At 39.7% G+C, this 72,089-nt stretch overlaps 1 pseudogene across 1 annotated transcript; it reads left to right on the forward strand.

The window, feature by feature from the left end:
- Window positions 1–5,582: 5,582 nt before the first annotated feature.
- On the forward strand, window positions 5,583–59,095 carry LOC309970940 (phosphatidylinositide phosphatase SAC2-like; annotated as a pseudogene). Its single transcript has 4 exons — window positions 5,583–5,639; window positions 7,674–7,777; window positions 57,004–57,170; window positions 57,570–59,095. The product of its transcript is annotated as a phosphatidylinositide phosphatase SAC2-like (transcript).
- The last annotated feature ends 12,994 nt before the right edge of the window (window positions 59,096–72,089 follow it).

Consider the following 72,089-nt stretch of genomic DNA (forward strand, 5'->3'; position numbering starts at 1 on the left):
GAAATGTCCATAATAAGATTGGGGGCATAAAAAGTTGCAATGCAGTATCATTTCAATTTTGTTTGAACTAGTTGTGTGTGTGTTTTATAAATGACTTGAGGGAATATACCAAAAACTGGACAATCTGGGAGGTAGAATTAGGGTAATTTTTATTTTATCATTTTTTTCCTTGGATTTCCTCTAATAGCATGTTACTTTTTCTGCTTAAAATATTTTAATTTAATTTTTATCTCAAAGTAATAATTAAACATAATAACGAATAAATGAAAATGACTGTCTCCTGAATTAACCCATGCTCACTCAGTCCTGCTCCCCAGAGGCAAACACTATGCCTTGTTCAGGTTTTTTCCTTCCCACAGTTACCTCTGTAATGCCAAATAATACTCATGTCATACTATTTATTGCTTACTAAATTGCAAATATTCTCTTTGTCTTATTAAAATAGATGTCTAATTTACATCTCTTATGCAATATACCTCATCTTGCCCCATCCTCGTAATGGAGATAAGTCATTTTCAGTTGACATCATAAAAGGGTTTTTATTAGCATAACTATGTCATTTTTATTCACTGCAGAGTGAAATAAGATGACCATGAATATATTACATTTCCTTTCTTATTTGATGTTTTCTTTTGTAACAGCAAGTTCCTTGTTGTCTTTTTATCTTTCTCCAATGTCTTTGAAATAATAATGTTTTGAGTTCCCTGACAGATATTGTATCACGGTATTCTATCAGTGTCCCCATTTGTCAGTCTAATTAGACTGATTCATTATCATCCCCAGAAACCTCCACTTGCATTCTGGTCTCTGTCTCTTTAGCTCCTATTGCTGTCCACCATTTAGAATATCCACCTCCTTCTAATCCAGTTATCATATATAAATCTCATGTAGCTTTTAAGATGCCACTAAGCACATATCCTCTGAGCTGCAGGAGGTAGGGTACACTTGGTCAGGGCATGAGGCCGAGTAGCCAGGGAGCAAAAGGCCCCAACTGGTGTGGAGGTTTTTAGCATTCTCATGGTGCTTGGGAGATAAAAAGTAGAGTTCAGAACCCATCATAAATGGAAACTCTAGGAAACCATCAGGATTCCCATATGAGTATGTGCTTGAAATAGGGACAATCCAGAAGTAGGCTGAGCTTTGCAGGGTGCAGATTGGCCTTGAGTTAAGTCAATACAGATTCAACTGAGGCCGTTGTCCTTCTACTCCAATCTGGGTGGTTCATCTCTAGGCCTGTTCACTGCTGTTATCATTGGATGCTTTTTTCTAAATCTGAGGCCATCTGTTTGCTTGGATAAGTTCCTCGTTTGTTTAGTACATACTATCTTTCAAGGCAAGGGTCTATAAGAGATAAATGTTCTGAATTCTTATGGTTTAAAATGTTTTTATTATACCTTGACAATTGACAGTGTGGTTCAATTTCATTTTTTTGCTTTATGTCTTTGAGTTATTAGGAGCACACAGATTCAGGATTGTTAAGTTTTCCTGTTGGATTAAGCATTTTATTATGAAATGTCACTCTTTATATCTAATAATGCTCAAAATTTACTTTTCCCCATATAAACATAGCTATACTCAGCTTTCACTCAGATGATGTTTACATGGTATATCTTTTTTATCATCTTTTAGCTATTATTTTTGGGTTCTTTTATTCAACATGTGTCTCTTTTAAGCAGCTTGGGGGGGGTTGCTTTTATTTTTAATCTAGTCTGTTTTTTCTTAAATAGTCTATTTACATTTAATGAAATTACTGAAATATTTGGGTTTAAATCTATATATCTATTTTTAAAAATTTGTCTCATCTGTTCTTTGTTAGGTTTTCCTTTTTTGTTTCCTTTAACAAGTATTTTCATTATTATAATTTTTCCTCTATTTTCTTCTTAGTCAAACATTTCTTAACTATTCTTTTGGTGGCTACACTGAAGATGACAACATATCTCCTTGACTTATTAGAGCCTACTATCTTGTAGGAAATTCTACTAAGAAGTTATAATAATGGTACATAGGCCACATTGTCTGAGTTGTCACTAAACAGACAATGCAAAATCCTTTAAAAACAATTTAACCCCATTAACCCCATTCTAGCCTTGTGTTTTTATTGTCCTGTATTTTAATTCTACATACACTGTAATCCTTAAGAATAATAATTATTATTGGTCATTTTCCTTCAACACTTTAAAAATTCTTTTAGGGACTTCTCTGGCAGTCCAGTGGTTAGGACTCGGTGCTTTCACTGCCATGACCTGGGTTCAATGTCTGGTTGGGGAACTAAGGTCCTGCAAGCCGTGCAGTGCCCCCCCAAAACAAAAATTACTTTAAATGTGTCATTATATAGTCTTCATTTCTATTGAGAATTTAGCTGTCAAACTTGTTACTTTTCATTTAAAATTTAGGTTCTTTTTCCCCTTCTGGCTGTTTTTAGGATTTTATATTTTACTTTGGTTATTAGCAACTAGATAGCAATGTATCTATGTGTCCTTTTAAAATTTATCTTGCTTGGTGTTCACTGAGATTCTGGAATGTGTGGCTTGGTATTTTTCCTTAGGTGTGGATTTTCTCAAATAGTATTCCCTCAAATATTACTCTTTCCCATTGTTTTTCCCTCTGAAAACCTAATTCTCTGTATATTTTCAACAGATCCCTATGTCTTTTACTTCTTTGTCTATATTCCGCATTCTTTTTTTTCTCTCTGGGCATATTTTACTGACCTATCTTCCTATTTACTAATCTCTTAACTGTACCCAACCTGCTGTTAAACCAAGCTATTGGAATCCTAATGTCCATTATTAAGCTTTTCTCTTCTAGCATTTCAGTTTTGATTCTTTTTTTATAAAGTTGGGTAAAATGAAGATCTTTCCATCTATTTTATTGAATACATTACTTATAGTAATTTTAAAGACTGTGTCTGATAACTCCAACAGCTAGGTCACTTGTCGGTCTGATTGTCTATGTCTTCTCTTGCAGTCATTTTTTTTATGCCTCGTAATTATTGATTGAATCCTGTTTATGTACGAAAATTTATAGAAGCTCTGAATAAGTTTGTTTTCCTTCAAATAGGACTCATTCTCTCTTCTGGCAGTATTACCTCAGTTGAATCTATATTGACTTAACTCAAGGCCAATCTGCACCCTGCAAAGCTCAGCCTACTTCTGGATTGTCCCTACTTCAAGCACATACTCATATGAGAATCTTGATGGTTTCCTAGAGTTTCCATTTATGATGGGTTCTGAACTCTACTTTTTATCTCCCAAGCACCATGAGAATGCTAAAAACCTCCACACCAGTTGGGGCCTTTTGCTCCCTGGCTACTCGGCCTCATGCCCTGACCAAGTGTACCCTACCTCCTGCAGCTCAGAGGATATGTGCTTAGTGGCATCTTAAAAGCTACACGAGATTTATTTATGATAACTAGATTAGAAGGAGGTGGATATTCTAAATGGTGGACAGCAATAGGAGCTAAAGAGACAGAGACCAGAATGCAAGTGGAGATTTCTGGGGATGATAATGAAGCAGTCTAATTAGAATGATGTGTGTGTCCTCAGAGATACTGGCAACAAAATTCTAGGAAGAGGAATTGGCATCAGTCTGGAAAAGATTTTGGAATCCAGAAAGGCATATCTGGATTCTATTTGGCAGGTAACAGAAAATCCTGAGAATCTTTATAATGGGTAGATGACATTGTAGAAGCAATATTTTAGAAAGATTATTTCAATAAAACTGCAAAAGTTAATATACATTGAGCAGATTTTTTTTAAAGCAGGGAGAAAATTTATAATTTTTAGATGGGCAAAAAAAAGTGCCAAATGAAGGGGATGAATTGGGAGATTGGGATTGACATATATACACTAATATGTATAAAATAGATAACTAATAAGAACCTGCTGTATGAAAAAACAAATAAAATTCAAAAAAGTGTCAAATGGATAGTTTAGAAAATGTAACATCAACCAGAGTTAGGTAACATTTATATAGAATAAGGAAGTCATAGAACACAAATAAAGAAATTTATGCCTAAAGTTGAGGATAGTAATTATTTCCTAGAGGTTCTCTAGAAAAGTCTATCAAAGAAGAGTCTTTGCCTAAGATAAGGATCTTCAGAAGTCCAGCTCTCTTTCCCCCATATGCTCTGGCACAGTATGAGTATAAAGGAATTTATTCCTGTGCTATCAAGAGGGTGCTAATGATGGTTTTTTATTCCTCCCCTGCTTAGGGAAAACTAGCCGACTATTTATAATACTCAGGTATTTTATATGAATAAATCTATAGCGAAAGAAGATATTACCATGTTATTCAATCATTTGAAAATTATCTTTTTGAAACTTATCAAAGTCCAGAGTGCTATGAGTTATATATTTCAACGCTAACACTTAGGAGCGTCTGTCCAGAATGGGGATGTGTACTAATTGCCTTTGTTAACAGCTCTGTGTTTATGTGCTGCAGCAGGATGGAAGGAGGCATGAGACAGGGCCTACTAAAGAATATGGGGACCGGAAGAGCTATTCCAATCACAGCATGGGAGTGCTGACAGTCATAGGGTGACTTGCAACCAAGATGTCTGATTAGGCTTCCTTGTGAGGAGAAAGACGTTTTAGTATGAAAATGAAGACCCTCTCTCTCTGATCCTCACTGTCTCCTCCTTCCTATCCAGCCCCCCAAATCCATAAATATTCCATTTTAAATATAGAGGCACAGAAATTGAGTCTGGTATTAGCTTCAACTCCATTATCTTGCTATAATTAAAGTTATATCTAATCTATCTAGTGATGTCAATTGCTTTCTGTGATCAACAAATGGAACAGGGGGTTTCCTTTCTTGGTAGCCATCAAGCAGCCACGTATGGAGCCAGTTATGGCTTCCAGCTCATTCTCCATTGGTGGTGAGTTCTTCCCTTGCATCTGGTGATGCCATTCTCTTTCTGCCACCTGGAAATAGTGAAGAGAATGGCTCCATCTCTCACTAGTGGATCATTAGTGCTCTTATTTTGTTGGTATAGTACTTTGGGATGCAAGATGCCTCGTTACGTACATTCAAGTTATTACTACTAATTGTCCAATTGATTTGCTATATGGTACATGGATAAAAATAATAGGTTCGGCTTGTTTGTCAAAATACCCCCGTAAGCACAGTTACACTGCAATGTCTGCACAAAGGTGGTCCACATGCATCCTCAGGTAATTGTCACCAGAGAATGCTCCATATGCTAATGAGTTCTTTCTATCACCGAGAGACAAACATCCCTGCAAGACTTCTCTAAGGCACATTTATATATCAAGCTAACAATAGGCCCGGCCTCATCACAAGATGAGCTGGAATGCTCCAAGTGCTACATCATCATTTGCAGCTCATTTGCGGCATTAACATTTTGCTGTTATCATTTGTTTCCCTGTTTCGCATGCGCCAGGGTAATAGATGTGCTGTGCCCTCAGGGTGCCTCCCACCCGCACACTCAGAGTATGTATGCCTCCAACACTGAGCCACAGATTACATGAAGGAAGGTACAGATTACAGCTGTAACTTCATTACAAGTATCTGGTGAGGTAGATGCAGTAAAGAGGTGTGAGCAGAGAGGACAGAGTGACCCCATGATGATGTGCTCTCACCTCTTTGGCTCTGGGTCCACAGCAGCGGTTAAGGTGCAGGTAAGAGGCATCTGATTCATTACATTTCAGTGGGGAACTTCTCGCTGTCTGGTCACACAGGATATAGAATTTTATGTTAAACTGATAACAGTGTATTAGTCTCTCTGTATACCAGCTTATAGCACAATGACGCCAATTGAGTATGCCATTTGTGGTGGCCAGAGAGAACTAATTAGCTAAAAAGTAAAATATAAATGATGATAATATCAGTGACAACCCCGTCTGTGTTTTGATAAAGCATCTGAACTGTGCACATCGCTTGTATGAGCTGACGTCATCGGGTCTTCTGGCAATGCTGGATGACTGACCAGGCTGGCTTTGCAAATGATTGTTTACATCTGTACTGAGCTCCCTCTCTGTGTCAGACACTCCCCTAGGCACTCTGAGTATTAAAAATTCCTACCAAGAAGACTAAGCCTGGTAACTCTTCCGCTATGCCATGCTGCAGCAAAAGTTAAAGACCCCCAATCAACTCTGACTGTGATATCTAGGAAATCAATTGGTCACCTCCAGCTTAATGGTCTGTTCCTCTCTCCCTGCCCTGAAACAGACTCAGTAGCACCCAATATAGCCCCAGTAACGTATTGCTTAAGACTGTTGCTGATCACCAGTATGTCTGGATCATGTTCATTTCACCAGATTGTGGGCTTCTAGACAAAAACTAGCCTACAAGTCTTTTCAGCACTTTCAGTGCATGGCATAGTGTTGCATATGCATCTTGTGTGCGTATTTTGACCAATATTTTCCAAACATGGCTGTGAAACCAAATCACTAGGTGAACTGGTTAAAAGATACAGTTTTCCAGGACACATTCCATATACTCTGAATCAGACTCAGGGATGAGAAACTGGAATCTCTATTGTTTGTAAACATCACAAGTGATTATTGAGACACTGGGCTACGGCTAGAGAACCCCTGATACCTGGATAAACATTTCCCATCTCTCGCATTCCATCATAAAATTCCTGACCCGTGTTCTATTTGTAGCTAATAATTTATTCATCAAAGCTTTGATAAAGTGAAAATGGATCATTATATTAGTCATAATCATAACCACCATCTTTTTACATATGGGTACAGATTTGTATTCATTGGGTTTATCCTGTTCCCTGGTCCTGGGCCCAGATGACAAGGGCTTGGCAAACTGATCTAATTAATTTCTTACAGTCCTTTTGGACTCTGCTCCAGTTGTACAAACACAGCTTTCGCAGGCAGGAACAAACACCAGTTAGTTACACCAAAATCTTGTGCGGTGCTAGTCTGCTCAGAAACTGGGGCAGCAGTTGGCATCCTAATTAACTTGCTTCATTGCTTTGGGAACATTCCTCACAAGAAATGTTGAGGCAGAAGAAATTGCATTGGCAGAGTCTTCTCAATACTTGGTTTTACTTGGCATCACTGGTGAGTAGTACTGGGTGAAAGCCGATGTCAGGTCCTCCGTGAAGCCTGGCCGCTTGAGTCCCCAGTATCTGCCTCCCTCTGTATAATTCTGTAAAGCAGACTCTCAGTACCACACATTATGGACCCAATAATGCATTGCTTCTTACTGTTGCTGTTTGTTCTATGTGTTTGGAACATGTTCCTTTCATTAGTTTGTGGATTTCTAGACACAAGGACTAGCCTACAAGTCTTTTAAATTCTCTCAGTGCACAGGCAAATTATCATGATTTAAGCATGATTTCATTGCTTATATTTACTACAGCTCATTTATTTTATTAAAAGTGAACTCTTCTTTACCAATAACTGGAAATGTCCAGAAGGCCTCATTTGAAATGTACTCTATCTTTATGTTCAATCAACAGGAATTTCTGGTTATTAAGCAAGAGTTTGGGGGTATAATTGTTAATTTTGCTACCTGATATTCAAGATTTGGGGTTTGAATATTACATATTCCATACCCCTTAGTCTATATGTAAATGTAATCCCAGTTCAAATTTCCTGCCTGAAAAATGTTGATATAATTTATATCTGTTTGATAATGTTAAGCTCAACTAAAATATAGCTTTTTCTTTTTTTCTTTTTCTTGTTTTAAAGAGCAGTGCTGCTCACAGCGTGATCTCTGAACGAGCAGCACCTGGGAACCTGTTAGAAATGCAAATTCTCCAGCCCTACCCATACCTACTGAGTCAGACGTCCAGGTGAGTCTGCTGCACTCAAAGTTTAAGGACCATTGGCTCTAGAGAATAACTATTGTATCTTTGTCCATGCTGAACACTATACTAAACATTTTGAGGTCAATTCCGTTTTTAAATTGTCATATTAGTTGATGCTAAATGGTAATTTCTTTTTGGCCTGAAAATTGAATTCATCATCTAATTCCTGAGAATGGATCGGACCACCAACCTGCCAAGGGCCAATATGTCTGAACATAGAGCCTTCATTCATAAGTCATTTAAATCATGAAACAGGAAACTCAACCGGAAGTAAAATTGTTCTCTCTCACATAATGCATAGGATGGATTTTAAAAGATAATTCAAGCTGGATAATGTACCCACTGAAAAAAAGTTCAATTTACCAATATTCACACATACTTTCTCAAGAGTTCCAGAGATTTTCAGAGCTTTGCAGTGATTCACTCATTCACTCTAAATTCACACATTTTTTCATTTGTTCTTCTCAGAGATGTATCAACTCAATGAAAAGGTAAAATGAGGTAAGCTCAAAATAGTCAGAAAGATGAGTTTATCTGGGAATAGCAATGGAATTGCAATTCAGGACATGCCAACTGTAGCAAGCTACAGGCAGGTCCGTTGAGGGTTTGGAGTAGGCTGTATTTATGGGCAGGGCAGGTAGAGAGTAGAGAGTTTAGTCTGTTAACATCAAAACAAATAGAGACCAGCTTTGAAAATTCCCTGAGCAGACAAAAACAGTCTGCTACATACGAAGTTCAATTCAGCTTATTTTGTGGGACCAACCCAACCTGGGTCATTCCTTGTGCGAAATTTCCCAAGGTTGAAATGAGGCAGCCCCTGACCAGTTTCCTATTGTCTAAGAAAATTCCAATATTATCAGTTTTCTGTAAGTCAGTCTCTCAGTCCTTGAGTTTTGTTCTCCTGAGGGCACGTGCATGAAATTTTCTATTTCATATCCTCTGGTTCTATTTTAGACTAAAATTCTTTCACAGATGCAATGTTAGGCATAACGATAGCATGAATGACCTCCTAACAAACATTCTAGAAATTGCACATCCAAAGGAGTGTCTGCACCTTCACCCTTTCAAATGGCTGCTTTGGAAGTCTGTTCCCACGTCCCCAGTGTTAAAATTCCAGCTGTCTGAGACCTAGTTTAGAAGAGGCCCTTCACCACCCCAAACACATTAGCTTAAATGTGTTTAAACTAATGGACCAGTGGACCAGTTCTTATATTTGACGGGCAATTTACTTTTTAAAAAAATGACCATTTGATTATAAAAGTCCAAGCGTGTTGAATAAGGTTAATGATGAAAGCCAGGTGACAGCGCTCCAGCATTAGAGATTTTCTTGTTCTAAATGTGACTAGTTCTGTCTTATATTTTGAAATCTGGATCTGAAGGTCATTCTGACATCAGTTGGGCCAGGCCTAACTGGTAATGGTGACCCTTGGGTTTCTAAGTTTGGGTACGCTGGTGAAAATACACATGTATTTATTCTTTTAACAAATCTTTGCTGAGCTTCTACACTGAACTTGATGCTGAGCTACAAGAGCAATCAGGATAGACACAGTACCTCTCCTGATAGAGCTTCTGTTATTTTAAGTAACACCTTTATCATTCTAATCTTCAGGTAGCCTGAGACTGCTGACATATTTTAGTGATTAATGGTGAAACTGTAATTGTGCAATTGTTGTCATCCCTCCTTAGGTTTCAAAAAAATGGTTATACCTCAGCCCCTTTTGCATCCAGTCATTACATACAGGTAGATTCAAGCAAATTGTCATTCTCAGCCTAGATGTCAAAGTAGTGAACAAGGATAGCAAGGTCCTTGCACACCCAGGTATCGTGCTAAACAATATTATGCTTAGCTTCCTAAATTGAAGCATAATCAAAAGGGATAAATATAAACAACACCAATATTATCTAAATTCATTGGATATTTTAATTAATTTAATCCTCATGATAACCCAAGGAGATGTGTGCTATTATGATCGTACTTTACAGATGGGGAAAGTGAGACATAGAGAGATGGGGAAGCTTGAGCTGAGGTCACATAACTAGATGGGGCAGAGCCAGGCTTCAAAACCAAGAAGTCTGACTCCAAAGTCAGTGCTCCTATTGATTACTCTCTACTTCCTTAATGAAATGACAATTAATGTAGTATGAACATAAATAAAACATTCGTAACTAAAAGAGCTTGTATTACTGTATGTGCAATTAAACTAGGAGAAATCCCTCCTCACTCAGGGGACTGGCATCAGCGCTTGATCTTCTATGGGCCAAGGAGACCTAGGTCTGTCTACACCTTTGTTTTTTTTTTTTTTTTTTCTTTGTGGTACGCAGGCCTCTCACTGTTGTGGCCTCTCCCGTTGCGGAGCACAGGCTCCGGACGCGCAGGCTCAGAGGCCATGGCTCACGGGCCCAGCCGCTCCGCGGCATGCGGGATCTTCCCGGACCGGGACACGAACCCGTGTCCCCTGCATCGGCAGGCGGACTCTCAACCACTGCGCCACCAGGGAAGCGCTACACCTTTGATTGTATTACCCCCTTCCCACTGATGGGTTCTCTTCAACGGCTTTACAATGTAACTCCCATGTTCCTGAATCCTTGTTTTCCTGGTAAATTAGCTGTCACACCTTGGAGCCCACTGTCTCTGTTTGAATTTGTTTTCTTGTTTGGGATCTTTAAAGCAAGTCTTCTGCTTACTCTGCTTTCCACTTGATACTACCCACCTCATACACTATCCGGGACTGTGCCCTTTTCTTTCATTCTACTACTTTTTCCATTTGAATTCAGTGTATCAGGAGCTATATTTTCACCTCTCAGATAATCTCAACCTTCTGAAAGGAAAGGCTTGCTCACTGGGAGTCATATTAGTAAGATCAGCCTCCTAAGAAACAAATTCTCAATGTCTATTGTCTCTGAATCCTGGAAACAGGAAAAGCAGGTTTCTTCACAAATTATCTCAAATTCCTAATCAAGAGCAAACAGAGATAGCACAATAACCTCAACCTTTTCTAGCCTATTAATATTCATGAATTCAATCCAATGCAATATTTTATCATATTATATGTGCAATTGTACAATATTACCATGGGAACTATCTTGCAGAGATCTTCATGGCTCGCTCCTTTATTTTCATCAGCTCTCTGTTCAAATGTTACTTATTCAGAGAAGACTTCCTTGTATAAAAATAAGGCACACCCCTCTCCAGTGACTGTCTAGACTCCCTCATCCTGTTTCCTTTTTCCATAGACTCTCTCACCATTTGAATGTTTCTGTTTATTTATCACATGTCTTCAGCTCCTTGCAGACAGGGAATTTGTCCGTTTCATTTAGTTCTCCAGTGTCTAGAAAAATGCTTGGAACAATCGTTGGTCAACAGACATTTATTTTAAAATAAAGAAGATACTGCTCTAATTGTCAAGAAGGTTAAAAATCTCAACAAAATTAAGCTTTAAAACATATTTGCTGAGTGTTTATGTTCCTAACATTCATTTGCTGAGCATTTAAGAGGTAGAAATATGAAAAATTTATTTATACCTTAAGTCAATTTATACTAATTTATCAATTAAACCACTTGAGTAATATATAAGTATTACAGGTGTTCCGAAATGGGATTAACATTGGTCAAGAATCCTTTCTTGTACTTTCTATGTAGCTAGTGAGATGCCCTCTCTTATTCAGAACCATTGGATTAAAAACAAAAGGCGACTATACTTCTAAGGTCTGTATTCTATGAAATGTGATTCCAAACTTTGTGCTGAATTTCCTGCCCTCCAGTAAAGATAGCTTTAGAGAACATGTACTCTAACATTTAAAAAGTTCTTGAGCCAAAGGGGACTCACTCTTTAAAGCAACTCTGTGATGGGAGTAGCAACTCCTACATAGGGAACATGACCCAGTAACAGACACTGATGTTAAAGGTGAGAGACCTCAGATCTTATTTCAACTCTTTAGATGCTCAGACATACCAAATCCACAGCTCTTTAATAGCCCGTACCTATGTGTGTGTGTGTCTCTGTCTGTCTGCTTCTCCCTCTCTCTTCCTCTCCCCTTTCTCATACACATACACACGATGATTATTGAAATAATTTGAGTTATATACTCAATAGCATGTGACTTATCCAGCCTATTAAAGAGTGGATAAATTAGGCCCTCTGCAAGAGACAGAGACAATGCAATTTTGGATTAGAATTCTACATGCTGAAAATATACCATCTATTCCTTGTTTTAGTCTACCATCACTCTCTTTCAAGAACAAATTCAAGCTCCACAATTCAGTAGTTTGCTGTACTCAGAATTCAGCACCAAAGTATATAACACTGGCTTCTTCTTGAATTGTTTCTTTGTTAAATCAGAATACCTGTACAACAATTATGTGGATAAAGGGAGATTAAAATAGCATCATTGACCTTAGAGTAGATTGTGGACCACAGAAATCACTAGCTCAGCATCCTCATTTTACAGAGAAGTTGAGGAACAAAGAGGTCCAGTTACTTGCTCACAGATCACTAAGCTAGAAAATGACAGACAGGATCATGACCTAAGTCATTAGATATCTAAGGAAGAGGTTTTGGTTTTAACCACATAAGAATACTCAATCAAATGTGCTTAGAAATAATTTGACAAAGTAATTTCATACAAATTCACAGCATAATCATAACTCAGTTTGTTATAAACTAGACACTGTAGTCAAGCCTTAGAAGATGATTCTATGAGAATGATTCTAGGAGATTCTCATTCTCAACCAATATTGTCCAAAGTGTGCAAAGCAGAACACAACCATCGTAGAAAGTAGACGTCATTCCAAAACAGATTTCTGACTAGGATATAGAAAGTCAGGAAGAACATTATTCCCACCATAACAAATAGAAAAAGCCATTTAATCTGTAAAGTTACAAAAATTTTTTGAGTACGTCAGGGAGCTTGGGTTGTAGCGCAGGCAATTAGCCAAAATATTATAAAGTCAAGCACTGGTTTATCTGTGGCAGAGCATAAGAGGAAGATGGGGCACCATACAAGTGGACACAAAGAATTTGGTGAAAACTTTTAATGAATTGCTAGATGCTGAATGTGAAATAGCATGAGGGTATAGAAACCCCAGTTGCAGGGAGCCACAAACACAACATGAACTGTCCGTCTCAGGCTTTTCTTCCCAGGCCTCCATGAAGGCTCATGCAAAAGACTGAAGGCAATTTGGAAAATCTTAGCCTCACTGTGAGCCTCAGGGAGGGGAAAGTCAGAAAAGCCCTGCTTGTATACTTTTCCCTTCAGAAAAAAAGCTTTAAGCTGCTGGGGAAAGGCACCAAAGACTATGGCCCCAGGACACAGTTGAAGATCCCTTGCAGCTGCCTGTGAAGAATAGGAGAATGTATTGGAGGCAAGTGAGACACCATCCTGGGTTCAGATCATGGGTGGCCTACTTCTTGGGGAGAGGCAGGATCACTGAGACGAACATACTCCTAAGACTCGCACACTGGGCCTGATTGAGTCTGAGGCTGGACCAAGATTACCAGGAGGATTCCTTGCCCTAACTACCAGGCTATCAAGTACAAAGTAACAACCAACAGCACTCTACTGGCAGAGGAAGGTCAGGAGCATAGACAGAGAGATTTTTTTGAGGAAAAAAGAGTATAGGGGAGGCCAAATTTGATGATCATGAGGAATGCTGAGGAAAAACCTCCAGCAAACCAAACTCTATCCTAAGTAAAAAGTATTAAGAAACTTGAAGTCAATGTGCATGGAGGGTAAGAATAACAACAACAAAAGCCAAATCCAGCTCAACTACTGACTAAATTGAGTCAACATCCTACAATAGTAGCGTAGCAGAAAAAGAGATATGCCCAATAGAGGGCATATAAAGAGATATGCCCAATAGAGGGCATGTATATTCTTACCTCCATCTCTATTCTTATACACAATACCTAACATTTGCTCAAAAAGAACAAGACATACAAAAAGCAAGTGCAAACAGCCCACTATCAAAAGGAAATAAAAAGAATCAGAATCACGGATGATCATATGTTGAACTATTAAACATGGAAGTAAAAAACAATTATTACCATAGTTAAATATAATTAATACGTTAGGGGAAAAAGTGGATATCATGCATGAGGAAATGGGAAACTTTAACGGAAACATAAACTATAATAAAGAGTAAAATGAGGAAGATGGCGGAAGAGTAACACGCGGAGATCACCTTCCTCCCCACAGATACACCAGAAATACATCTACACGTGGAACAACTCCTACAGAACACCTACATAACTCCTACAGAACGCTGGCAGAAGACCTCAGACCTCCCAAAAAGCAAGAAAGTCCCCACGTACCGGGGTAGGACAAAAGAAAAAAGGAAAAACCGAGACAAAAGAATAGGGATGGGACCTGCACCAGTGGGAGGGAGCCGTGAAGGAGGAAATGTTTCCACACACTAGGAAGCCCCTTCGCGGGCAGAGACTGCAGGTGGTGGAGGGGGAAGCTTCGGAGCCACAGAGGAGAGCGCAGCAACAGGGGTGCGGAGGGCAAAGCGGGGAGATTCCCGCACAGAGGATTGGCGCCGACGGGCACTCACCATCCCGAGAGGCTCATCTGCTCACCCGCCAGGGCGGGCGGGGCTGGGAGCTGAGGCTGGGCTTCAGTCAGGGCGCAGGGAGAGGACTGAGGTTGGCGGCATGAACATGGCCTGAAGGGGTTAGTGCACCGCAGCTAGCCGGGAGGGAGTCTGGGGAAAAGTCTGGAGCTGCCGAAGAGGCAGGAGACTTTTTCTTCCCTCTTTGTTTCCTGGTGTGCGAGGAGAGGGGATTAAGCGCGCTGCTTAAAGGAGCTCCAGAGACGGCGCGAGCCGCGGCTAAAAGCGCGGACCCCAGAGACGAGCATGAGACGCTAAGTCCGCTGCTGCCACCACCAAGAAGCCTGTGTGCGACCACAGGTCACTCTCCACACCTCCCTTCCGCGGATCCTGTGCAGCCCGCCACTGCCAGGGTCCCGGGATCCAGGGACAACTTCCCCGGAAGAACGCACGGCGCGCTTCAGGCTGGTGCAACGTCACGTCGGCCTCTGCCGCCGCAGGCTCGCCCCGCACTACGTGCCCCTCCCTCCCCCCGGCCTGAGTGAGCCAGAGCCCCCGAAGAAGCTGCGCCTTTAACCCCGTCCTGTCTGAGCGAAGAACAGACGCCTCCAGCAAGTTACACGCAGAGGCGGGGCCAAATCCAAAGCTGAGGCCCTGGGAGCTGTGAGAACACAGAAGAGAAAGGGAAACCTCTCCCAACAGCCTCAGGAGCAGCGGCTTAAAGCTCCACAATCAACTTGATGTACCTGCATCTGTGGAATACCTGAATAGACAACGAGTCATCCCAAATTGAGGAGCCGTGTGGATGAAAGGCTCTTGGTGCTGCAGCCAGGAGTCAGTGCTGTGCCTCTGAGGTGGGGGAGCCAACTTCAGGACACTGGTCCACAAGAGACCTCCCAGCTCCACATAATATCAAACGGCAAAAATATCCCAGATATCTCCATCTCAACACCAGCAGCCAGCTTCACTCAACGACCAGCAAGCTACAGTGCTGGACACCCTATGCCAAACAACTAGCAAGACAGGAACACAACCCCACCTATTAGCAGAGAGGCTGCCTAAAATCATAATAAGTCCACAGACACCCCAAAACACACCAACAGACGTGGACTTGCCCACCAGAAAGACAAGATCCAGCCTCATCCACCAGAACACAGGCACTAGTCCCCTCCACCAGGAAGCCTACACAACCCACTGAACCAACCTTAGCCACTGGGGACAGACACTAAAAACAACAGGAACTACGAACCTTCAGCCTGCAAAAAGGAGACCCCAAGCACAGTAAGATAAGCAAAATGAGAAGACAGAAAAACACACAGCAGTTGAAAGAGCAAGATAAAAACCCACCAGACCTAACAAATGAAGAGGAAATAGGCGGTGTACCCGAAAAAGAATTCAGAGTAATGATAGTAAAGATGATCCAAAATCTTGGAAACAGAATAGAGAAAATGCAAGAAACATTTAACAAGGACCTAGAAGAACTAAAGATCAAACAAGCAAAGATGAACAACACAATAAATGAAATTAAAAATACTCGAGATGGGATCAATGGCAGAATAACTGAGGCAGAAGAACAGATAAGTGACCTGGAAGATAAAATAGTGGAAATAACTACTGCAGAGCAGAATAAAGAAAAAAGAATGAAAAGAACTGAGGACAGTCTCAGAGACCGCTGGGACAACATTAAACACACCAACATTCGAATTATAGGGGTTCCAGAAGAAGAAGAGAAGAAGAAAGGGACTGAGAAAATATTTGAAGAGATTATAGTTGAAAACTTCCCTAATATGGGAAAGGATACAGTTAATCAAGTCCAGGAAGCACAGAGAGTCCCATACAGGATAAATCCAAGGAGAAATACGCCAAGACACATATTAATCAAACTGTCAAAAATTAAATACAAAGAAAGCATATTAAAAGCAGCAAGGGAAAAACAACAAATAACACATAAGGGAATCCCCATAAGGTTAACAGCTGATCTCTCAGCAGAAACCCTACAAGCCAGAAGGGAGTGGCAGGACATACTGAAAGTGATGAAGGAGAAAAACCTGCAGCCAAGACTACTCTACCCAGCAAGGATCTCATTCAGATTTGATGGAGAAATTAAAACCTTTACAGACAAGCAAAAGCTGAGAGAGTTCAGCACCACCAAACCAGCTTTACAACAAATACTAAAGGAACTTCTCTAGGCAAGAAACACAAGAGAAGGAAAAGACCTACAATAACGAACCCAAAACAATTAAGAAAATGGGAATAGGAATATACATATCGATAATTACCTTAAATGTAAATGGACTAAATGCTCCCACCAAAAGACACAGATTGGCTGAATGGATACAAAAACAAGACCCATATATTTGCTGTCTACTAGAGACCCACTTCAGACCTAGAGACACATAGAGACTGAAAGTAAGGGGATGGAAAAAGATATTCCATGCAAATGGAAACCAAAAGAAAGCTGGAGTAGCAATTCTCATATCAGACAAAATAGACTTTAAAATAGACTATTAGAAGAGACAAAGAAGGACACTACATAATGATCAAGGGATCGACCCAAGAAGAAGATATAACAATTGTAAATATTTATGCACCCAACATAGGAGCACCTCAATACATAAGGCAAATACTAACAGCCATAAAAGGGGAAATCAACAGTAACACGTCCATAGTAGGGGACTTTAACATCCCACTTTCACCAATGGACAGATCATCCAAAATGAAAATAAATAAGGAAACACAAGCTTTAAATGATACATTAAACAAGATGGGCTTAATTGATATTTTTTGACATTCCATTCATAAACAACAGAATGGAATTGACATTCCATTCATAAACAACAGAATACACATTTTTCTCAAGTGCTCATGGAACATTCCTCAGGATAGATCATATCTTGGGTCACAAATCAAGCCTTGGTAAATTTAAGAAAATTGAAATTGTATCAAGTATCTTTTCTGACCACAACGCTATGAGACTAGATATCAATTACAGGAAAAGATCTGTAAAAAATACAAACACATGGAGGCTAAACAATTCACTACTTAATAATGAAGTGATCACTGAAGAAATCAAAGACGAAATAAAAAAATGCCTGGAAGCAAATGACAATGGAGACACGATGACCCAAAACCTATGGGATGCAGCAAAAGCACTTCTCAGAGGGAAGTTTATAGCAATACAATCCTACCTTAAGAAACAGGAAACATCTCGAATAAACAACCTAACCTTGCACCTAAAGCAATTAGAGAAAGAAGAACAAAAAACCCCCAAAGCTAGCAGAAGGAAAGAAATCATAAAAATCAGATCAGAAATAAATGAAAAAGAAATGAAGGAAACAATAGCAACGATCAATAAAACTAAAAGCTGGTTCTTTGAGAAGATAAACAAAATTGATAAGCCATTAGCCAGACTCATCAAGAAAAAAAGGCAGAAGACTCAAATCAATAGAATTAGAAATGACAAAGGAGAAGTAACAAGTGACACTGCAGAAATACAAAAGATCATGAGAGATTACCACAAGCAACTCTATGCCAATAAAATGGACAACCTGGAACAAATGGACAAATTCTTAGAAATGCACAACCTGCCAAGACTGAATCAGGAAGATGGAAAATATGAACAGACCAATCACAAGCACTGAAATTGAAACTGTGATTTAAAATCTTCCAACAAACAAAAGTCCAGGACCAGATGGCTTCACAGGCGAATTCTATCAAACATTTAGAGAAGAGCTAACACCTATCCTTCTCAAACTCTTCCAAAATATAGCAGAGGGAGGAGCACTCCCAAACTCATTCTACGAGGCCACCATCACCTTGATACCAAAACCAGACAAGGATGTCACAAAGAAAGAAAACTACAGGCCAATATCACTGATGAACATAGATGCAAAAATCCTCAACAAAATACTAGCAAACAGAATCCAACAGCACATTAAACGGGTCATACACCATGATCAAGTGGGGTTTATCCCAGGAATGCAAGGATTCTTCAATATACGCAAATCAATCAACGTGATACACCATATTAACAAACTGAAGGAGAAAAACCATATGCTCATCTCAATAGATGCAGAGAAAGCTCTCGACAAAATTCAACACCCATTTATGATAAAAAGCCCTGCAGAAAGTAGGCATAGAGGGAACTTTCCTCAACATAATAAAGGCCATTTATGACAAACCCACAGCCAACATTGTCCTGAATGGTGAAAAACTGAAAGCATTTCCACTAAGATCAGGAATAAGACAAGGTTGCCCACTCTCACCACTCTTATTCAACATAGTTTTGGAAGTTTTAGCCACAGCAATCAGAGAAGAAAAGGAAATAAAAGGAATCCAAATTGGAAAAGAAGAAGTAAAGCTGTCACTGTTTGCAGATGACATGATACTATACATAGAGAATCCTAAAGATGCTATCCTAAAGAAACTACTAGAGCTAATCAATGAATTTGGTAAAGTAGCAGGATACAAAAATAATGCATAGAAATCTCTGGCATTCCTATACACTAATGATGAAAAATCTGAAAGTGAAATCAAGAAAACACTCCCATTTACCATTGCAACAAAAAGAATAAAATATCTAGGAATAAACCTACCTAAGGAGACAAAAGACCTGTATGCAGAAAATTATAAGACACTGATGAAAGAAATTAAAGATGATACAAATAGATGGAGAGATATACCATGTTCTTGGATTGGAAGAATCAACATTGTGAAAATGACTCTACTACCCAAAGCAATCTACAGATTCAATGCAATCCCTATCAAACTACCACTGGCATTTTTCACAGAACTAGAACAAAAAATTTCATAATTTGTATGGAAACACAAAAGACCCCGAATAGCCAAAGCAATCTTGAGAACGAAAGAAGGAACTGGAGGAATCAGACCCCCTGACTTCAGACTATACTACAAAGCTACAGTAATCAAGACAGTATGGTACTGGCACAAAAACAGAAAGATAGATCAATGGAACAGGATAGAAAGCCCAGAGATAAACCCACGCACATATGGTCATCTTGTCTTTGATAAAGGAGGCAGGGATGTACAGTGGAGAAAGGACAGCCTCTTCAATAAGTGGTGCTGGGAAAACTGGACAGGTACATGTAAAAGTATGAGATTAGATCACTCCCTAACACCGTACACAAAAATAAGCTCAAAATGGATTAAAGACCTAAATGTAAGGCCAGAAACTATCAAACTCTTAGAGGAAAACATAGGCAGAACACTCTATACATAAATCACAGCAAGATCCTTTCTGACCCACTTCCTAGAGAAATGGAAATAAAAACAAAAATAAACAAATGGGACGTAATGAAACTTCAAAGCTTTTGCACAGCAAAGGAAACCATAAACAAGACCAAAAGACAACCCTCAGGATGGGAGAAAATATTTGCAAATGAAGCAACTGACAAAGGATTCATCTACAAAATTTACAAGCAGCTCATGCAGCTCAATAACAAGAAAACAAACAACCCAATCCAAAAATGGGCAGAAGACCTAAATAGACATTTCTCCAAAGAAGATATACAGACTGCCAAGAAACACATGAAAGAATGCTCAACATCATTAATCATTAGAGAAATGCAAATCAAAACTACAATGAGATATCATCTCACACCAGTCAGAATGGCCATCATCAAAAAATCTAGAAACAATAAATGCTGGAGAGGGTGTGGAGAAAAGGGAACACTCTTGCACTGCTGGTGGGAATATGAATTGGTTCAGCCACTATGGAGAACAGTATGGAGGTTCCTTAAAAAACTACAAATAGAACTACCATATGACCCAGCAATCCCACTACTGGGCATATACACTGAGAAAACCAAAATTCAAAAAGAGTCATGTACCAAAATGTTCATTGCAGCTCTATTTACAATAGCCCGGAGATGGAAACAACCTAGGTGTCCATCATCGGATGAATGGATAAAGAGGATGTGGCACATATATACAATGGAATATTACTCAGCCATGAAAAGAAACAAAATTGAGCTATTTGTAATGAGGTGGATAGACCTAGAGTCTGTCATACAGAGTGAAGTAAGTCAGAAAGAGAAAGAGAAAGACAAATACCGTATGCTAACACATATATATGGAATTTAAGAAAAAAAAATGTCATGAAGAACCTAGGGGTAAGACAGGAATAAAGACACAGACCTACTAGAGAATGGACTTGAGGATATGGGGAGCGGGAAGGGTAAGCTCTGACAAAGCGAGAGAGAGGCATGGACATATATACACTACCAAGCATAAGGTAGATAGCTAGTGGGAAGCAGCCGCATAGCACAGGGAGATCAGCTCGGTGCTTTGTGACCGCCTGGAGGGGTGGGATAGTGAGGGTGGGAGGGAGGGAGACGCAAGAGGGAAGAGATATGGGAACATATGTATATGTATAACTGATTCACTTTGTTATGAAGCAGAAACTAACACACCACTGTATTGCAATTATACTCCAATAAAGATGTAAAAAAAAAAAGAAAGAAAAGAGTAAAATGAGAATGCTAGGCATAAAAAAACACGGTAATAAATATTAAGAAGATTGCCACAGGTTCATCAGTGAACTCAAAACCAAGGAGAGAATCAGTGAAGTTGACGATAGGTGAATAGAAACTACAAACTACAAAAGAGAAAACAGAGTAGGGGAAAAATCCAGAACACAGTGTCTAAGTGCTGAGGGGCAATACCAAACACAAGTGTAATTCCAAGAGAAGAGAAAGAAAATGAAGAAATACTTGAAGGAATCATAGCTAAACATTTTCTAGAATCTCAGAGAACCACAAATGAGATAAATATCAAACAGGAAAAAGCTTAAAATGCTTCCTATTCCAAGTACTAAAAATCAAAGGTAACGTTTTTGGAGGCAGCCAGAATTTCAAGCATGAAAGAAATATAAAAATTATAGCAGACTTGTCAAAAATTACACACTTTACAAGACAATGGCATAACTTCTTTATGGTGAGGAAAGAATTCCAAACTCAGTGAAAATATCTTTAAAAAATGAATAAACTCATTTTAGACAGAAATTGTTTTTAGAGAGTTTATTACCTGGAGATCTGCATTACAGAGACAGGGATCTGTTAAAAAAATAATAAAATTATTGTAAATATCTCAAAAGCAGGTAAATATAAAGGACCCGTTTTTCTCATTTTTAATCATTCTAAAGATAATTAACTATGGCAAAAAATAATAGCAATGTATTTTGGGTATATGGAGTATATAAAAATGAAATGTATGACAAAAAAAGCAAAAATTAAGAAAGTGAGCAATTGGAAGTAAAATAACTTATAGTATTATTTGAAGATAGGCTGTAAATAATAAAAACATATGTGGTATAGTTCCTTAGAAAACTAAAAATAGAATTACCATATGACCCAGCAATCCCACTACTGGAAATATACCCAGAGAAAACCATAATTCAAAAAGACATATGCACCCCAGTGTTCACTGCAGCACTACTTACAATAGCCAGGTCATGGAAGCAATCTAAATGCCCATTGACAGACGAATGGGTAAAGAAGATGTGGTACATATATACAATGGAATATTACTCAGCCATAAAAAGGAACGAAATTGGGTCATTTGTAGAGACATGGATGGATCTAGAGACTGTCATACAGAGTGAAGTAAGTCAGAAAGAGAAAAACAAATATCATATATTAACACATATATGTGGAACCTAGAAAAATGGTACAGATGAACCAGTTTGCAGGGCATAAATAGAGACACTGATGTAGAGAACAAACGTATGGACACCAACGGGGAAAAGTGGCGGGGGGGGCGTGGTGGTGGGATGAGTTGGGATTTGGGGATTGACATATATACACTAATATGTATAAAATGGATAACTAATAAGAACCTGCTCTATAAAAAAATAAATTAAATTAAAAAAACATATGCAGTATACTCCAGGAAAATCACTAAAAGTTTTCCAACAGGTTTAATTAATGGGATAGTATCAAAGATAAGAGAATTATAAAAATAATCAATTAATCCATAAGCAGGCAGGAAAAGAGAAAAAGGAACAGCAAAGTCAGGTGGAACAAATAGAAAACAAACTGCAAGATGATCTATCATCTATATCAATAAATGCTGAAATATAGTTAAAAGACAGATTTTTTTCAGAATGAATAAAAACGCTGGCCCCAACTATAGACTGTCTACAAATAACATAAAGATATAAGATATAAATACATGTATAGTTTGTAAATAAAAACATAGAAATACATACACATATGTATGCACATACATCAGAGTGTACACCATATTAACTCTATGTGAAACACATACAACAAGTAAATTCTATTGTCTGTATTAATTTCAAAGTGGATTTGTGAAACATACCTATGCTTGGAAGCCCAGAACAAATGTAACTTCTGTGACTCCTTCCCTATACTCACTAATTAGATTTTCTCTCTCCCTTGTCTGTCCTCTCACAATACCCAATTTGAAACTTTGTCATAGCTCTCACGACTGCTTTGTGGGAGGATGAGGGTCCAGAACTAAGTCTAGCCAATGAATTGTGAGCTGAAATAAGGCATGTGCCCCTTCTGGCTCTGAGCACTCAATTGCTAAGGCAAGTGAAAAGCCCTTTTCTTTCCCCTGGCACAGCAATAACCAATATTCAAGATGATCACAGCTCCATCCACCTGGATTTCAGAAAGCAATGTGGGGAAGAAACCAGTGACTCAAAATGTGTAAGTGGCATGAAAAAGAAATGTTTTGTTGTTTAAACCAAAAATCAGCAAACTATAACCCATGGGCCAAGTCAGGTCAGTTGCATGCTTTTGTAAATAAAATTTTGTTGGAACACGGCCATGTCCATTTATATGTTGTGTATGAGTGCTTTCATGCTACATGGGCAGAGTTGAATAGTTTTGACGGGATTGTATGGCCTGCAAAACAGGCAATATTTGCTAGCTTTACAGCAGAGCAAGGATTAGGGTGAGGCACGTAGGGTGCAAAATTTAAGGAGGCGCTCACTATCAGGGTCATGCAAGTACTAACTCTGCTCTTGTACTTGGTAAATGGAATTGTCAATTTCAAAGCAATATTTAGATTCAGAAATGAATAATGAATTGTACATACCATGTTTAAATTTTGTATACATAAGAACAAATCATATGGCAAAAATATTATATTTTAATTTCAATAGACAATTCACTATGACTTATACCAGGATTTTCACTATGAATTAATGCAACATCTAAGCCCACAGAGTAATGTAAAAATCAGTATTACACTTCATGCACATTATATCTAAACTACCTTAAAACAACTTTAAAATAGAAATTATCCAAAACTGTAAAGTGTTCCTTTTCCCATCATGTTTAACTGTCAAGGATATTGTGTTAATCCTTGACTACTTCTAAAACTACAGATTAGAACATGAAGAGAAGTAAGAAAATGGACACTTGGGACTCCTGGAAAATGATGATTCATTATTCAAGAATTTATTGCATTCAGGCTGAAAGATTTGACAAACTAATGTCTTTTACTTACCACCTCTGCTCAAAATCCTTCCTGCATGCCAAAACAGAATCTATGACACCAGCCACATCACAACCAATAAACCTTCAACTATTCCTTCGGAGTAACCTTTTGTTTTGAAGATACTGTGCAAGAGACGAGGAGAAAATTTTCCGCTGGGCTTGAACAGTGATAGTCAATGAATAGCTGTTTAGAATTATGAGTGTTGCTAGATCTTGAATGATAGCAGTAACAAAGTATTTTTAAAATTTTTTATTTCGTGGTTATTTGTGGAGCTCTCTTAAGTACAGGGGCCTGGGCATGTGCCCCTTTTGCCTGAGTTTAAGGATGTACTGGAAGAAGGGTGTGGTGTGAGCCCAGAACACTGAGGCTCACCAGTAGGAAAGGCTGGGCACCCACCAAGTAGCCAGAAGGAGCTGGACCCCTAGACAAGGACCCAAAGTCAGACAAAAGGTCTATTTCACTGTTCAATAGACCTTGTCTCAGAAGGGTCTGGAAGTGGCCCTCGTGTAACCAGATGGACAGCCTCACTCACCATTCCAGACCTAGCTCTCTCCTGGGTTCATGTGCTCACGTGCAGTGGTGTCCTTCAAGACTCCACAGTGGAATGTAAATTGGTGCAGCCACTATAGAGAACAGTATGCAGGTTCTTTAAGAAACTAAAAATAGAGCTACCATATGATCCAGCAATCCCACTCCTAGGCATATATCTGGTAAAGAAGAAAACTAATTCACAAAGATACATGCACCCCAATGTTCATAGTAGCACTATTTATAACAGCCAAGACATGGAAACAACGTAAGTATTCACTCACAGATGAATGGATAAAGATGATGTGGTATGTATACACACACACACACACACACACACACACACACACACACACTGGGATATTACTCAGTCATTAAAAAAATGAAATGAAATAATGCCATTTGCAGCAACATGGATAGACCTAGAGATCATCATACGAAGTGAAATAAGTCAAAGACAAATATCATGACATTACTTATATGTGGAATCTAAAAAAATGATAAAAATTAACTTAGTTACAAAACAGAAACTGACTCATAGACATAAAAAACAAACCAAAGGGGAAAGGGGAAGAGGGATAATTAGAAGTTTGGGATTAACAGATATACACTACTATATATAAAATAGATAAACAACAAGGTCCTGCTGTATAGCACAGGGAACTATATTTGACATCTTGTCATAACCTATAATGGCAAAGAATCTGAAAAACTATATAATATATATATATGAATCATTTTGCTGTGTTAGTTTCAAGTGTACAGCATTGTAAATCGACTGCACAATGGAAAGCCCTCTGGCTCTGCCTTCTGCCCTTGTTCCTAAGTCTGACTATGCTCCTCCTTTTGCCCTGCTTCTGGAAAGGGGAGACATAGTTTCATTCATTCATTCATTCACTCACTCATTCAATTTACTTGTTTTAGACCACAAGGACTTTTTTACTCTGTGCCTTTCATGTGGAAGGCTTAGATGAAGGTATTGAAAGGGAAAGGACATGGACAAATGTCATTTCTCTCTCTAGGGAGGACGAAGAGGAAGGAATGGGGAACAGACATTTCCTGAGCATATATTTTGCTGCTGCGTTGTGCTGTTTTAGTTGAAGCCTCAGAGCAGCCCTGTCATCTCTACGTAAGGGAAATGAGAATCAGAGAGGTCAACACGTATAATAAATACTAAGTCTTATGGCTGGACTTGAGATTTCTGACTCAAAGGTTATTTTTATTACATCATGTTTATCGTTTATTAAAAGATAAAAAAAGGACACATATGCAAATACTGTAATAAAAATCTACCTGTGAGTGTTGCGGGGTTTAGGAAAGAAAAAGGCATGTCTGCCTCACGGCAAGTAACGGGAACAATCTGGGACCAAGCACTGGGTCTTAGTTCATCTTCTTAAGTGGGGAGCAAATCGTTATTTCACGTGTGATGTAGAAATGAATTCAATGCCAAAGGGCCAAAAGAAAAAGTAAATGGGCAGGAAGAAACACTGGAGACAGAAAGAGCTCTGGGGCTTGACATCTTGGGGCTCAGCAAACAGAGAATGGACGAACATACAGAAGAAAATACCCCAGCTGGGCCCCAGGAGACAGACTATGTAGGTTAATGTCTCTCTCCACTCTCGTTCTGTGGTTTCAGTGGTGGAAAATCTGCAAAAGGCCCTTATACCCCTCCTTGCTTTTGGATGGAAGAAATCTCTTCAGGGACACGTCAGTTTATAAATAAGACCTCCCGTACTGAAAGAACATAGAGCAGGGGGTTATCCTGCTGAGCAGTGTTGATGAAGCTGATTGCCAGGAGGGTGACCTGGGGAGCCATGGGCAGGGTTAATTACAGAACAGTCAACTGTGTGCTTCTGTCAATCACCTGGGCAAGTTTGGAGAGCAGTTGTCTGGAGGTACAGGCAGGCAATCCCACTGTGAGCCGCACTCCCAGGCCAGGCAGAATGCAGCCTTTGATCTAGAATTCTAGACAACAGAACCGGCTTCCTTGTCCAGCCACCCTTTGGGTCAGCTGGCTAGGGAAGCCACACTGCAGCTGGCTTCGGCCTCAGTTTTGGAATCCCATGCTCAGTGTCATCTTTCTGCCCCTCCTTCCATTTTTCTGTCCTGTATTTTAGTTAAGTGTACACAGTTCAGGAGCCCCTACTATCTATTGAATCTGTGGGGGAGAAGAAGTACAAATTCTCTGTCCTCTTCTCTATTTCCCTGTGTGAAGCCTAGCACGTGGCACATGGTAGACATTGAAGAATCGATTACTGAATGAATGAATGAACTGCAATGTAGCCATCCTATTTTTCATAAAACTCAAGTCTTGTGGTACTTTCAAGGGTTACATTGTGGGGACTGTTGATACCTCATTATTTCAATATGAAAAAAGCAGTGGATAAAAACCCTGCTATCAATGTTGTGCTCGAACATAAAGACGAATTTCCCCAAAACTCAATAGCTTCCTCTCCTCTCTTCCTTTCAGAACAGGCTCCTTTGTCTAGTCCTCTATTATACGGGACTGCATGTGCATCTCATTATTCTCCAGGCCTTATCTGCCCAGGTCCCACTCCTGAGTCCAGGGGTAGCCAGGTAAAGACAGTACCCAGTGTGGTACTCACGGTAAATGGGTTCAAGACTCCAGGTATCCATGACTGGAACAAATTAGAGGGAGACAAAGTTCCAGCTGGGAACAAAATGTTGAGTCTAATTCAAAGGCAACATGTAGACCTAGAAAAAAGAGGAGAGAGTTGGCATCTGACAGAGTCAAGTGCAGATCGAGCTGTACGCTAAGAACAAGCAGTTCTAGAATTTTGTCATGGTCAGCGAGGATGAACCAGGCTAGCCTCTGTTCAGAGCACACCTAGCAGATTTGAGGATGCTGATTAGGAATTTAGACCCAGATGAGTAGCATCTTTAAATCTGCCTGTGGTAGAGGCCTAGCTGACACTCACTCACTCTGCTCTTTTCTGCCCTCTGCTCCCAGACTATGCTGGAACCTCCGAATTGCCCCTTCAACTCCTGTGCTTAAAATGTTCACTGAGCACTTGCTAAATTCTGATACTCTCTTGCACTGGGAACACAGCAATGACCATGGCAGATGCAGTCTCTGATCTCTCAGATTCCATGGGATCCATGAACACTTTGTGCTCTTCTCACAGGCCTAAAGCATTGACCCAGCATGACATCACTCCATAAAGCTGTCTGTACACATTTTATTCCCAGAGTTTCCCATCCAATATTGGAGCCGGAATCTGACTCCCCGGCTCCCCCTCCATGAACTCAGCCCCTTCACTCTTTAAGGTTTTCTTGCCAACCAATCCTATAAAATGCAACAGTTATTATTCTTGGCTTACCAGTTTCAAACACCCTTCTTTAGATGATATTTTACTGGAGTTTTACCTCTATATTAGATGCCTGTTTGGGACTTTATCATATGCCCTTCACTCCTTCAGACAGCTCCACCTTCTCCGTTGGAAGTTTTGGAAGGTCAAATTTTGTTCTCCTTCAAGGAGTCCAAGTACAAACCCTGGTGTCTCAGGGGGTAGTGTGTCCTCCCCTTCCCACCCTGTCCATTACTCCCTCCCCTCTCTTCTCTCTGCTGGGTAGACCAGCTGAGCTCCTTTCTTCCAGACTCCACCCAGCTCGAGTAAATGAACAAAAATCAAAGTAGGTCATCTCTCAATGGTTTATAAGCCAAGTTACTGAGAGCTTCCAAAAGACTCCATTATTTTCTACTCCTCTGGGAAACATGTAAGGTCCTTTATTTCTTGAAACACATCTGATGTTTGCACCTTCCCTGTCAGTTTCTCTGTGGGGACTGAAGGAGGCAGCTACTCAACAAACCCATTGCTCCAGCGTGACCTCTACCCAGAATCTCCTCCTTGCTGTTCTCAGTCTCTAACCTACTGATGAATCTTTACATCAATGATAATTATTTATTTATTTTTTAACATCTTTATTGGGGTATAATTGCTTTACAATGGTGTGTTAGTTTCTGCTTTATAACAAAGTGAATCAGTCATACATAAACATATGTTCCCATATGTCTTCCCTCTTGCATCTCCCTCCCTCCCACCCTCCCTATCCCACCCCTCCAGGCTGTCACAAAGCACCGAGCCAATATCCCTGTGCCATTCGGCTGCTTCCCACTAGCTATCTACCTTACTACATTTGTTAGTGTGTATATGCCCATGACTCTCTCTCGCCCTGTCACAGCTCACCCTTCCCCCTCCCCATAACCTCAAGTCCGTTCTGAAGGAGGTCTGCGTCTTTATTCCTGCTTTACCCCTGGGTTCTTCATGACATTTTTTTTCTTAAATTCCATATATATGTGTTAGCATACGGTATTTGTCTTTTTCTTTCTGACTTACTTCACTCTGTATGACAGACTCTAGGTCTATCCACCTCATTACAAATAGCTCAATTTCGTTTCTTTTCATGGCTGAGTAATATTCCATTGTATATATGTGCCACATCTTCTTTATCCATTCCTCCGATGATGGGCACTTAGGTTGTTTCCATCTCCGGGCTATTGTAAATAGAGCTGCAATGAACATTTTGGTACATGACTCTTTTTGAATTTTGGTTTTCTCAGTGTATATGCCCAGTAGTGGGATTGCTGGGTCATATGGTAGTTCTATTTGTAGTTTTTTAAGGAACCTCCATACTGTTCTCCATAGTGGCTGAACCAATTCACATTCCCACCAGCAGTGCAAGAGTGTTCCCTTTTCTCCACACCCTCTCCAGCATTTATTGTTTCTAGATTTTTTGATGATGGCCATTCTGACTGGTGTGAGATGATATCTCATTGTAGTTTTGATTTGCATTTCTCTAATGATTAATGATGTTGGGCATTCTTTCATGTGTTTCTTGGCAGTCTGTATATCTTCTTTGGAGAAATGTCTATTTAGGTCTTCTGCCCATTTTTGGATTGGGTTGTTTGTTTTCTTGTTATTGAGCTGCATGAGCTGCTTGTAAATTTTGTAGATGAATCCTTTGTCAGTTGCTTCATTTGCAAATATTTTCTCCCATCCTGAGGGTTGTCTTTTGGTCTTGTTTATGGTTTCCTTTGCTGTGCAAAAGCTTTGAAGTTTCACTAGGTCCCATTTGTTTATTTTTGTTTTTATTTCCATTACTCTAGGAGGTGGGTCAGAAAGGATCTTGCTGTGATTTATGTCATAGAGTGTTCTGCCTATGTTTTCCTCTAAGAGTTTGATAGTTTCTGGCCTTACATTTAGGTCTTTAATCCATTTTGAGCTTATTTTTGTGTACGGTGTTAGGGAGTGATCTAATCTCATACTTTTACATGTACCTGTCCAGTATTCCCAGCACCACTTATTGAAGAGGCTGTCCTTTCTCCACTGTACATTACTGCCACCTTTAGTAAAGATAAGGTGTCCATATGTGCATGGGTTTATCTCTGGGCTTTCTATCCTGTTCCATTGATCTATCTTTCTGTTTTTGTGCCAGTACCATACCGTCTTGATAACTGTAGCTTTGTAGTATAGTCTGAAGTCAGGGGGTCTGATTCCTCCAGTTCCTTCTTTCGTTCTCAAGATTGCTTTGGCTATTCGGGGTCTTTTGTGTTTCCATACAAATTGCAAAATTTTTTGTTCTAGCTCTGTGAAAAATGCCAGTGGTAGTTTGATAGGGATTGCATTGAATCTATAGATTGCTTTGGGTAGTAGAGTCATTTTCATAATGTTGATTCTTCCAATCCAAGAACATGGTATATCTCTCCATCTATTTGTATCATCTTTAATTTCTTTCATCAGTGTCTTATAATTTTCTGCATACAGGTCTTTTGTCTCCTTAGGTAGGTTTATTCCTAGATATTTTATTCTTTTTGTTGCAATGGTAAATGGGAGTGTTTTCTTGATTTCACTTTCAGATTTTTCATCATTAGTGTATAGGAATGCCAGAGATTTCTGTGCATTAATTTTGTATCCTGCCACTTTACCGAATTCATTGATTAGCTCTAGTAGTTTTCTGGTAGCATCTTTAGGGTTCTCTATGTATAGGATCATGTCATCTGCAAACAGTGACAGCTTTACTTCTTCTTTTCCGATTTGGATTCCTTTTATTTCCTTTTCTTCTCTGATTGCTGTGGCTAAAACTTCCAAAACTATGTTGAATAAGAGTGGTGAGAGTGGGCAACCTTGTCTTGTTCCTGATCTTAGTGGAAATGCTTTCAGTTTTTCACCATTGAGGATGATGTTTCCTGTGGGCTTGTCATATATGGCCTTTATTATGTTGAGGAAAGTTCCCTCTATGCCTACTTTCTGCAGGGTTTTTATCATAAATGGGTGTTGAATTTTGTCGAGAGCTTTCTCTGCATCTATTGAGATGAGCATATGGTTTTTCTCCTTCAGTTTGTTAATATGGTTTATCACATTGAGAGATTTGCGTATATTGAAGAATCCTTGCATTCCTGGAATAAACCCCACTTGATCATGGTGTATGATCCTTTTACTGTGCTGTTGGATTCTGTTTGCTAGTATTTTGTTGAGGATTTTTGCATCTATGTTCATCAGTGATATTGGCCTGTAGTTTTCTTTCTTTGTGACATCCTTGTCTGGTTTTGGTATCAAGGTGATGGTGGCCTCGTAGAAGGAGTTTGGGAGTGTTCCTCCCTCTGCTATATTTTGGAAGAGTTTGAGAAGGATAGGTGTTAGCTCTTCTCTAAATGTTTGATAGAATTCGCCTGTGAAGCCATCTGGTCCTGGGCTTTTCTTTGTTGGAAGATTTTTAATCACAGTTTCAATTTCAGTGCTTGTGATTGGTCTGTTCATATTTTCTATTTCTTCCTGATTCAGTCTTGGCAGGTTGTGCATTTCTAAGAATTTGTTCATTTCTTCCAGATTGTCCATTTTATTGGCATAGAGTTGCTTGTAGTAATCTCTCATGATCTCTTTTATTTCTGCAGTGTCAGTTGTTACCTCTCCTTTTTCATTTCTAATTCTATTGATTTGAGTCTTCTCCCTTTTTTTCTTGATGAGTCTGGCTAGTGGTTTATCTATTTTGTTTATCTTCTCAAAGAACCAGCTTTTAGTTTTATTGATCGTTGCTATTGTTTCCTTCATTTCTTTTTCATTTATTTCTGATCTGATTTTTATGATTTCTTTCCTTCTGCTAGCTTTGGGGTTTTTTTGTTCTTCTTTCTCTAATTGCTTGAGGTGCAAGGTTAGGTTGTTTATTCGAGATGTTTCCTGCTTCTTAAGGTGGGCTTGTATTGCTATAAACTTCCCCCTTAGAACTGCTTTTGCTGCATCCCATAGGTTTTGGGTCGTTGTGTCTCCATTGTCATTTGTTTCTAGGTATTTTTTTATATCCTCCTTGATTTCTTCAGTGATCACTTCATTATTAAGTAGTGTATTGTTTAGCCTCCATGTGTTTGTATTTTTTACAGATCTTTTCCTGTAATTGATATCTAGTCTCATGGCGTTGTGGTCAGAAAAGATACTTGATACAATTTCAATTTTCTTAAATTTACCAAGGCTTGATTTGTGACCTAAGATGTGATCTATCCTGGAGAATGTTCCATGAGCACTTGAGAAAAATGTGTATTCTGTTGTTTTTGGATGGAGTGTCCTATAAATATCAATTAAGTCCATCTTGTTTAATGTATCATTTAAAGCTTGTGTTTCCTTATTTATTTTCATTTTGGATGATCTGTCCATGGGTGAAAGTGGGGTGTTTAAGTCCCCTACTATGAATGTGTTACTGTCGATTTCCCCTTTTATGGCTGTTAGTATTTGCCTTATGTATTGAGGTGCTCCTATGTTGGGTGCATAAATATTTACAATTGTTATATCTTCTTCTTGGATCGATCCCTTGATCATTATGTAGTGTCCTTCTTTGTCTCTTTTAATAGTCCTTATTTTAAAGTCTATTTTGTCTGAAATGAGAATTGCTACTCCAGCTTTCTTTTGGTTTCCATTTGCATGGAATATCTTTTTCCATCCCCTTACTTTCAGTCTGTATGTGTCTCTAGGTCTGAAGTGGGTCTCTTGTAGACAGCATATATAAGGGTCTTGTTTTTGTATCCATTCAGCTAATCTGTGTCTTTTGGTGGGAGCATTTAGTCCATTTACATTTAAGGTAATTATCGCTATGTATGTTCCTATTCCCATTTTCTAAATTGTTTTGGGTTCGTTATTATAGGTCTTTTCCTTCTCTTGTGTTTCTTGCCTAGAGAAGATCCTTTAGCATTTGTTGTAAAGCTGGTTTGGTGGTGCTGAACTCTCTCAGCTTTTGCTTGTCTCTAAAGGTTTTAATTTCTCCATCAAATCTGAATGAGATCCTTGCTGGGTAGAGTAGTCTTGGCTGCAGGTTTTTCTCCTTCATCACTTTCAGTATGTCCTGCCACTCCCTTCTGGCTTGTAGGGTTTCTGCTGAGAGATCAGCTGTTAACCTTATGGGGATTCCCTTATGTGTTATTTGTTGTTTTTCCCTTGCTGCTTTTAATATGCTTTCTTTGTATTTAATTTTTGACAGTTTGATTAATATGTGTCTTGGCGTATTTCTCCTTGGATTTATCCTGTATGGGACTCTCTGTGCTTCCTGGACTTGATTAACTGTATCCTTTCCCATATTAGGGAAGTTTTCAACTATAATCTCTTCTAATATTTTCTCAGTCCCTTTCTTTTTCTTTTCTTCTTCTGGAACCCCTATAATTCGAATGTTGGTGTGTTTAATGTTGTCCCAGCGGTCTCTGAGACTGTCCTCAGTTCTTTTCATTCTTTTTTCTTTATTCTGCTCTGCAGTAGTTATTTCCACTATTTTATCTTCCAGGTCACTTATCCGTTCTTCTGCCTCAGTTATTCTGCTATTGATCCCATCTAGAGTACTTTTAATTTCATTTATTGTGTTGTTCATCGTTGCTTGTTTCATCTTTAGTTCTTCTAGGTCCTTGTTAACTGATTCTTGCATTTTGTCCATTCTATTGTCCATTCTATCTCCAAGATTTCGGATCAACCTTACTATCATTATTCTGAATTCTTTTTCAGGTAGACTGCCTATTTCCTCTTCATTTGTTAGGTCTGTTGCATTTTTATCTTGCTCCTTTATCTGCTGTGTGTTTTTCTGTCTTCTCATTTTGCTTATCTTACTGTGTTTGGGGTTTCCTTTTTGCAGGCTGCAGGTTCGTAGTTCCTCCTGTTTTTGATGTCTGTCTCCAGTGGCTAAGGTTGGTTCAGTGGGTTGTGTAGGCTTCCTGGTGGAGGGGACTAGTGCCTGTGTTGTGGTGGATGAGGCTGGATCTTGTCTCCCTAGTGGGCAGGTTCACGTCTGTTGGTGTGTTTTGGGGTGTCTGTGGCCTTATTATGATTTTAGGCAGCCTCTCTGCTAATGGGTGGGGTTGTGTTCCTGTTTTGCTAGTTGTTTGGCATAGGTTTTCCAGCACTGTGGCTTGCTGGTCGTTGAGTGAAGCTGGGTGCTGGTGTTAAGATGGAGGTCTCTGGGAGATTTTTGCCATTTGATATTATGTGGAGCTGGGAGGTCTCTTGTGGACGAGTGTCCTGAAGTTGGCTCTCCTACCTCAGAGGCAGAGCCCTGCCTCCTGGCTGGAGCACCAAGAGCTTTCATCCACACGGCTCAGGATAAAAAGGAGAAAAAGTAGAGGGAATTAGTAGAAGTATGAGGAAAGAAAGAAGGAAAGGAGGATAGGAAGGAAGGAAGAAAGAAAGAAGCAAAGAAGGAAAGAAGGCAAGAAGGAAAGAAAGGAGGGAGGGAGGGAGGAAGGAAGGAAGGAGGGAAAGAAGGAAAAAAGACAGACAGAAAGAAGATACAGTAAAAATAAAATAAAGTATAATAAAGTTATTGAATTAAAAAATTCCTATTTAGAAAAAAAAGGGACGTGTAGAACCTTAGGACAAATGTTGGAAGCAAAGCTATACAGACAAAATCTTACACAGAAGCATACACATACACCCTCAGTAAAAGAGGTAAATGGGGAAAAATCATAAATCTTGCTGTCAGAGACCACCTCCTCAATTTGGGATGATTCGTTGTCTAAAGGAGGGAAGGAAGGAAGGAAGGAAGGAAGGAAAGAAAGAAAGAAAGAAAGAAAGAAAGAAAGAAAGAAAGAAAGAAAGAAAGAAAGAAAGAAAGAAGGTAAAGTATAATAACGTTATTAAAATTAATTATTAAGAAAAAAAATTTTTTTAAAAAAATGGACGAATAGAACCCTAGGACGAATGGTGGAAGCAAGACTATACAGACAAGATCTCACACAGAAGCATACACATACACATTCACAAAAAGAGGAAAAGGGAAAAAATCATAGATCTTGCTCCTAAAGTCCACTTCCTTAATTTGGGATGATTGGTTGTCTATTCAGGTATTCCACAGATGCAGGGTATATCAAGTTCATTGTGGAGCTTTAATCTGCTGCTTCTGAGGCTGCTGGGAGAGATTTCCCTTTCTCTTCTTTGTTCTCACAGCTCCCAGGGCTCAGCTTTGGATATGGCCCTGCCACTGCGTGTAGGTCGCTGGAGGGCGTCTGTTTTTTGCTCAGACAGGATGGGGTTAAAAGAGCTGCTGATTCGGGGGCTCTGGCGCACTCAGGCCGGCGGGGAGGGAGGGGCACGGAGTGCGGGGCGGGCCTGCGGTGGCAAAGGCCGGGGTGACTTTGCACCAGCCTGAGGCGCGCTGTGCGTTCTCCCGGGGAAGTTGTCCCTGGATCCCGGGAACCTGGCAGTGGCAGGCTGCACAGGCTCCGCGGAAGAGGAGTGTGGAGAGTGACCTGTGCTCGCACACAGGCCCCCTGGTGGCGGTAGCAGCAGCCTTAACGTCTCCTGCCCGCCTCTGGAGTCCGCGCTTTCAGCCGCGGCTCGCGCCCGTCTCTGGAGTTCCCCCAAGCAGCGTTCTTAAACCCCTCTCCTCACGCCCCAGGAAACAAAGAGGGAAGGAAAAGTCTCCTGCCTCTTCGGCAGGTGCAGACTTTTCCCCGGACTCCCTCCCGGCTAGCTGTGGCGCACCAACCCCTTCAGCCTATGTTCAAGCCGCCAACCCCAGTCCTCTCCCTGCGCTCCGGCCTCAGCTCGCAGCCCCGCCCGCCCCGGCGGGTGAGCAGACAAGCCTCTCGGGCTGGTGAGTGCCGGTCGGCACCGATCCTCTGTGCGGGAATCTCTGCTTTGCCCTCCGCACCCGTTGCTGTGCACTCCTCCGCGGCTTCGAAGCTCCCCCCTCCGCCTCCCGCAGTCTCCGCCCGCGAAGGGGCTTCCTAGTGTGTGGAAACTTTTCCTCCTTCACAGCTCCCTCCCACTGGTGCAGGTGCCGTCCCTATTCTTTTGTCTCTGTTTTTTCTTTTGCCCTACCCAGGTACGTGGGGAGTTTCTTGCCTTTTGGGAGGTCTGAGGTCTTCTGCCAGCCTTCAGTAGGTGTTCTGTAGGAGTTGTTCCACGTGTAGATGTATTTCTGGTGTATCTGTGGGGAGGAAGGTGATCTCCGCGTCTTATTCTTCCGCCATCTTCCGCCTTCCAATGATAATTATTTAAATGCCCATCTCTCATGTTAGACTAAGAATTGTGTTTCCAGGTCTGTAGGGAATTGAATAGTGTCTCCCCTATACCCCCGACAAAAAATTCCTTCCACATGGAATCTCAGAATGTATCCTTCTTTGGAAATAAAGGCTGTGCAGATATAATTAGTTAAGATGAGGCATCTGGATTAGGTAGACCCTAAATCTAAAGACTGGTGTTTTTATTAAGAGGAAGAAGAGAGTCACTCAGACACAGTAACACAGAAGACACACACACACAGGGAAGAATGCCTCATAAAGACAGAGGCAGAGACTGGAATGACAGAGCTAGAGCCCAGGACCACCAAGGATGGCCAGCAACTGCCAGAAGCTGGGAGAAAGACATCAAACAGATTCTCCCTCAGAGCCTCTAGGAGGAAGCAACCCTGTCAATGCCTTGATTGTAGACCTCCAGCCTCCAAGAAATATGAGAATACATTTTTGTTGTTTTAAGCCACCTAGTTTGTAGTAACTTGTTACAGTAGCCCTAGGAAATGAATACAGTATCTAATTCCTAGTATCTAATAATGCTGGTGGGATCCACCATTTATGAGCAGTGTGACTTTGGACAGATCACATTATCCCCAACGCTAAACAGGGATGAGAATGATGGCTCTCTCCAGAACTTCTGTGAGCACCAAATGTGGTGAAGTTATTTTAAAAAATGCTTTATAATCTAAAATGGATACCATAAATATTAGCGGTTGGAATTATACTTATGATTCCAGTTATATTATCAGGAAAGGAGGAGGGAAGGAAGGAGGGAAGTTGAGTGAAAGCAAGGAAATGGAGGGGAATAAAGAAGCCAACTAATTTATTAATTCTAAGGTACAACTGTTTCTGTTAATCCCTTGAATCTTTTTATTATTTTAGAAGTTTATGACTTTCTTAATTCCAGATAATTAATTTTAGTTTCAAGACATTTAGAAAGGGAGCCAACCAAACACTGGAATAGATTTGACTTTTTAGTGTCAAAGAGATAAAAATTAAGAACCAATGTCTACTGAGTAATTTCTAGGCGCTAAAATCTTACTCAGCATTTTGCCTGCACCATCTCATTTAACTCTCACAGCTCTATAATGTATGGACCATATATTCCATTACAAATGAGGAAAACAAAGGCTCCAAGAGGCTTCACCATCTGCCCAAACTCACACAGTCAACCCATTCTGTCTGACTTCTGAACCTGTGTGCTGAACCCCAACCCAATCCTACTTTGGTCTCACAACCAGAAAAGCCAGGAAATACACCTGCCCCCTGCCAGGATCACCCCCAGCTGTGACACTTATACAACCCATTTTATGGTCTCCCTGTGAGGATTCATGCCCTTCCCCAAACTCCCAAGTTCAATGGCAGGTGCATCACTGTCCGCTTACTAATGTGTACTTCAAGGCTGTTATTAACCCGCTGGAATCTGAGCTGCCACCTCCTACTTGGGCAATTTTCCAACCATTTAGTGGCATAATCATCAGAGACAAGGATGTAAACATTTCCTCCCCGCAGCCTGGGAAGAGGGCCAGAGGACTCAACCTTGGTGAATTCCCTGTGGGAAGCTGCTCCTTGGGTAACTGTAGAATTGGGCTTATCCGGTGACAAATTTGGAGAGGCTGAAATGATTTCTTGCCCCCCGCTGACTTCCCTATTTTATCAATAGAACGTATATTTAAAGTCGACACAGATTCAGCAATAAAGAGAAGCAAAACATGGTACACATTATAACATGGACGACCTCAAAAACATTATGCCAAATGAAAGAAACCAGACAAAAAAGGCCATGTATTGCATAAATCCATTTATATGAAATGCTCAGAAAAGCAAATCTATAGAGACAGAAAGTATATTAGTGGTTGTCTGGGGCTGGGGGTGAAAAATGTAAACCACAAACAGGTACAAGGGATCTTAATGGGTTAATGAAAATGTCCTAAAACTGGATTATGCTGATAGTAGCACAACTTAATATATTTACTAAAAATCTTTGAATCATACACTTAAAAGAAGTAAATTTTATGGTATGCAAATTATATCTCAATAAATGTGTCTTTTTAAAAAGTCAACTCAGGCTTTCTAAAATTCCTAAGTTGCTTGCTAACTGGAAATTCTAGAAAAAGAGCTCAGATATCAAGCAATAAATATATATTCCAATATCCAAAAGGGGGTTTCTGATTTGGGAAGCCATGCTAATATAACAGAATTTTCTTCCAACTCTGGAAATGGAAAAAGAAGTATTTTCCCACTGCATGATTCATCTGCTCCCTGACAATAAGACATTGACTTTTCCTTGGAATTGCATGGGAATCTTTGTAGTTGTTTGTAGTTCAAACTCTATCACTAGTTAGGTAAAAACTCTGAATAAGTTATTTTATCCCTCTGGACCTCATACTGTTCATCTGTAGGAGGAGGTTGGTCTATATTGTTAATTCTAAGATTCCTTCCAGTTCAGACACTGTATTATAATATTCACTACATGCCAGACACCATGCTAGGTAACATCTATGCTCATTTATTCTTCTCAACAACCTGAAGGAGGAAGAATTATTAATCCCATCTTACTGGTGAAGAGACTGAGCCACGTGGTTGCATTTCTTACCCAAGATTTCACAACTACTAAATGGCAAAGCCAAGATTCAAGCTGTAAACCACAATGCTTCCCAATTCCCTTCCAATCTCAAAACAGAAAATGACACTATATCATTAGATTCCCCAGAGTAGGGGAGACTAAGAATGCTCTCTTTAAAATTTCATATGCCTGTCACATAGGCAAAAAATACAAATAATGCCTCTGAGAAGATACACACACTGCACTAAATACTATACAATGTTTCATAGGCAAATTAGAATGCAAGTGCAACAGCACCCTAGACCAAGAATCCAGAATCTAGCTGTAAAGTTGAAGTCCTACTAAAATGAGTTATCACCTCACACCAGTCAGAATGGCCATCATCAGAAAGTCTATAAATAATAAATGCTGGAGAGGGTGTGGAGAAAATGAACCCTCCTACACTGTTGGTGGGAATGTAAATTGGTGCAACAACTATGGAGGTTCCTTAAAAAACTAAAACTAGAGTTACCCTATGATCCAGCAATCCCACTCCTGGGCATATATCCAAAGAAAGCTCTAATTTGAAAAGATACATGCACCCCAATGTTCATAGCAGCACTATTTACAATAGCCAGGACATGGAAGCAACCTAAGTGTCCATCAACAGATGAATGGATAAAGAAGATGTCATACATATATACAATGGAATATTGCTCAGCCATAAAAAGGAGTGAAATAATGCCATTTCCAGCAACACGGATGGACCTAGAGATGAACATACTAAGTGCAGTAAGTCAGACAGAAAAAGACAAATTTCATATGGTATTGCTTATATGTGGAATCTAAAAAAAAAAAAAATATGGAGCTTCCCTGGTAGTGCAGTGGTGAGGAATCCGCCTGCAAATGTGGGGGACACAGGTTCGAGCTCTGGTCTGGGAAGATCCCACATGCCGCAGAGCAACTAAGCCCGTGTACCACAACTACTGAGCCTGTGCTCTAGAGCCCATGAGCCACATTTACTGAGCCCACAAGCCACAACTACCAAAGCCCATGCACCTAGAGCCCATGCTCTGCAACAACAGAAGCCACGGCAATGAGAATCCCTGCTCCGCAACGAAGAGTAGCCCCCACTTGCCAAAACTAGAGAAAGCCCGCACACAGCAGCAGAGACATAACACAGCCAAAAATAAATAAAATAAATTAATTTTTAAAAATGATACAAATTAACTTATTTACAAAATAGAAAAAGACTCACAGACTTACTTAGGAAACAAACTTATGGTTACCCAAGGGGAAGGGGGGGGAGGGATAAATTAGGAGTTTGGGATTAAAATATACACACTACTGTATATAAAATAGATATCCAACAAGGACCTACTGTATAGCACAGGGAACTATATTCAATATTTTGTAATAACCTATAAGGGAAAATAATCTGAAAAAAAACCTATATATGTATATGTATGTGTATGACTGAATGACTTTACACCTGAAACTAACACAACATTGTAAATCAACTATATTTCAATAAATTAAAAAAATAAAGTTGAAGTCCTATGATTAAATATGCAAGTGTAAATATGAATATAAACCTATGCATGTATGTATGTAATATATATTTATAGGCATGTATAGCTAAAATTCGGGAATATAAGGCAATAAAGAGTTTTACTTTATTTCCTATAAGGTACAAAAGTTTGTTTGGAAGATACAAAAGGCTGGCAAAATGTAAGAATTTTAAAGCTCTTCAGTTGATTTATTATGGACAGCCAGCAGGATTTTTTCACCCGTAATTGTACTGGAAAGAAATGTGGCCTCATAACTGTAGCTATGAAGTCCAAAAGAGGTATTTCTACCTAGTAAATGCTGAGTCACTCTGGTGCCTTACCTAAGGAAATTTTCTCTAGGGATTTTCTAAGAGCATCACAGTCATCACACTGGTAAGACCTCTCCTATGCCATCCCTGCACCTGCATGACCACCAGTACAATGGTGACCACTCACCACCATCGTCACAACCACTCCACAGCGCTTACCCCACAAACTACTCCAATCCATCTAGTGCCACTGTCTACTTCTGACCAGAGCACCTGTGTTTCTTTGATGAGAAGTGGTTCTTGCTGCCCTCTACCAGTCCCTGGATTTTTCAGGATAAATCCCAGTGGGCTACTGGGCTTTCAGTCACATGCAGTCTCAGTCCTTGAACGAATCAACATAAGCCAGATCAATCAACCCACTAGTAAGTTGGATCTGGAAATAGTCAAGGAGGTGGTTAGTTATTATAAGCCATTCTGTGCTGGACAGGTCCCGTGGGTACCGGTGAGGACATGATCCTGTGGCTGGCTCATTTCACGAGACGATGTGTCCAAACTGCCTACCTGGTCTTTTTCCTGAGCAATGGGTTCTCTTCATCTTTTAGGAAGTTCAGTGATAAGAGGGGCAGCCAGTATTTCAGGCACAGACTCACTCTAGTCTTGACAATTTAAAGACAATCTACTCAGCTTTTCTGCCAATACCCTCTTTGAAGTTTCCACAAGTTTCCTTCCACTAAAAGTTTCCTCTTTCAGTTTCCTCTGAAGCTAAGGTCAGAATCTTTTGATTTGGGGCCAAATCCTCATATCCCACACTATTTCCTCTACACTAGATCTTCAGACTCTTGAGATCTAACCCTCAAATCGTGAGCCAGGTTTGGCATGATTTGGGTTTTACCCTTTCCTAACTGTATGACCTTGGACAAGTTAATTACATACCCTTTGAGAGTCCATTTCCTATGAAGTGGAGATCCAACAGGGCTACTGAGAGGAGTAAATAAGAGAATGTGTGTAATGCCCCCCAAGTTCATAATGCATGCTCAATAAAAGCCTATGTCTCTCTTTCTCTGCTCTTTGGATTATACAGAGTCTGAGAGCAAGCAGTGAGTACTCTCTGGTGTGTTTTCCCTCAGTTCCTTATGACAGTCTAAAGAAGAAACAGATAAGTAACAGCAAAAGCATATTTGTTGAAGCAATAAATAGCACAGTGCCATGAAATGCAGCAAACTTAGCCTCTGTGAACCAAAAAGGACAATCTTAATTAAACTCCCAAGACACAAAGCAGCCATGTTGAAAGCTTTTATAAAGACATTTAGCATCCTTGTCCGTTACCTGATTGTCATAGTACAGCTGTCACTCATATTATATACAATGGGGCAAGTGGCACGTCAAGAGCAGTAAAATAATTTTTACACTGTTCATAACTGTGGCCTGGTTCCCCGAATCTTCTAGAGATGCTATGGATTGCCTAGTATGTTTAGTTAATTTTGGGGGGGGGGCTTAAGTTAGCAATATATTGATTTATGGTGCTTGCAGTTAAGAAACCTGATCGATACAGGAAATAAGGTCTCAGGGAAAAGGGAAAATACGGCCTCAGGGAAATGATGATTTGTGAATCAGGCAGCTCATGATACGCAGTGCAGAAATTGAAGTTATCTCCTGTGGTCACTTGGAATGATGTGTCCATTGAAGGCAAGGCTTAGGGAGAACTCTCTGGCCTCTATTTTTTTTTTTAATGAAGAACTTCAGAAATTCAGGGATTGTAGAATTGGGGGGTATGTTCCTAACAGTATTGGACAACTTAAAGAAATAGCATGACAAGTGCAAAATACTAAGTTCTTGGCTTAAGGCACAGGCCAAAAAAATCAGGAACTCTCTATGGATGTACTAAAATAGTTTCTTATCTCTTATAGCTGCAGGGTTAAGATAGCTGAAAAATCACTCAGTGTTTGATCCTGCAGGTCAGTGAAAAATGTCAGATGAATTCATCAGGTCTCTTTAGGGAAGTTAAAATAGTAAGAAAGAAGCAAATATAGAGAATTTGGGATGGGGGAATATGGGAAGATATAGATGGAAAAATACCCTGACACTCCACACCTACCATGACTCCCCTGGCAGGAGACCTTTTCCCCTGCCATTTCAGTGGTTTCTTCCTTGCTTGAAGACCCTGTAATGACCCAGGTTGTAGCACCTGTCTTACAGAAGTGATGCAATTCTCATCAGGCTCTACTCAAATGCCCCATAAGAGCTCCAAACAACTAGGATGACTCAGAGATATGACAAAAATCAGACCCTGGAGGAAAGGTTTAGTCAAAGAAACTTCTAGAATATTGATAATTTAAAATCCGGAGAACATGTATAGGAATAGGTTCTGAGGACACTAGAAAAAGGAGTAGAAAGTTGATTTGAAATAGGGTGAATGCATCAATATTGGTGCAGTTATCAGACACTGGATTCAATGTGTTGGCATAAACAAACAGTAGTGCCTCTATTTGCTCAGTTGGTTGACCAAAACCTGGATTCAGTAGTAGCCCAGGGTAAATGAAGTTGAGATGCCATAAATTCCTTAACATACAATATACAAAAAGAATGCAGAATCAGAGAGATAGAAATGTTGGAGTGAATTTATTCTGTGTAAGCCACTCATCTCTTAGATTCCCTAAGAGGGCTCAGAAGACATTTTTTTTTCAACAATGCATTGAAAATTACTTTATTGTGGAGATCACAAGAATCTTGGAAATTATTTCCTATATGCCAGAGATGCTGGGAAAAGTCATCACAATTAATGTTGGTGTCTTTATTTCAGAGGAGATGCTAGTACCCAACATAGGAGCACCTCAATATATAAGGCAAATGCTAACAGCCATAAAAGGGGAAATTGACAGTAACACAATAATAATGGGGGACTTTAACACCCCACTTACACCAATAGGCAGGTCATCCAGACAGAAAATTAATAAGGAAACACGAGCCTTAAATGAGGCAGTAGACCAAATAGACTTAATTGACATTTTTAGGACATTCCATCCGAAAGCAGCAGATTACACTTTTTTCTCAAGTGCACATGGAACATTCTCCGGGATAGATGACATCTTGGGTTACAAATTAAGTCTCGGTAGATTTAAGAAAATTGAAATCATATCAAGTGTCTTTTCCAACTACAACATTATGAGATTAGAAGTCAATTACGGGGGGAAAAAAACCTAAGAAAACACAGAGGAAATGCTAGGATCCCTGTGTGGCGATGGCCAAGTACCATCACTTTTCTTCTAAAGGCAAGATAGGTTGGATAATGTAATGGGTGGCAGACCTGAGAAGTAACCACAGGTTCCATAGGTGATTTCCCACGGAAAAGACAGAAGGTGTACCACGCTTCACTATTTTTCAGGGTTATGTCAGCTATCTGGTTCTGGCCACACTTTAGTTTATGGGGGTCCTGGTCATCTTTCCATCCCTACAGGATATCAGTTTTGTCCAATAAAATGATAAGTTCATGCTGAGACATGCTAAGTAAACTGGAGTTAACAGTTCCTAAGTGACTTGGTACAATACCTACATGCCAGCAGGTAGGAGATGATTCAATAAAAATCCAGTGGCCTGACATTTCAGCAGACTCTGGGGGAACGATCTGGTTGATGTCAAGAAATACACCCTAAAGAGAAAGACAAGTAACTCCCTGCCCACTCTACAATTGTAATATGTCTATTTGTATTATGATGGCAAAATTTAACACATCTGGACATGTTTTTCTGACCCACGTACCAGATGATAAAAAAGTTGACAACTCTGTGCTCTGGAACAGTGATTTTCAAACTTTAGCGCACATCAGAATCACCTGGAGAGTTTGCTTAAACAGATTTCTGGTTTAAAATTTTCTGATGCTCCCTGCTCATAGGGTTTCTGCTTCAGTAGGTCTGGATTGTGGCTCAAAAATGTGCATGTCTGAAAGTTTTCATGTGATATTGACACTGCTGGTCCAGGGATCAGAGTTTGGGAACCAATGTCATAAAACAACAAAAAGTTCTTCAGTTTGTTCAGTCTCTAATGTAAGTATCTTTGCTACTTCTGATCTAACACAGGGGTCCCCAACCCCTGGGCCACGGATATGTACTGGTCCATGGCCTGTTAGAAACCAGGCCGCACAGCAGGAGGTGAGTGGCAGGCGAGCGAGCAAAGCTTCGCCTGTATTTACAGCCACTCCTCATGGCTCACATTACCACCTGAGCTCCACCTCCTGTTAGATCAGCGGGGCAGTAGATTGTCATAAGAGCGCGAACCCTACTGTGAACTGCATATGCGAGAGATCTAGGTTGCGCACGCCCTATGAGAATCTAATGCCTGATGATCTGAGATGGAGCTGAGGCAGTGAGGCTAGCGCTGGGGAGCGGCTGCAAATACAGATTATCATTAGCAGAGAGATCTTGCTGCCCAGAGACCATAATAAATCAGTTGCTTGCCGACTCATATCAAAACCCTATCAGTGAGTGGCTAGTGAAAACAAGCTCAGGGCTCCCACTGATTCTGCATTATGGTGAGTTGTATAATTATTTCATTATATATTACAATGTAATAATAATAGAAATAAAGTGCACAATAAATGCAATGCACTTGAGTCATCCCGAAATCATCCCCCACCCTGTCCATGGAGAAATTGTCTTCCATGAAACTGGTCCCTGGTGCCAGAAAGGTTAGGGACTGCTGATCTAACAGATCCAGTGATATTAAAAAAAAAAGTGTGACAAGTTATAATTCTGTATATAACCTGTTGCAAGCCACAACTGGAGAATCAAAAAGGTGGTTCCTAGAGTTTGGAGGTAAAACCATGTCTTCTTCAGCATTTACCATAGTTCTGCCATTGAAAGACAGCTCTTGGACCATGGTAATAACTGTGTACTTGACCAAAATAAACAAGGCCAGGCAAGTTAAGTAACTTCATTTAAGTTAATAAGGAATAGAGTCAGGGCTTGATACCAAGCCTATGCCCTCATCAGTACCATCCCCTGCCCCCGCTAGGATTTTGCTAGGGCAAAATGCTGGGGTTGGCTTATACTCATGGTTGTAGTAAGATAACTGGTTCATATAGATATATTTGCCCGTAAAATCTTTTAAACTTTGAATAATTGCAAAAGGTTTATATCCTTGAAGCCAGATAAGAGTTTTAGCTCAGGCTCATGTTTGGGCTTTACTTTCCTTACCTGTAAAATAAAACAGTCAAATTTAATAATTGCACATGTCCTAGCTCTAAATTTTTGTGAGTATACGTCTCAGGTCTTTCATATATACTATACCCTCACCCAATCAAAAAAATCTTATATTCCCTATCAATATTGCCAATATTTCTAAATGCTATAAAAGCACTTTACATTTCATTCTTGCTGAGTCATATTCAATAAGAGTGACAAACTATAAAATGAAAAAACAAAAGGAGGCTATTTTTCCTGTAGTTTTCAATTGCATTAATTACCTTTCTCTAAAAGCTCCAGTGAGATTTTTCTGTATTTGAATTTAAGACAATTTATACTTCTTTTCCCACAGACTTCATATTTTAGTGCACTAAATCCATTCCATTCTCTAGACTGCCACAAAAGACCTTCCCCACAAAATGAGCTAAACTTAATGCAACAATGACACATTCTACTGAATGGGCTGTAAATAGTTCCGAAGTATTAACAAGAGCCTCAGATGTCTTGACTCAATAATACTCAAGACAAATTCAGATGGTGACATTTTCCTCTGTAATTCTTTTATTTCTGTACCCATTTAAGTGATTTCCAGAGCCTGCTAAATGTCATCTAAGTAGGCTTGAGAGACTATTTTGAAGGGATTTTAAAAAATGCAATTATACCTCTATTTGACAACACCATCTGCTGCCAGCATCTCACTTTGTTGGCTTCTGGTTCTGTTAACTCCTTCGTCACTGCAGTTATCTGAGTACTGACACCTCTTTTCAACACAAACCAATGCAAATGTCAAATAGTTAGGGACATATATGCCCTCAGAGGGGTCAACATTATCATGGAGCTCCATAATACCAAGTAATAGAAAGCCTAATATTCCTGCATCTAGTATAAGAAGATGCTAAATTAGATACCTGTTATTTAGTAATTGTGACATGATTTTACTTCTGCATTATCTCGGGAGGTTGACATATTAGTTGAAGCAGGCCTAAGGGAAATCCTATTCATCTCTGCAAGAGAACTACTAATAAAAATTTCTCTCGCTTGTGTCTCTGATATTAAGTACAGAAGACTACCAGTGTCACCACCACGATGAAGAGAGTAAATTTACTTCACAAAGGAGAAACAGGACCCAAAGTTCTGTTAGCCCCAAATATCTCTCCAGGACAAGGGATTTCTGAGTCTTCATCCAATCATAGGGGAGGTGCTAGGGCTTAGAAATCAGAACGTTAAATAGCACAGACCTGTGCTGGAGGCATTGTCTCTTACATAGTCCTTGTTAACAACTTCACGTTCTTTAAGTAAAAATATTTGTGAAATACCATAATTCCTCATGGACAGTTTCAGGAATGAAGATTATCTTTTAGAGAAAGTTTGAGATTATATACTGCGAGATGAATATTGAGACAACATGACTTTGGGACTTAGTAGCAGGCTTAATTCCACAAGAAACTAACTCACATGCTTTGAAAAGCTGTAGATAGAAGCATGGCTTCACCAAGGGAGTTTAAGCTGCTCTAAAATGGATCTCAGACCCTAAGGCACCTTAACTTGTTGTATATAACCAAGTAACTGCCTTGGCACAAATGATGGGCCAAGTCTGCATCACTGAGAAGATCACATATCACCTATTTAAACAAAAGAAGCACAATAGAAGTATCCTAAGAGATGAGAGAACTCTGAAAAGTAGCTTAATTATTGGAAATTTGGAAAGTACTACTAAGGGCTCTCAAATTATGGAGAAAGAAACATCAACAACTAGGACTCTGTAATATTAGAAAAATTCATCATCACAGAGCTGGTGAAAGCTCCAAATTATCCAGTGGGACCTCACTGGTGAGTCAGACACAAACAGGGGCCCCCCCAGATAGAAAACACTGACATTTCTTCTTCAGGATTACACGGCAATGACTTACACTGGCCATTTAAGGTCTAAGAAGGAGCAGAGAGAACTGAAAAAGTCCTGAAGTGCCCAAAGCAAATGTTTGCATTTTCTTCAGGTCTCCAAAAGACTTCAGCTAACTGGGTATTCTCACTCATGCTGTTTTTAAAAAACACAAACAGAAACAAAACTCTCTTCTTGTCTTCTTTCAACATGGCTAAACCTCTAGCCTATATTCTGTCTGAACCAATAGAGGATCACAGCCACCTAATTTTCTCTCACCGAAAGCTTACGTAAAAGTATAACCCAATAAGATGTGACCTTGAGGTATAGTCAGCCTGTCTCTCTCTGTGTCTCTGTCTCCCTCATAGTCCCTGGGAGTCTCCTCCAACAGCATGAAGTGAATAAGGGCCTTGGAGCCAGTCAGTTTAAATCCAACTCACAGCATATGATTGATTGCATGACCTTAATTTTTTTAGCCTATTTTCTCAACTGTAATATTCAACAGGGGCACCACTATGAGCCTTGATTAGATTTTGTTTTCTAAAAAAAAATCTGAAACTTTTTTGGGAGAGGACAATCGGAGAATTTGAATATGGACTGGATGTTAGATGGTGCTGAGACATTATTGTTAATTTCCTTAAGGTACAATAATGGTAATGTAACTAGTTGGGGTAATGTCCCTATATTTAGGACATGTATCAGACATATTTAGGGATAAAGTATCATAATGTCTATAATATATTTTTAAATGATTCAGCAAAAGAATAAATGGTAGGTGGGTGGGGAAGAGGGAGAGATGGAGGAAATGGAGGAGAAGAGAGAGAGAAAAACAAAATGTTAATTATTGATGTTAACAATTGTTAAAACTACTCTAGTGGGGTACACAAGGTAACAATTATGAAAACTGCACTAATCCTTCCCAAGAAGTATCATGTCTTCAAGATTATGTTCTACGCCATAGGCTAGGAAACCTACCACCCACATTCTGCACACCACACACTACTGACATTGTACTCCAAATGTGTAACCTATAGAAAGATATGTATTTACTGCTACGAGTCCAGACCAGGGCACGCTGAGACTTCATAGGCAAAAATGTTATATGTGGACTTGATCTCCTTATAGAGATCTAAATTTATTTGTTAAAATAGTGCAGAACTTCTTCTTTTCTAACAACTTCTGGACGTTCAGTCTATTCAACATAGCCTAATACACAACTTATTAAAAAAATTTTAATAGCTATAATTTATACCTAAATAGATTCCTTTAAAATGTATAATCTGTTTCAGAAAAGGGAGGGAACTTAGAGGATGACAGGGATTTTTATACAGTATACCCCCCTTAGATATATCACAATATGTTCAGTTTCAATAATACAATATAGGTATTTCAGCATTTCATGAATAATGCATTCTTTGACCTTTTAGACTACTTCATAATTGCATATCTAGAAGATATTTTGATGTATCCTGAGACCCTGAACAAAATATTGCTCATCTTTGCTTGGTATTGGCCTGTCCCCAAGAATGACGACCCTACAGCTAGCTTGAGAGATGTGTATTTGATCTAATGCAGATAGAATACTGAGACACTTCATCTTCTTTCAAGATTTCTAGATGAATTCACAAAATGTCAACACCATCTTCAGTTGATATCCCTCTCTTCCCCTCTTAGGGACATTCAATCCTTCCTGAGATTTTTCAGGACGTAACTATTGCTTTACTGTATATTTTTCCAACTTCACCACAATTGTAACTAACTTGTTTAAAACCAAGCACATCATTGATCTAAAGAATAAGGTCTTCAAACACCTTAAATGCCAACTTATGACAGCCACACTTGTAATTTTCTATATATACAGTTATACTTTATCATGTATATTTATACTACACTGTCTATACTTCTATAGAGTGGAAATCACGTCACCCCAATGAGGCAAAGAGTCTTAAGCACCATGGTCCAGTGGTATTCTGGTAAACTAGTACCACTCAAAAGAAAACAAAAAGTAAGCTTATATTTACAAATATATATATATATTTGTATATATATATATGTATACATATATATACATATATACGTATACATATATACACATATATATACATATATATGTATATATATGTATATATATATACACATATATATATGTATATACATGTATATACATATATATGTATATACATATATATATACATATATATACACATATACATATACATATACATATATATACATATATATATACATACATATATATATATATATATGTATATATATACAAATAGATAGTATTTGTCAATTTTGTGGTGCACATACTTTCCGTTACCAACTGTTTAATCACCAGAAGGCAAAATTCCTGAATATTTAACAATTGCCTTTCCCAAGGTGACACAAGATAGGTCTAGTAACCAACTAATCCTGACCTTATTGCTCATATGATTTTCATCGATACACAATCAAACCATAAAATTTAGAATGTTGTCATTAAACATCAAAACCATATTTTATATATGTCTACAACACCCAGGAAGACTCAGGCACCTCAATCGATATTCATTCAATCCTTTGTTCATTCTGTCACTTAACAAATATTTACTCAGTCTTTGGATCCCAATATAATTAGCATTAGTAACCAAAACAGGATCTCTGTGTATCATAAGAAAATCTGTGATAGATACAGGATTTTTTTTTACTTTTCCCTGGGAAGTTCCATATGTGAAAGTTAAATACTTAAGTAGCATCAGACTCAGTTTTACCATATGTAAAATTAAATATATTAGGACTAATTACAGAAAGATAAAATGAACTAGAAGAGTACATATCTTCAAAATATGGCCACAGTATACCCCATGCCACATGCTGTTCTATAGTGTGATCATTCCACTCAAGATCACATCATCAATATGTAAAGCCTTTGTCCCCTCCTCTTGTTTCTGAGCAGAGCTGAGAGCTGCATAAGCCAACAGAATATAGTGGAAGTGACACTGTACAGTAGCCTCTGCTTGGGTTTTTATTACTTCACTTTTCTTCATATTCATCATCATAGCTTTTTGACCATAAAAGAGACTTAATGGTTATACTGATAAGTAGCCAAAAGATATAAAAATCCTTTCTATGAGACTTCAAGTAAGTAGCTGTTAAGTATTGAAATGACTCCACTTTTAAGGGACTGTTTGCCACCTGACCCTAAAAGATTATAGGCTAGTTTGAGAGTGCTTGTCCTTTGAGGTCTAGAGCATCATGGGACAAGATGTCACATGCCATGTTAACCATCATATCCCTCGGGTTTAGCATTATTCCTGGCACTTAGTAAGCACTTAGGAAATATTTTTGGTGAATAAACAAGTGAGAACAACATAGATCCAGGAAGTAGATTCCAATAGTATAGACCTACACTGCCCAAGATAAGAATAATGCTTTTTTCATTATAACTCACTTTGTAGGAGCTCTCCTTGGTGCTGAAAACTACATCTTGCCGGCAGTACTGATAATTATCATTATCAGTAGGGGCTTAGGGGTACATGGAAGAGATCCCTACCTCCAAACACGGGTGGAAGTGTAGAATTCTTATTGTAGGGAGGTTTAGCGCCATTGTCAATCCAACCACCTAATGCAATTGTGGATGCGTAAGGGAGGGAGACTGACTAAACAATGAGACCTTTCTCCTCACCCAGAGACAAAGAGAGGCTAGAAACTGGGTAAAAGCAGTATAATCTTCAAGCAAGAAAGACCAACATCCAGAAACAGAATATTTCGTTTCTAGTGTGCACACCATTGACTAGAAGACCATTATGTGTGCCTAAATTTGAATGTTATGGTTACCCTTTCCTTTCTTCAACAAAAGTACTATGATGCCATACTCAGGACCTTGAATAACATGCATCTAGCATTAAGGTATTTTCCTTATATTCTTTGGTAATATGTCTTCAATCATAAAAGGAGAAAAATCTCTGATCGCTCACAAAAGAGTCGTGACCATATTTAGCCAACACAATTCTTCTGCCTGAAATATAAAAAAGTTCCTGCTGTTCTTGTTTAATACAAAATAATTCAAAGAAAAAAGAAATAATAACATATCTTTTATGGGGACCTGATTTTTTCTACTTATATAATTTAAATCACCCTAAGCTACAATCATATCCTAGGACTTACACCTCCAGCCCCAAGCTTATGACTCCACCAACTTTACCACAAGTCTTCCAAAGTTGAAAATTATGTGCTGAGTTTTTTCATACTCTGAAAGTATCTTAGAACTTCAAGCACTGAGATCGTAAGGACTGTATGAAACACTAGAAACACTAGTAAAGGAGGAGAACTGATATCAAAGGAAAAACAACACAGACTCTAAGAAATAAAGGGATTAAGGATACCAACAAGAATAGAAAAAGCAACCACTCAATGAACACACACTATGTGCAGGCTTTTGCCCAGGAGTCTGTATACATTACTGCATGTATCCTCAGAACAGATCTACAAAGTAATCTTATCATACCTATCTACAAATAAAGAAACTGAGCAAGAGAGAAATCAAATAATGTGGCCCTTTTCCACTTATCTAGTGAAAAGGGGAATAAGTTTTAGAACCAGGCACTCTGATTCTAAATTCTGTGCCTTTCACCAGTAAGCCTTGCCATGATGAATCAATATGAAATTCAAATTTCCAAGACAGACAGCCAACAGTTTTCTATCACTTTTTCCTTTTTGATTTATCCAAGTAGAATTTAATTCCAAAATTAATGGTTCTTGTTTCACACATGTGATCTGTTTCTCTAGGAACACTAATTGGTTTGAAAGCAGGTCAGGATTGTTCTGTACCCACATTAGTGTCTAGAACCATACACATATGGCCCCTGAGGCGTGCTCAAATATTGATCCAATTAAATTCTTAACCAGGTTTGTGTCTAAGCATTTCTTCATTCTAATTTTTAGAACAAGGATTCACTCGGAATTTTAAATTTAACATTTCAGATCTGGGGAAGACCTGAGAGAATAGCCAGTTACAGAAAGAAGACATGACTTGTTCAAGGTCACAGAGCCAGTTACTGTCAGAGCTAGGAAAATCAGTGGGGGAATCAGGCCACTTTGGTAGGAGATGAACAATTTCTCCCCCTGCAGATAGTGAGAGGAGGGTTGGGAGAGCATCGGGGCAAAGAAGTAAGCAAGAAAATAAGTAGTTACAACTGGGAGCAATTGAGGAGAGACGAAATGGGGACCCGGAGGGAATGTCTGATAGTTGGTACGTCCCTGTCATGGAAGCAGTAAAGTAGCACGAGGAGCCCTGGTGGGAGGCAGCTGGCACACGTTTTTCCTGAACTGTAGCTTCAATGATCATTGCCGTTCTTGTCAGAATGGTCTAGTGTATTCAGAAAGCAGCAGTCCTCAGATTTCTAGTGGGGGAAGAGGTATGTCCTAAGTTGAACTGATACAGATGGCTGAGAGAGAAACCTTGGAGGGTCAGACTAGAAGATTTCCACATGGATTCAGCAGCAGGGACTGGGGGGAAAGGAACTACTGTGTGGATGTCACAGATGAGCAGATACCAACTTACCACAGATAAGAATGTTCTGGCAACTGCAATATCCATCACCAGAAAGGATTGCCTTAAAGAAGAGCGGAGTAACCCCCAGCCACTTGCAGCATTCAAGCAGAGGCTAGATGTCGGGGATGGGCTGAAACAAATTTAAATATCAAATTTAAATTTAGGCTTATTTTAACTCTTATATTATTTACAAATCCACAGATTCTCATATTTTAAATTAGCTTATAATTCACAGTGTATCCCAAAGTTATCCAGGGGAATGCCACCCCACTCTCTTGAATTCAAGGCAAAGTTCTGCTCTAGAATCACCTGAGACCATAGCCTAGAAATAATAACTTATCTCACATTTGTGTATAGCACTTTAACAGTTTATGAAGCTCTTTCATTTCTAGGACTTTATATGACCCCACACATACACACAGAGAGAACCCTAAGGAAAGTAAAGCAAAGGCAGTACTGTCATTTCCCATTAGGTCCAAGGAAATGGGGGTCATTCAATTACCTAATGGGTTATTAAATTTCCACTACATGGTAGGCACCTTTCTAGGCACTGGGGATAGAGAGGTGGAAAAACAGTCCTAGACTCTATCTCATGAAGCTCACGTTTTTAAGAGAGATACAGGCAATGGAAAGTAAATCAATATATATTATATTCTGAAGTGACAAATGCTATCGATAGCAATGATTTAGGGTAGGTGTAGGTGAAGATTAAGGGTATGAGAGGTGCTACTTTATAAAGTGCTGTGAGGGAAGACCCGAGACTTTTAGGAGACGATGGAGCAAGACTTGAGGCTGCCTTTAAAAAAAAGACATTATAGGTCCTGAAATAAGGGCATTTGGGGCATTTTCAAAGAATAGAAAAGAAGTGAGTATGGCTGGACTGAAGTGAACAAAGCAGGGAAAGGTAGGAGACTAGATCAGGTCGTGCAAGGCACTGCAGATCATTTAATAAACTTTGGCTTTTGCTCTCGCTAAGGTGAAAAGCCACTGAATGTTCTGGGCATAGAAGCACATAACCTAACAGCTTAAAGGGATAACTCAGATTTCTATGCAGATTAGAGGCTGGGGGATGAACAAGGATAGGAAGAGTGTGAACTGCTAAAGGCTATTGCAAAAACTCTGGCAAGAAGAATGATGTTTTGGAAAAGGCCAGTAGTGGTACAGATGGTAGGAAGTGATTGGATTTAGGATTTATTTTGAAGGTAGAATAATGGAATGAATGCTGGATGAATGAACATTATAATACAAGCCTTTCCATTTTAATCTACATGGCATAATGCAATCATTGACCTTGGGCAAGTCATTTAACTCGGCATCATCTTCATCAGTTTAAAATCCAGACGCTCTTAACGCTTGCAAACTCAGTACAGTACTCCTTCCAGTTTAACACGTTTAAGTGCTAGCTCTGGAGCCTCTTCTTGTACAGTACAAGGATGAGGGCACTGGCGATATCTTACTACACAAGACCTGCTTCTTAGACGTGTACAAACCCCTGCCTGTTTAGAAAGATGGTAACACCTCCCACCGTGGCACATATATGCAGTTAGTCACACAACTACACAGAGCTCCCTACACGTCCTTGGCATTGAGGTTGCCTGCTTTTGTCTAAATGTGTATTTGTAATACTCACAGGATCCCTGGGAGGTAAACTGGCTCATGGAGAGACCGAGGCAATGAGACGTAAAAGGCTGGCCTTCAGTCACTGAGATCTCAGTGGGATATGGTTTTGGTCTCATGTTCAGTACAATCCTTTCTTAGTCATTGAGCAGCGCTTTTCCTAAAATGCTCCAAAAAGTATTCATGGAGAGAGCCAGACGCAAAGTGACGTTTTGGAGGTTTAAGAGTAAGAGAGACAATTTACATGTTCCATTAAATGAGGGGGCAGTGGACTCACCTTGCTGGCGGCAATTTGCTTTCTATGCAATTAGAAATTGTTTTTGTTGCTGCAAGTGAGATTTACAGTCTGTACTTCTGAACATAGTTTCAAAAAAGTATGCAGGCCCCAGTGCAAGTTAGAGCTCATGTTAGAAAACTGGTAGACGGAGGTTTTCACTGGGTGGTTGACTGCCTCTTCTATCCCCTTCTATGAAGGCCACTCAGGAGAATATACTCTCAGCAAAACCTTTATCCAAACTACAAAATAAACTGAAATGTGTGTTCAATTCCTTCCCTCTCATCTGCCCTTTTTTGTGTCTCATCTTCACTTCCTGTCTTCTTTTAAGACTCCTGGTTTGCTGTAGCCCCAGAATAAATGACCCCAAAACACATCCATTCACAAAAAGTCTTTCCTACTTTTTGATTGTTAAAATTGGACTCTGGACAGAGTGATTCTAAATCTAAAAGAATATATCTTAAGTGGTGCGTGTAACGTCCTGTGACCTTATTTGGAAATAAGGTCTTTGCAGATGTAAATAGTTAAGGATTTTGAGACAAAACCATCCTAGATTTAGGGTGGGCCCTGAATCCAGTGACTGGTGCCTTAGAGGAAGAGAAGAAGACAGAGAAGAAGGTCATGTGAAGATGGAAGCAGAGATTGAGTGACGCTGTTGTAAGTCACAGAACACCAAAGGCCATCAGAAGGTAAAAAAGACAAGAAAGTTCCCTGGAGCCTCCAGAGGAAGTATGCCCCGAATGACATCTGATTTCCAAATTCTATCCTCCAGAACTAGGAGAGAACAAATGTGTTTTAAGCTACCAAGATTGTGGTAATTTGTTATGGGAGCCCTAGGAAACCAATATGGTGGATTTGAACCATCATGACACTTGCACAGGGAGAAAGTTATGGGCAGGTGGCCTTCACTCAGCCCATCAAGTCACATCATGGTATACAGAACTACCCATATGCCTACATTCAGGGACTCCCAGAAATCTCTAGTTAATAGAGACTGCCTGGATTGAACCCCAGCCCATCACTCCCTAAATGTGGGGCTCTGGGCAAACAACATCTGTACTCCTTAGTTTTCCATCTGTAAAATGGAGCTTAAGACTATACCTTCCTCAAAAAGCCCTTGTGAAGATGAAGTGAGATTGCATGTTAAACTCTCAGAACAGTGACTAACACATACTAAGGGCTCAAAAATATCAGCTAATTTTTATTAAAAGAGGCTAGTTGTGAGCCACTATGGAGAACAGTATGGAGGTTCCTTAAAAGAACTAAAAATAGAGTTATCATATGATCCAGCAAGCCTACCCCTGGGCATATACCCAGAGAAAACTCTAAATCAAAAAGATACATGCACCCTAATGTATACAGCAGCACTATTTACAATAGCCAAGACATGGAAACAACCTAAGTGTCCATCGACAGATGAATGGATAAAAAGATGTGGTACATATATACAATGGAATATTACTCAGCCATAAAAAGAATGAAATAATGCCATTTGCAGCAACATGGATGGATCTAGAGACTATCATATTAAGTGAAATAAGTCAGACAGAAAAAGACAAATTTCATATGATATTGCTTATATGTGGAATCTAAACAAAATGATACAAGTGAACTTATTTACAAAACAGAAAGAGACTCACAGACATAGAAAACAAATTTGTGGTTACCAACAGGGAAATGGGGGAAGGATAAATTAGGAGTTGGGGATTAACGGATACACACCACCACAAATAAAATAAATGAACTAAATGTATGTATAAAATAAATGAAATAAATATATAGCACAGAGAACGATATTCAATATCTTTTAATAACCTACAATGGAAAAGAATCTAAAAAAGAATGTATATATATATATATATATATGTGTGTGTGTGTGTATATATGTGTGTGTGTGTGTGTATATATATTTGTGTGTGTGTGTAACTAAATCACTACGTTGTACACCTGAAACACAACGTTGTAAATCAACTATACTTCAATTAAAAAAAAGAGAGAGAGAGGCAGTTGCCCCAGTCTCCGCAGTCGCTTTAGGCGTCAGCTCTGTTGCAGGCGCCTCTGACTGAGCTTCGCCTGGTGTACTGACGGACGGACGGACTGACGCGAGGCCGCGCTCCCACCAGCCTCCTCCGACAGCCCAGCGGCCGGCGAACACCACGGGCAACGCTGCCGAGCCCCAGCCCGAAGGCAGGCAGCCTGGCGAAGACTTCCAAGATTTTTCTCCCTGTTGCAGGACTTATGGCTAAAGTTCCTGTGAGGTTGTATTTGTCCTGTAAATTACTGCTTTTCCAAAGCCTCCTGTTAATGTCCCCTGATGACGGTGGCTTTTACGCGACCATTGTTGCGGGGGCGAGGCTGCGTGCGGTGCTGGCGGTGTTCATGTTCATCGCGTGGAAGGAGGGGATGCCTGACTGGCGGGAAGAGAAAAACGAGGGGGGCAGCCCTTGCTTCCAAGCTACAGGCGTGGCCGGGAAGCCCCGAAAGAGGTTTTCTTTTTTTTCTTGTCCGTGTTTAAAAAAAATAAAAAGTGTGGGTTTTTTGTTTTGGGGGATTTTTTCTGTTTAAGTGGGGTGGACGGTGGCGGGGAGGGAAATTAACTATTTACTGTAGCTTATACTTCGGTAAAAATGCGGGGCGGGGTGGAGGGCTGACATTTTTCTCAACTGCCTGTTACGTGCCAAGTGCTTTTCGTTCTGGACAAAATGCTTTTGACTCAGATCATGTTTGACCCATGCAAATATTAGTGTCAAAATAGAAGCTAGGATAAAGTAACACTTATTAGTAGGTTTAGAATTTATTTCACATTAAAATACGTGTCCTGAGGTAATTTTTATGGCTTGGCTCAAGCAACAGTTTTAAGAGTGCACCTTCACTGATGCTATTCACAGAGATGTGGACGTGCTGTCACTGCTTTCTACCTCTGCCTACTATGTAGCCTATTATGATGATGAAGTTGACAAAGTAAACCAGTATCAACGACTAGGTCCAGAAGACCTGGAAAAAACTGAAATAGGTCCTGAACCCACTCTTTTTGGTAAGGCAAAGTTCTCCTGCATGCGACTGCACTACAGATATAAAGAAGCAAGTGGCTATTTCCACACCCTGAGAGCTGTAGTGCGCAATCCGGTAGAGGATGGAAAAGATACCCTTCGATATCTTTTCTGCAGATACTGCAGAGATGCTGCAGATCGCCAAGCAAGCCACGGGATTAGATGTACCTATAACAGAGAGAAAGCTTGAGAGGAGGAGCAGTAAACCTCATGAAAACATCATTGGCATCAGATCTCAAAACCAAGGCTCTTTGGCCCAGGGAAAAAAAAATGTAATGAGCAAATTTTCATCTCTAAATCAAAAAGTGAACCAGACCAAATCCAATATAAATATTGGCAATCTACAAAAGCTAGGGAACTTTACAAAACCTGAAATGAAAGTTAACTCTCTAAAACCAAACTTAAAGTAAATCTTTGGGAGTCTTGAAATCATGGAAAACACTAGTATGATGGATAAGAAAGCCCAGGCAGTCAGATGGGGAAATGTCTTCAGATAACGACTCATACGACTCTGATGAATTCCTTACTCTGATGAATTCCAAGTCTGATGAAGGCAGGCAGCTAGCTAACTCTCCAGAGAATGCAGGGTCAGTAGGCTATGTGCTTCCTAGCTGTGGTAGTATTGCTTCAATACCTCGATTAGGCAGTCGATCCCAGTCTATGAGCGACACTGATATTAGCATTCATGTCCCTTCAGAGGTTATTATTGCTCATGAAAGTGGGCCTGGAAAAGGCTGTGAGTCTTCTCTGAAGAAAAGTCCTTCGTCTGACAACATAAACAACACTGACTGGCTTTGCCAAGCCCATGGATATTTATTGCCACAGATTTGTTCAAGATGCACAAAACAAAATGAGCCAGCTGTCAGAAACCAGGTCTGTTTCTCAGGCTAGTGAGGGAGGAAATCACATGACCAATCAAGTTTCTAACGAAGACACTCAATTTGAATCAATGGAACAGATACCTTCTCTACCATCTCAATTAGATGTGTCTTTTTCTGCAACAGGCCCACAGCTTTTGTCAGTTGAACCAGTGCATTCAGTTGTATCTCAAAAGACCCCCGGCTCCGAATCTGGCACACTTGAACTTGAGAGAGGGCTTCACGTAACTCCTTCTCCTTTAGAGAGCTGTAGCAGCAGAGCAGTCTCTCCCTTTGCAAAGATTCGAAGTTCCATCGTCCAGGCCGCTAATATCACCTAAGCTGGATTAACCCAGGGGATAAGCTTTGCCATGGCAAGGGTTCAGAAGAGCCCTGCAGAACCTGAAGTAGTTAATGAAGTCCAGCAGAAAGAACTTAAAAATGTTTACTCAATGCAGACACACATAATTCAGATTTAGTTTTTAGCCACTCAGAATCCTGTGGCTTTTATTTAATCCAAAAAAAAAGGAGGTGTCATATAACCTGTACTGTCTTTGAATCTAGGGATCACAAATTCTAATTATGTTTATTTGGAAAGATTTTAAAAGGAGACTGAACCTGAGGAGATTTCCAAATTTGAGAGCTAGGACAATGGAAGTGCATCATTCTAGAATGTGTAGACCTGAGTAGCTTATATACTACAGAGCAGTTTTCTCTTTAAAAGTAATTCAGGAATAGATTACTTTGGGACATAATAACCTGAACCTTCTTTGGAGTGGTGTGGGTGGGTAGAATGCATGAAGCAGACACAAAGGGTGGACGTGGATCCATTTAGGTGATTAGCAATTTTCATAATTTGTTTTTGTTCTGTTTGTCAGTTCATTTCAAGGTAAATACTTAGTTTTTAGTGACTTCAAAGTGTTACTAGTATGGAGAAGCATTTTCATATGAAAACTATTGGTTTAGTTTTTGATGGCTTAACCATTCCCTATAAAGAGCTAATTGAGGGCTAATGGCGCTACAGTCAAGAAATGAATGTCCATTTGATCCTAATTTTCCCCACATTCTACTTAAATGTAAAATACTGCTACCTTGTACACCTCAAAGTCTAGGAGCATTAAGACTTGTCAGTCATAAAACCTGAGATGTCAGATGTGAATGCCAGCACCTATTAATTTTGCTCTCTTTTCAGAAATGTTAAGAATGTATACATATTGGATACCGGTAATGCTTGAAAGAAGTCTTTCAAGTTGTAATTTTTTGCAGAGGGCAGTCCATGACATCCTGTGTAGACAAGCACAACTGTTGAAAATTTAGTCTGAAGCACAACTGTGCTAAAACTTTAGGTTTTATGACTGTAACCTTGATCACGTGGAACCAGGGCCTTGTCTGTAAGCCTATACAGGAAGAAAGTTGCACACCTTATTCCAAACAAGTATTGGTTTGTCTGATATCTTTCGAGTCTTACTCTGTTGAAGTGATTCTCAGCTAAACATTGTCTGTTGTAACTTTGATATTTCCACTTTTGTTATTTATTAGTGGTATCTTTTTTCGAAGTGTCAGATGTTGTGACTATTTAAAATAAAATATCATTGTAATTTAAAAAGAAAAAAAACAGAAAGAAACTAGGCAGTAATATTTCAACTACTAGTTTCCTTTCTGCATTCACCTTATTTGGAGTGAAACATTATTATAGAAATGTATTCTTTTTTTTCTTTAATAGATCTTTATTGGAGTATAATTGCTTCACAGTACTGTGTTAGTTTCTGTTGTACAACAAAGTGAATCAGCCACATGCATACATATGTCCCCATATGCCCTCCCTCTTGCATCTCCCTCCCACCCTCCCTATCCCACCCTTTTAGATCATCACAAAACACCAAACTGATCTCCCTGTGCTATGCTGCTGCTTCCCACTAGCTATTTTACATTCGGTAGTGTATATACATCGATGCTACTCTCACTTCGCCCCAGCTTCCCCCTCCCACTCCATGTCCTCAAGTACATTCTCAATGTCTACGTCTTTATTCCTGCCCTGCAACTAGGTTCATCAGTACCTTTTTTTTTTTTTTTAGATTCCATATATACGCATTAGCATACAATATTTGTTTTTCTCTTTCTGACTTCACTCTGTATGACAGACTCTAGGTCCATCCACCTCACTACAAATAACTCGACTTCGTTTCTTTTTATGGCTGAGTAATATTCCATTGTACATATATGTGCCACATCTTCTTTATCCGTTCATCTGTCACTGGACACTTAGGTTGCTTCCATGTCCTGGCTATTGTAAATAATGCTGCTATGAACACTGGGGTCCATGTATCTTTTCAAATTAGTGTTTTTCTCTCTTTTCAGATATACACCCAGGAGTGGAATTGGCGGTCATATGGTAGTTCTTTTAGTTTCTTAGAAACCTCCGTACTGTTTTCCATAGTGGCTGCACTAATCTACATTTCCACCGTGAGTGCAGGAGGGTTCCTTTCCTCCCAGGTGTGATATTCTTTATAGTCAGTGCCTTCACATACATTATTTCATTACACTCCCTTAACAACCTTATAGGTCACACAGAGAAGAAAAATTGTCTCCTTTCAAAGATGAAGAAACTGGGAATCAGAGATATAAGTTCTCACCAAGATCACACAGCTGTGGCAGAGGGAAGAATAAAATCCAGGTTTCCCGGCTCCATTCTACACCTGTTTGCATAATGTTTATATATAGACAAGGGGACTCACTGAATCAATGCAGGAATCCTTAAAGGATTGTCAGAGTTCTCAAGACATAGTCCTCGGTTACTATAATTTGTCTCATTTTTTTGGCTTAGATCACAAAGGTACCCACTAAATCACCTGTCACCTTGCAAAGGGGAAGACAAGGAAGAGTAGCCACTTCCTCTCTGACCCTCACCTTCTAACACCGATCACTCTGTTAGACTAGTTATGTTGTCACCTTGTGTGCTTCAAAGAGTGAGAGAAACACACTCCTTCACCAAGGTCTTGGGTAAAGGCAGTATGGGGGTCTATCACAAAGGAATACATCAGAGGTAAGTAAGACCCCAAAGACAGATGGTCAGAGAAGGACCCTGTTTTGAGGGAGGGCCAGGAGAGGGTAAATGCCACAGTAGAACCTCAGTGTTCTCTCTGATCTGTGAACAGCCCTGTTGGGGAAAGTTCCAAAGTAAATTATAGAGCTTCTCTCCCCATCCCCAGGGCCATGAACATAAGTTCTCTAAATATTAAATTTTTATATTTAATTCTATTAGTTACTACCTATATTTGTGTGTATGTAAATATTTAATATCTTCTTACAGAGGTAGCACCCAAGAAACAGAGAGGTTAAGTACCTTGTTCAGGTGCATTCAGCATATTCAGTGGTATAGCAATAAGGACTTCTGTGCCTAGCAACATTATTTATTATAAGTTGTTTATATTATTATACTGTCTCCCCAGGGATCTTGCAGGGTCTTTAATGCCAGGGTCTGGATCGTATGCATCTGTCCCACACTGCCTTGCGAGTTATTAGACAAAGAAGAGATCTCAGTGGAGTTAGAATAACTAGGCTCCAATTGTGTCCATGGGCCAAGCAGGTCCCCCTGTGGACCTTCACTTCATCATCTCCAAAATGATTAGACTCAGTTCACGGGACCTCTTCCAGCTCTAACATTCAATGATCCTATTATGCCCTGTCCCTCCATTCCTCCCCAACTGCAGAGCACAGAAAGAAATAAGCTTCCTTCCAAATAACGACTTGGGGCACCTCCACCCCTGTCCGCGGGCAGCCCCAGCACGGCGCTCCGGTAGACCAGGAGAAGGTTTAGGCCCCTGCCTCCCCCTCGCTGCTCCCTCTTCCCCCCCTGCCGCACTTTCCCCCTACACACCTGTCTCCAGACCTTGGCTTCCTGGGCCACAGTGGGAAACTCCCACCTACCAGCTGCGTTGGTTTTATTCTTGAGAAAAGAGAACAGCTGGGTGATTTAAAGATGGAACTTACGACCCACTTAACTAGTCAACTCTAGTTGTCAAGCCCCGAAGCTGCATTTAAGGACTGGAGCTGTGGATGTGACATGAAAGCCAAGAGGCCCAGATGCTTTGTTCCCAACCCTCCCCTGCCAGCAGGAGGGACTGCATACTTTATGAGATTTTTTCCAAAGAGCTTATGCTGGGTTGCTTTGGTCTTTTTCTTTTCTTTATAAAAGGTATTTACTAGTGTATGGTCTTTTAAGCCTTTTGGCTTAGGGAAGAAAGAGGGTCAGCACGTTAACAAATTAGACATGTTCCCCCTGGCCAGGCCATCGAAAGATAATTTTTACTTGGACTCAGCCTAACCCATCTTTAGCTCCTGACAGTATCTAAATGATGGAAAGCTTTGTTCAAATTCATAAAATATTTTACAGAGGAGTAAAACAGATCTTACAGACCCGTTTCTCATTAAAAAGTCAATGCCGGGAACATCTGATGCTATAGAACTGTCTGATTCAACTTGGCAGGTCAAGCCTGACTAATCCTATCTTCTGACGGGTGAATTTATTTCGCCTGAAAATGATTTTCTCACAAGCTGACAGATTATGTACTCTAAACTTATACTTTTATAAGACATTACTAGAATGTGGATCAAACCTAATTCATCCATTAAACAAAATGCAGGGAAAAAATCTACACTGCAAATTAATACTTAGAAGCCATAAGCAAGGGATTCTAAGTCCTATTAGAAACTGGATGGTGTCCTCAGCCACAGAGCAGAGTCAGAAAGAACATTTGGAAGAAAACCTTTTTCAAGTTTACATAGTCGGAGTCCATAGCTGTTATAGTTGGAAAACATGAGAACCTACTTTTTTGAACTTTCCTTAGAATCAGTAAATTAAGACAAATACTACTGTATGACATATACTACTATAAGACAAATACTACTATATGACATAAAGACCACTAGACCCATAATCAGAACTGGGTTCTATGTTTAGTTCTGCCTCTTACTCATTTTGGAATACTAGGGGCAAAAACACTTCCCCTGTCTGGACCCCAATTACTTCAACTATTAGTGTAGGTTTCAAACTTGTCTTTCTATTGCATCCAGCAGTTTTATTCTTTGGCTCTCAATTTAAGTGTTAATTACAGAGACAAACTTCTAATGTGGGCCCTAAATATTTAGGCCTCTTTTCCAAGGTCAAATCCACACTCACCTTGTTAACCCTCACTTCATCTTTAGAAATGCCTGATACGGTCTCTCATTTTAGAGTGCTGCTTTCAGAAATGTGTCTTTAGCTAATGTGTCTTTTTAGCTATTTTTATGTGTAATTCTTAGTGTTTTTTCTGGGTAAACTGTTATCCTAATACCCAAAACACGATTTCCCATGTGTTCTCCAAATGTCCCCATTTTTCTTTCTGGGCAGAGCTAAGATTACATGTCTCTGCTGCCTTTTTTTTTTTTTTTTTAACATTTTTATTGGAGTATAATTGTTTTACAATGGTGTGTTAGTTTCTGCTATATAACAGAGTGAATCAGCTATATATATACATATATCACCATTTCTCCTCCCTCTTGTGTCTCCTTCCCACACTCCCTATCCCACCCCTCTAGGTGGTCACAAAGCACCGAGCTGATCTCCCTGTGCCATGCGGCTGCTCCCCACTAGCTATCTATTTTACATTTGGTAGTGTATATATATCCATGCCACTCTCTCAGTTTGTCCCAGCTTACATTCCCCCCTCCCTGTGTCCTGAAGTCCACTCTCTATATCTGCGTCTTTATTCCTGACCTGCCCCTAGGTTCATCATAACCAATTTTTTTCTTTTAGATTCCATATATATGTGTTAGCATATGGTATTTGTTTTTCTCTTTCTGACTTACTTCACTCTATATGACAGACTCTAGGTCCATCCACCTCACTACAAATAACTCAGTTTCGTTTCTTTTTATGGCTGAGTAATATTCCATTGTATATATGTGCCACATCTTCTTTATCCATTCATCTCTTGTTGGACACTTGGGTTGCTTCCATGTCCTGGCTATTGTAAATAGAGCTGCAATGAACATTTTGGTACATGACTCTTTTTGAATTATGGTTTTCTCAGGGTATATGTCCAGTAGTGGGATTGCTAGGTCGTATGGTAGTTCTATTTTTAGAATTTTAAGGAACCTCCATACTGTTCTCCATAGTGGCTGTATCAATTTACATTCCCACCAACAGTGCAAGAGGGGTCCTTTTTCTCCACACCCTCTCCAGCATTTATTGTTTGTACATATTTTGATGATGGCCATTCTGACTGTCATGAGGTGATATCTCATTGTAGTTTTGATTTGCATTTCTCTAATGATTAGTGATGTTAAGCATCCTTTCATGTGTTTGTTGGCAATCTGTATATCTTGTTTGGAGAAATGTCTATTTAGGTTTTCTGCCCATTTTTGGATTGGGTTGCTTGTTTTTTTGATATCGAGCTGCATGAGCTGCTTGTATGTTTTGGAGATTAATCCTTTGTCAGTTGCTTCATTTGCAAATATTTTCTCCCATTCTGAGGGTTCTCCTTCATCTTGTTTATGGTTTCCTTTGCTGTGCAAAACTTTTAAGTTTCATTAGGTCCCATTTGTTTATTTTTGTTCTTATTTCCATTTCTCTAGGAAATGGGTCATATAGGATCTTGCTGTAATTTATGTCATAGAGTGTTCTGCCTATGTTTTCCTCTAAAAGTTTGATAGTGCCTGGCCTTATATTTAGGTCTTTAATCCATTTTGAGTTTATTTTTCTGTACAGTATTAGGGAGTGTTCTAATTTCATTCTTTTACATGGACCTGTCCAGTTTTCCCAGCACGACTTATTGAAGAGACTGTCTTTTCTCCATTGCATATTCTTGCCTCCTTTATCAAAGATAAGGTGACCATACGTGTGTGGGTTTATCTCTGGGCTTTCTATCCTGTTCCATTGATCTATATGTCTGTCTTTGTGCCAGTACCATACTGTTTTGATTACTCTAGGTTTGTAATATAGTCTGAAATCCAGGAGCCTGATTCCTCCAGCTCCGTTTTTCTTTCTCAAGATTGCTTTGGCTATCCTGGGTCTTTTGTGTTTCCATACAAATTGTGAAATTTTTTGTTCTAGTTCTGTGAAAAATGCCAGTGGTAGTTTGATAGGGATTGCATGGAATCTGTAGATTGCTTTGGGTAGTATAGTCATTTTCACAATGTTGATTCTTCCAATCCAAGAACATGGTATATCTCTCTCTCTTTTGGATCACCTTTAATTTCTTTCATCACTGTCTTATAATTTTCTGCATAAACGTCTTTTGTCTTCTTAGGTAGGTTTTTTCCTAGATATTCTCTTTGTTGCAATTGTAAATGGGAGTGTTTTCTTAATTTCACTTTCAGATTTTTCATCATTAGTGTATAGGAATGCAAGAGATTTCTGTGCATTAATTTTGTATCCTGCTACTCTACCAAATTCATTGATTAGTTCTAGTTGTTTTCTGGTAGCATCTTTAGGATTTTCTCTGTAAAGTATCATGTCATCTGCAAACAGTGACAGTTTTAATTCTTCTTTACTGATTTGGATTCCTTTATTTCTTTTTCTTTTCTGATTGCTGTGGCCAAAAATTCCAAAACTATGTTGAATAATAGTGGTGAGAGTGGGCAACCTTGTCTTGTTCCAGATCTTAGTGGAAATGGTTTCTTTTTCACCATTGAGAATGACGCTCGCTGTGGGTTTTTCATATATGGCCTTTATTATGTTGAGGTAAGTTCCCTCTAGGCCTACTTTCTGGATGGTTTTTATCATAAATGGGTGTTGAATTTTATGAAAAGATTTTTCTGCATCTACTGAGATGATCATATAGTTTTTTATCCATCAGTTTGTTAATATGATGTATCACATAGATTGATTTGAATATATTGAAGAATCCTTGCATTCCTGGGATAAACCCCACTTGATCATGGTTTATGATCCTTTTAATGTGCTGTTGGATTCTGTTTGCTAGTATTTTGTTGAGGATTTTTGCATCTATGTTCATCAGTAATATTAACCTGTAGTTTTCTTTCTTTGTGACATCTTTGTCTGGTTTTGGTATCAGGGTGATGGTGACCTCATAGAATGAGTCTGGGAGTGTTCCTCACTCTGCTGTATTTTGGAAGTTTGAGGATAGGTGTTAGCTCTTCTCTAAATGTTTGATAGAATTCACCTGTGAGGTCATCTGGTCCTGGAGTTTTGTTTGTTGGAAGATTTTTAATAACAGTTTCAATTTCAGTGCTTTCAAATTTCAGTGCCTGTGATTGCTCTGTTTATATTTTCTATTTCTTCCTGGTCCAGTCTCAGAAGATTCTGCTTTTCTAAGAATCTGTCCATTTCTTCCAGGTTGTCCATTTTATTGGCATAGAGTTGCTTGTAGTAGTCTCTCATGATCCTTTGTATTTCTGCAGTGTGAGTTGTTACTCCCTTTTTTCATTTCGAATTCTATTGATTTGAGTCTTCTTCCTTTTTTTCTTGATGATTCTGGCTAACGGTTTATCAATTCTGTTTATCTTCTCAAAAAACCAGCTTTTAGTTTTATTTATCTTTGCTAAAATTTCCTTCATTTCTTTTTAATTTATTTCTGATCTGATCTTTATGATTTCTTTCCTCTGCTAACTTTGGGTTTTCTTGTTCATCTTTCTCTAATTGCTTTAGGTGTAAGATTAGGTTGTTTATTTGAGATGTTTCTTGTTTCTTGAGGTAGGATTGTATTGCTATAAACTTCTCTCTTACAACAGCTTTTGCTTCATCCCATAGGTTTTGGGTCATCGTGTTTTCATTGTCATTTGTTTCTAGGAACTTTTTGATTTCCTCTTTGATTTCTTCAGTGATCTTTTGGTTATTTAGTAGTGTATTGTTTAACCTCCATGTGTTTGTAGTTTTTACAGATATTTTCCTGTAATTGATATCTAGTCTCATAGCATTGTGGTCGGAAAAGATACCTGATACAATTTCAATTTTCTTAAATTTACCAAGGCTTGATTTGTGACCCAAGATATAGTCTATCCTGGAGAATGTTACATGAGCACTTGTGAAGAAAGTTTATTCTGTTGTTGTTGGATGGAATGCCACACAAATATCAATTAAGTCCATCTTGTTTAATGTATCATTTAAAGCTTGTGTTTCCTTATTTATTTTCATTTTTGATGATCTGTCCATTGGTGAAATGGGGTGTTAAAGTCCCCTGCTATGATTGTGTTACTGTCAATTTCCCTTTTTATGGTTGTTAGTATTTGTATTATCTATTGAGGTGCTCCTATGTTGGGTGCATAAATACTTACAATTGTTATATCTTCTTCTTGGACTGATCCCTTGATCATTATGCAGTGTCCTTCTATGTCTCTTGAAATAGTCTTTATTTTAAAGTCTATTTTGTCTGATATGTGAATTGCTACTCCAGCTTTCTTTTGATTTCCATTTGCATGGAATATCTTTATCCATCCCCTCACTTTCAGTCTGTATGTGTCCCTAGGTCTGAAATGGGTCCCTTTTAGACAGCATATATATGGATCTTGTTTTTGTATCCATTCAGCCAGTCTATGTCTTTTGCTTGGAGCATTTAATCCATTTACCTTTAAGGTAGTTATTGATGTGTATGTCCCTGTTACCAATTTCTTAATTGTTTGGGGTTTTTATTGTAGGTCTTTTCCTTCTCTTGTGTTTCCTGCCTAGAGAAGTTCCTTTAGCATTTGTTGTAAAGCTGGTTTGGTGGTGCTGAATTCTCTTAGCTTTTGCTTGTCTGTAACAGTTTTAATATCCCTGTCAAATCTGAATGAGCTTCTTGCTGTGTAGAGTAATCTTGGTTGTAGGTTTTTCCCTTTCATCACTTTAAATATGTCCTGCCACTCCCTTCTGGCTTACAGAGTTTCTGCTGAAAGATCAGCCATTAACATTATGGGGATTCCCTTGTATGTTATTTGTTTCTTTTCCCTTCCTGCTTTTAATATTTTTTCTTTGTATTTAATTTTTGGTAGTTTGATTAATATGTGTCTTGGCATGTTTCTCCTTGGATTTATCCTGTATGGGACTCTCTGTGCTTACTGGACTTGATTGACTATTTCCTTTCCCATATTAGGGAAGTTTGCAACTATAATCTCTTCAAATATTTTCTCAGTCCCTTTTTTTTTCTCTTTTTCTTCTGGGACCCCCATAATTCGAATGTTGGTGCATTTAATGCTGTCCCAGAGGTCTCTGAGACCGTCCTCAGTTCTTTTCATTCTTTTTTCTTTATTCTGCTCTGTGGTAGTTATTTCCACTATTTTATCTTCCAGGTCACTTATCCGTTCTTCTGCCTCTGTTATTCTGTTATTGATTCCTTCTAGAGAATTTTTAATTTCATTTATTATGTTGTTCATCATTATTTGTTTCCTCTTTAGTTCTTCTAGGTCCTTGTTAAACGCTTCTTGCATTTTCGCCATTCTATTTCCAACATTTTGGATCATCTTTTCTATCATTACTCTGAATTCTTTTTCAGATAGGCAGCGTATTTCGTCTTCATTTGTTTAGTCTGGTGAGTTTTTAACTTTGCTCCTTCATCTTCTGTGTATTTCTCTGTCTTCTCACTTTGCTTAACTTACTATGTTTGGGATCTTTTCACAGGCTGCAGGTGTGTAGTTTCCAGTGTTTTTGGTGTCTGCCTCCAGTGGGTAAGGTGGGTTCAGTGGGTTGTGCAGGCTTCCTGGTGCAGATGACTGGTGCCTGTGTTCTGGTGGATGAGGCTGGATCTTGCCTTTCCAGTGGGCAGGACTGCATCCGGTGGTGTGTTTTGGGTGCCTGTGAACTTATTATGATTTTAGGCATCCTCTCTGCTAATGGATGGTGTTGTGTCCTGTCTTGCTAGTTGTTTGGCATAGGGTGACCAGCGCTGTAGCTTGCTGGTCATTGAGTGGAGCTGGGTCTTAGCGTGGAAATGGAGATCTCTGAGCGAGCTTTCGCTGTTTGGTATTACATGGGGCCGGGAGGTCTCCGGTGGACCAATGTCCTGAACTCAGTTCTTGCACCTCAGAGGCTTAGGCCTGACACCCAGTTGGAGCACCAAGACCCTGTCAACCACTCGGCTCAGAAGAATAGGGATAGGAAGGAAGGAAGGAAGGAAGGAAGGAAGGAAGGAAGGAAGGAAGGAAGAAACTAAACTAAACTAAAATAATTAAAATAAAAGATAAAAAGTATTAAAAATAAAAAAATTATAAAGTATTAAAAAGAAAAGAAAGAGGGGAGCAACCAAACCAAAAAATAAATCCACCAACGGTAACAAGCGCTAAAAGCTACAATAAAAAAAAACAAAAAAGGGACAGACAGAACCCTTGGTCAAATGGTAAAAGCAAAGCTATACAGACAAAATCACACAAAGAAGCACACACATACACACTCACAAAAAAAGAAAAAGGAAAAAATATATATATTAAAAAAAAAGAGAGCAACCAAATCAATAAACAAATCTACCAATGATGATAAACTCTAAGTACTAAACTAAAATAAACATAAAACCAGAAACAAATTAGATGCAGAAAGCAAACCCCAAGTCTACAGTTGCTCCCAAAGTGCACTGTCTCAATATTGGGATGATTCGTTGTCTATTCAGGTACTCCACAGATGCAGGTACATCAAGTTGATTGTGGAGATTTAATCAGCTGCTCCTGAGGCTGTTGGGAGAGATTTCCCTTTCTCTTCTTTGTTCGCACAGCTCCTGGTGTTCAGTTTTGTATTTGGCCCCACCTCTGCGTGCAGGTCACCTGAGGGCGTCTGTTCTTCGCTCAGACAGGACGGGGTTAAAGGAGCAGCTGCTTCGGGGGCTCTGGCTCACTCAGGCCTCGGGGAGGGAGGGGTACGGAGTGCGGGAGGAGCCTGCGGCGGCAGAGGCCAAGGTGACGTTGCACCAGCCTGAGGCATGCCGTGTGTTCTCCCAGGGAAGTTGCTCCTGGATCGTAGGACCCTGGCAGTGGAAGGCTGCACAGGCTCCCAGGAGGGGAGGTGTGGATAGTGACCTGTGCTCGCACACAGGCTTCTTGGTGGCTGCAGCAGCAGCCTTAGCATTTTATGCCCATCTCTAGTGTCTGCGCTGATAGCTGCAGCTCGCGCCTGTCTCTGGAGCTCGTGTAGGCGGTGCTCTGAATCCCTTCTCCTCACGCATCCCGAAACAATGGTCCCTTGCCTCTTAGGCAGTTCCAGACTTTTTCCTGGACTCCCTCCCAGCTAGCTGTGGTGCACTAGGACCTTCAGGCTGTGTTCACACAGCCAACCCCAGTCCTTTCCCTGGGATCTGACCTCCAAAGCCCAACCCTCAGCTCCCAGCCCCCACCCGCCCCAGAGGGTGAGCAGACAAGCCTCTCGGGCTGGTGAGTGCTGGTCGGCACCGATCCTCTGTGCAGGAATCTCTCTGCTTTGCCCCCGCACCCCTGTTGCTGTGCTCTCCTCCATGGCTCTGAAGCTCCCCCCTCCCATCACCCCCGTCTCCGCCAGTGAAGGGGCTTCTAGTGTGTGGAAACCTTTCCTCCTTCACAGCTCCCTGCCACTGGTGCAGGTCCCATCCCTATTCTTTTGTCTCTATTTTTCCTTTTGCCCTACTCAGGTACATGGGGAGTTTCTTGTCTTTGGGGAAGTCTGAGGTCTTCTGCCAGCATTCAGTAGGTGTTCTGTAGGAGCTGTTCCACATGTAGATGTATTTCTGATGTATTTGTGGAGAGGAAGGTGATCTCAACGTCTTACTCCTCTGTCACTTTGAAGGTTCCTCTCTGTCTCCTTGAAATAGGCATGATCTTAAAACATGCTTTAGCCAGTGAAATGTGACAAGTGATGACAGAGCTAGTCTATAACTTTCTACATTATTTTCCCCTCTGCCACAGATACTGACAATATTGTTGACGGTGGCTGCTCTAACACCTTGAGTTTGGGAGTAGACAAATCAGAACCAAACCTAGTCAACCAACAATCAACATAGTCCATGAGTATGAAGTAAACATTTGGCTGGTTAAACCACTGAGACGTGACTAACAGAACTCCACTATGATAAAGACTATCATTACGGCGGGCTGGTTAGAAGGAGTAAAGGACTAGGCAAGAAATGTATATTCTAATTATCTGAAACAGAGTACTGTGTTATTAAGGGATTATGTTATGATATTGCTTTGTAAGTGTTTGCCCAACAGCAACAAGGATGAAGGCTTTGGGTTTTGCAAAATCAAGTACCTGAGAGAGATCAGGCTTGAGTCCAGAAAGGATGACAATTAGGGAGACATCAAACAGTAAAACCATAGTAGCTGAGTAACAAGAAAAAATTTAGGTACAGAAAGAACTGATTCTAAGATGCTCAAAAGGCAAATTACAAAGGGAGGCCCAGAATGAATGCTGAGAACAAAGAAATCCCACCGTGGGTTTGTTTCACTGTTCCATTCCACCCGTGTGCAGCTTTGCCATGCCTCAGTAAAGTGATCATAATTTTTGGTTCCTTTCTGTCATCTGTAACCCACTGGGCAGTCTTA

The sequence above is a fragment of the Leucopleurus acutus genome (genome assembly GCF_964270905.1).
Source record: "Leucopleurus acutus genome assembly, chromosome: 13".
NCBI classification, from domain to species: Eukaryota; Metazoa; Chordata; class Mammalia; order Artiodactyla; family Delphinidae; genus Leucopleurus; species Leucopleurus acutus.